The sequence below is a fragment of the Squalius cephalus genome, assembly GCF_949319135.1.
Source record: "Squalius cephalus genome assembly, chromosome: 13".
Classification (NCBI taxonomy): domain Eukaryota; kingdom Metazoa; phylum Chordata; class Actinopteri; order Cypriniformes; family Leuciscidae; genus Squalius; species Squalius cephalus.
This window is the reverse complement of record NC_137134.1, coordinates 26,825,833-26,890,512: the sequence shown is the minus strand read 5'-3', so window position 1 is coordinate 26,890,512 and position 64,680 is coordinate 26,825,833. Positions and strand designations below refer to the sequence as shown.

Sequence of the window (64,680 nt, the reverse complement as noted above, 5' to 3'; positions counted from 1 at the left end):
CATTTTTTATCCTTTACAAATAAATGTCTTTGCAGCTTGAGAAGCTACATGCAATGGGCTACAAGGCACTCCTCCTCCTTCAGAAGGAAGGCAATGGGAAGAAACCTAAAATAACTTCCCTCACCCCAAGATGTGAACTGGACCCGCTGGCTACACAACACCTCAGTAAAATGACAGCATTTTATGAGTTGGTTTGTGCAGGTGAGATGTACAGTATATTTTTTTCAGTCGCCATACAGTTTACAGTTGATTGTCAATCCTTCCCTATTTTTTCAGCACTTATCAAATATTTATATTTTATAAAACAAATGACAACCTTATTACATTTCAACGTTGTGGAATGTTGGTTACATGGCAAGACAATCGTGGCAAACAAGACACTGTCCACTGAAGGTAGAACTACTTTTTGTTGTGGAGAAACTAAGTCAAAAAATAAGTAAATAAACAATACTCTGATGTTTTAAGGTTATAATTCCAGCATTGTTCAATACCTAGCCCTATTAATATAGGTTACCAAGTGTAGTCTGAAAATTTGGTAAAACATAGTTGGGTTTTCTTTAGATGGCAGTTCGGTGTATGTTGCACCAAGTTTCCCTGTTTTCCCCATTGTTTTGCCTTTAGCTATTCACGCCTTAACCAAAATCATGTAAACTTGCATCCAGTGTGAAAAATAGCCTATAGCCCATTTTTTGCCTGTGTTTCAGAAATATATAAATGCATACAAGATAAGAAATATAGTCTTAAAATTCTTTTGTGTGGGAATGTCAAATAATATGCCTGTTTGAATTTTTATAATACATTATATTTCAGCCTCATTCCTACTTTTTTTTTCTAATCAAATTTGAACAGGTTGGAAGGCGAGTGAGGACACTGTCCTCACCCTGACCCTCACCCCCTGTGACGAGCAGGGCATCCCAGGAGAGGCGGGGCCGGAAGGCCTCGTGGAGGAGGAGGGGCCGGAAGGCCTCGTGGAGGAGGCGGGGCTGGAAGGCCTCGTGGAGGAGGAGGGGCCAGAAGGCCTCGTGGAGGAGGCGGGGCCGGAAGGCCTCGTGGAGGAGGCGGGGCCGGAAGGCCTCGTGGAGGAGGCGGGGCCGGAAGGTCTCGTGGAGGAGGAGGGGCCGGAAGGTCTCGTGGAGGAGGAGGGGCCGGAAGGCCTCGTGGAGGAGGCGGGGCCGGAAGGCCTCGTGGAGGAGGAGGGGCCGGAAGGCCTCGTGGAGGAGGCGGGGCCGGAAGGCCTCGTGGAGGAGGGGCCGGAAGGCCTCGTGGAGGAGGCGGGGCCGGAAGGCCTCGTGGAGGAGGAGGGGCCGGAAGGCCTCGTGGAGGAGGAGGGGCCGGAAGGCCTCGTGGAGGAGGCGGGGCCGGAAGGCCTCGTGGAGGAGGAGGGGCCGGAAGGCCTCGTGGAGGAGGCGGGGCTGGAAGGCCCCGCTGTGGTGACGGCAGGCCTTGTGGAGAAGGCGGGTGAAATACATCTACCTAAAAAAGGTAACTCTTACAGCTAACTACAAAGCTTTTAAAGCAACATTCCACTGTGTTTTAGTTAATTCGCTCACTTGCTGTCTACCAGAGAGTTAGATTAGGCAGGGACATATAATTTTTTTGTATTTGCATGCAACATCCCAGTTCGACATCTCCCCCTATTAGCCTAATTCAATTGAAGTCGGAGAGGCCGACTAGCATGTAAGCTAAAGGCTAGTTGTCTCCAACTGAAATCATTAGCTTAGATTGGCCCAAGTACTCCTGTGATTTGGCCAAACTAAGCTAATGATGTCAGTTGTTACAATGGAGTTTATTGCACACATAAGAAAGAGTATGGTATGTACTGTATCCAACAACTTTTTCAGCAATTTTGCTGGGCAACTTCTCAACCGATTGATTTAGTTCTGATTGGGTGTTCATGATAATTTTTGTGGTAGGACATAGGTTACACATGAGGGTTTGTGTGTGTGTGTGTGTGTGTGTGTGTGTGTGTGTGTGTGTGTGTGTGTGTGTGTGTGTGTGTGAGCGAGCAAGTGAGTGTGTGAATGTGTGCCTGTTTTAATGAACAACATGTATAAAAAGACATACCTAGATAGTCCTTAATTGTTTGCCATTCCATACTTAGTTTGACATCTGATTTCTTCAAAACCACAGGGTCAACAGGGAAGAGAAAGCGGAAGCCAGGCATGTTTTGCATTTGTCAGGTTTTTTTAATGATATTGTTATTTGTAATAAATTCTATGATGAGCAAGACCGTTTCTGAATTGTTTGCCTTTTTTGAGTGGATATATGTATTTTTCTATCCCACAGAGGCAGAAATGGATAAAAGCAAAAAACAAAAACAAAAAAGTAAGTTTAAATAAATTAATACATTTACATTCAGACTTGATATTTGATCACTTTGATGTGAATGCTTGACCTGGATATGTTAATGATGTTGTGTTCCTAATCTGAGTTTTGATGCCTTCAGATTGCTCCTACCACACAGGCCTGGGTATTTATCCAATTAGGAGTGCTCTGAAAGAAAGAGTGAGAAAGGTAAGACATGCATAACTGAACACCATACTACTCTTTATTTGTTCTATTTACGTCAAAATAAAGTCAAAATGTTAAGTTAAAATACCTGTCAATCACAGAAGTAAAGATGGCAAATAGTCAAATAATGTAAATATTGTATAAAGTATATACTACAGTCTCTTGACTAAAATACTTTAAATATCATGGTAAAACATGAAACAGGAAACATGGTGGCTGTTACCAAAGCCTGATGCAAAAAATTTGTAAGCATGTATTGTTGTTCCTGTCATAGGGCCAAACAGAATTACTTATTGACTGGGAGCCTTGTGCAGCATGGTATGTGTTCTACTATATGACAAATACAGAAATAAGATTGCTCTGACTCTCTATTTCACTCTCATTAACATTCCCAATCTAATAATTGAAATGTCACATGTAACGTCATTCTTTCCCTTCTGTTTTCAGTGGGAAACAGTGGACTCCTACTTGGGAGCCCAAGGAGTCATTTGTTTAAGCTTTTTAATTTAGTTAATTTTGTAATATATGTCGTTTTATTTGATTTTTTTATAGTATTTTTTTTTTATATTTCTATTCAAAATAAAGTGTTGTTTACAAGCCCTGAGTTGAAGATGGTAGATGTTCAACATTTTCTGCCATTTCAGAACTGGATAATTCAAGAATGCCTAACTCCATGCAGAAACAGGTTTTTCTTTTGATATGTGGTTTATCAAGAGGTTAGTAAATTATTCATCTGAGCAAAATGTGTGCACAAATAGAAGCAGGATTCTTCATTCTCTCTATGAAGACTCTTCAATACATGCTGTAAGTCAGATGCAATTAATTGTAAAAAAAAAAAAAAAAAAAAATCCCTCACAGATGACAGTTAATTATTTAAAATGAATGTGCAATATCCATAATCGTCATCACAAACATGTTTCCAACCTGGCAGTTTCCAACATTCATACAATAGAAGGTGATGTAGTGTGATTATTTACAATATTTGATAATTTGTGATTGTTTTGGGGGGTTGTGTGTGTGATTGATTTAGCTGAAACTTTATATTCTTGGTGGTTTAAAAAATGACCTTACATCTGTCTCTTTACTGATGTTTTACCAGTCACTGCTCCTGATTGGCTGATGTGGTCCCACTCCATTATTTGGTTTCAGTTCCATCAATGGTCCTTGGTAAGGTAGATAAGTAAGTGTTGTACTGTTTTGGACATCCTCAATTTTTTACTTTACCAACTTCTGTACACCCACTGGAAAATGTCAGCTGAGCATTACATATTTGTCCCCCCCAACCAGAAGCAAGCTGAAGAAGCCGGTCTTTCTCTTGTCCCACTTCCCTGTAGAAGTACCTCTCCACTGTTTGGTCGTTGATCCTTGGTAAGTACATCTTTCACTTTCATTTAACAGCCACACAATATGTCTGTGAATGACTGTAGTCATTTAATTAGTAAGGGATCATGTGTAGAACACCAGTCATTATATTGAAATAACTCCCTACAAGGAACAGAACAAAACAGGTCTAGCTTCATTCTGAAGGGACTTATTTCCCAATAATGACTGGCATTTTGGCCATAAATCTATGTTTTTCCAATTTGATTTTTAGGCTCTCCTGTTATATTGTGGTGGTGAGACTGTAGAAGGACCCAAAAAGAAGACCCAAGACGATAAGAATGCTCCAGTGGACAATGGTGATGGTGGTGCCGCTTTTACCTCATGCCGCTTTTAGCACACGGCTGTCCAATCAAACAGCCTGTTAAGCCTAAACACAACCCCACACACCTGTCCACCTGTCATCTGCTTGCCTCCCTGTACTTTCCATTAAATGTATATTAAATTCAATTTTTGCAAAATATTGAGATATTTTTGTCACTTCATACATATATGCATAGAGAAGACAATAATTGTGAGATACTTTTGTCACTTTCAAATAGACAACATTCAACAAAGTACAAATTAATTAAAAGAAGCAATGTCTGTAAATTAAATTAGTATGCATTACATTAATAATTATGGAATAGTTTTTAAATTTAGTATGTTAACAGTGTTTTATTGTTAAAGGTAGTTGTGCAGTTTGTGATCTGAGTTTATTTGATGGTTGTTGATGTTTACAGTCAAATAGATTATTCCCACTACTCCAGGTGTGCCCCCAATGTGTGTAGAGTGGACACTCTTCCTCTGATTGAATGTTCATGCATTGATAATCCATAGCATAAGTAACAATAAAAATGATTTCCTTCTAACAATGACTCAGTGCGTAATTGGGTGATAACAATCTCATGATTCTTATGCATTATAATTCAATGCATATTATAAGGTTATGTAGTTTCATGCAGCCTGTTTATTGTTCTTTAGCCAAGCTGTGCAGGGTGTTGCCTAGCAACAGGGGTCAGAAGTACACATTTTTCATATATTTTGTATAATTACACTTTTAATCGTTTGTCATTGAATGATGTGGTTCATATAACATAATTGCACATGAGAAGGACCAATAACTGATATAATTATAAACCATATCTTAAATAATTAGCATAACACATTTCAGAAAGATCTGACAGTGTTTTAAGGATTCAAGCCCTTTTAAATGTGCCATTTTTTACACCTTCAGTGGGCTCTACTGTGATAACCTGGGGTCCAGGGGCAGTAAAATTTTCTCAGATGCTTCCTTCTATCTGGTTAAATATCATATGTAATTTTATTGCCACACACACACACCAGGCATAGGCTATCATATGCAGAGATACAGTACAATTTCATGAGCATGTTATGAACAATAATCACGACCATAAAACATAAAGATATGTGAAATTTTGGCAAAATAAATTCAGATGTATATGTTTTGCTAAATATATCCAGTTTCATAGCTGACCTGCTTTGGCAAGGGTTTTAGACTCGGATCCTCAGACAGCATGTGGACAGTCATTTTCGGGACAAACCAGTTCATTAAATAATTCTCCAACCATTGACAGAACTGGTTAGGGTTAGGGTTAGGGTTAGTCATTGTCACAAGCTATAGGCTTTTAGAAAAATATATGGTTTTGGTAGTTGAATCAGCTGTCCTTCAGTGGTAAATAGGCCAAAATGTACCACCTGTAAAGTTGGTTCCACAATCTACAATATGGGGCTATGTAAACTGTAACCCCTATGCTATAAGCCTGTGCATGTCAATTCATATGAATTAAGACATGTTCTATCCTCCTGCTTAGTTCGGTGCATCATATTGCATACATAGCCCCATATTCTATATTGATGAACTAATTCTCCAATGCATCAATCTCATCCATGCCCTCATCACCTCTAGACTGGACTACTGCAACAGTACTCTCTATGGCAGTATTTACCATGCTCCTGAAGGACCCCCAACACTGCAAATTTTCTTTGTCTCCCCAATCAAACAAATTAAATGTATTATTATTATTATTTAATGCCTCTAGTGCTGCTCTGTATTTGCATATACACTCACCTAAAGGATTATTAGGAACACCATACTAATACTGTGTTTGACCCCCTTTCACCTTCAGAACTGCCTTAATTCTATGTGGCATTGATTCAACAAGGTGCTGAAAGCATTCTTTAGAAATGTTGGCCCATATTGATAGGATAGCATCTTGCAGTTGATGGAGATTTGTGGGATGCACATCCAGGGCACGAAGCTCCCGTTCCACCACATCCCAAAGATGCTGTATTGGGTTGAGATCTGGTGACTGTAGGGGCCATTTGACTCATTGTCATGTTCATGAAACCAATTTGAAATGATTCGAGCTTTGTGACATGGTGCATTATCCTGCTGGAAGTAGCCATCAGAGGATAGGTACATGGTGGTCATAAAGGGATGGACATGGTCAGAAACAATGCTCAGGTAGGCCGTGGCATTTAAACGATGCCCAATTGGCACTAAGGGGCCTAAAGTGTGCCAAAAAACATCCCCCACACCATTACACCACCACCACCAGCCTGCACAGTGGTAACAAGGCATGATGGATCCATGTTCTCATTCTGTTTACGCCAAATTCTGACTCTACCATCTGAATGTCTCAACAGAAATCGAAATCAGACCAGGCAACATTTTTCCAGTCTTCAACTGTCCAATTTTGGTGAGCTCGTGCAAATTGTAGCCTCTTTTTCCTATTTGTAGTGGAGATGAGTGGTACCCGGTGGGGTCTTCTGCTGTTGTAGCCCATCCGCCTCAAGGTTGTGTGTGTTGTGGCTTCACAAATGCTTTGCTGCATACCTCGGTTGTAACGAGTGGTTATTTCAGTCAAAGTTGCTCTTCTATCAGCTTGAATCAGTCGGCCCATTCTCTTCTGACCTCTAGCATCAACAAGGCATTTTCACCCACAGGACTGCCGCATACTGGATGTTTTTCCCTTTTCACACCATTCTTTGTAAACCCTAGAAATGGTTGTGCGTGAAAATCCCAGTAACTGAGCAGATTGTGAAATACTCAGACCGGCCCGTCTGGCACCAACAACCATGCCACGCTCAAAATTGCTTAAATCACCTTTCTTTCCCATTCTGATATTCAGTTTGGAGTTCAGGAGATTGTCTTGACCAGGACCACACCCCTAAATGCATTGAAGCAACTGCCATGTGATTGGTTGATTAGATAATTGCATTAATGAGAAATTGAACAGGTGTTCCTAATAATCCTTTAGGTGAGTGTACATTTGATGTATGTTTTAAAAATATATATATTTTTTGACAATTGGTCAACAAAAGTTCTGAAATCATACATTATTCATTGATTTATTGAATCATACATACCATTAAAACGTCCATATTTTTGATTGATTATGATATAAAGAGGTGTGCTTTGGTGAAATAAACCTAATTATGCTTATCTTAGGTGTGGGAATTTTGACACACAAGATATCTTCAAACTACCGTTCAGAGAGCTGACATATGTTGATCAAGAAAAGTTCTGAAATCATACACAAACCAATAAAACATCCATATTTTTATTGAGTATGATATAAAGAGGTGTGCTGTGGTGAAATAAACCTAATTATGCTTATCTTAGGTGCTGTGGGAATTTTGATGCACAAGATATCTTCAACAACAACCATTCAGAGAGCATATTTTTGACATGTTGGTCAACTAAAGTTCTGAAATCATACACAAACCATTAAAACATCCATATTTTGATTGATTATTATGATAAAAAGAGGTGTGTTTTGAGATAAACCCAATTTCACTGACCTTACCAGCCATGGCAAGCTTGATGTACCGGATATACTTGTAACACCTTGTTCAGTATATAAGTGTTACACCCATTAATTTATGAAATGTCAGAATGTGGCACATATTATGATTCAGGGACCTCCAGCTGCTTGTGTGTTGTCAGGAGGCGGAGCATAAGATTGGAAAAATTTTGATTTCTAGAAAGCGCTATAGTCAGTGAATGTGTAAGGTGTGATTTTACTTAGCTCATATATAAACCTTACAAGTCCAGAAAAGTGGAACAGTGTAACCCTGAACAGGCTCCTTTTTGCCCAGGCAAAATGAAATGGAAGACCACACATGGATTAAGATACAAAAAATAGTGATTTATTACAGTAAATATATGAGATGAAAAATGAGAAATAAGCAATAATCAGTATAAATGATATGGTATGAAATAAAAGTGTGGCGTAATCAGTCATATGGCAAAAAGGCGAACAAAAAGAAAAACAATGTGATACAGGAGCGGAATAGCAGCCATGAAAGTCCCTCACACTGCCCAGGCTGCAATCAATCGATTACAGACACCTGCCCGGTAGCTCCTCCCTGAGAGACACAGACACAAACAGAGTAAACATTAAACATGTCCTTATTCAAACTCTGGAAAACAAATGTAGTATTAATGTTATCTTTACTCAATTTGACAGGTTACATAAATTAAGGGTATTAAAAAAAATGACACTTTTCACATAATCATTACCTGCACTCCTCCTCTTCATTTTCACTGGTGTCTGGACTGCTGAAATCACTTTCATTTTCCTCTTCCAGCTCTATAGCAGAGCCCTGAGGGCCCAAAACAGCCTTGTATTGAAGATGCACCTCTTTCAACGTATCCGAAACTTCAGATAGACGTCTTCTGCAGAGACAGGAAAGGCCCTTGTTTTGCTGGTCTGTAAGTGAAAAGTGAAAAACATCCAAATTACCATGACATACATTTACATTAATTCATTTAGCAGACGCTTTTAGTTAAACCCACAGTAGGACAACAATATACAAGTGCTATGACCTTTCTCAGTTTGATCTAACGCAGTACAGAAACGTTTTGGGGTTTATTTTTTGAAGAGAAGAGTAATGTTAGTATACTAGATCAAGTGCTTTTGAAAAAGATGCATCTTCAGATGTTTCTTAATAGTGGCTACGGACTCAGCAGCTCTGGTTGAGATAGGCAGATCATTCCACCAGCAGGGAAGTCATGGTAAAGGTCTGAGAAAGAGATTTTGAGCCTCTTTAAGATGGCACCACAAGACGTTGTTCGCTTGCAGAGTGCAAGTTTCTGGATGGCACATACCCACCTTGCTTTGTAATATTTGTTATAACTCATCAAAATTAGATGGTCAGTGTAATGTTTTTCAACTGCTTTCTAGTAAGATATGTCTATTGTTAGGTAAAGTTAAAGTATGGTGTCCTTATCACCATTACTTGCTTGTTTGATTGGTATGGTTACAAAGATGAAACTTGCCTTCCTCTGAAGTCTTTCTTTTAAGAGTTGCCTGCAACTTCTGCAACCATGAGCAGTGCTGGGCCATCTCCTGAACAAGTATTGTCCTTTCCTCCTCCAGTCTCATTTTCAGCATGGCTTTGTTGAAAATTTTTAACTTGTCTTCGATTTGTGCTACAACAGAAGTAAAGAAAATGTATAAATAACAATTTTGACTTGAATCTTTACAAAATAAATCAGATGCCTCAGGAAACTCCGCTTACCGCTGCCATGAACCTCCCACGGCCATGTTGGGGATGGGTTGTCTCCTGATAGTGACTGCTCCACTTCATTTAGATCAATTGCCATGGCAGGCTCATGACTGTTATATGTCTCTATGTCTTTCAATAGCAGTCTCTTGCTATCAGCAATTTTTCTCCGCAGGCGGTGACGGAACTTGCCGCTATCTGTAAAGACAAGCAGAAGGTATAAAAAATTACCAAAAATACAGTGAGCAATTATCTATAGACAATGGAATTCTACCATTTTGGCGGTATAGAGCCTGCTTCCGCTGCCTCACGTTAAGGTAACGTCCCTCAATGGACTGCTCTAGGGAAGAACCTGTTGTATCTGGAAACACAACACAAAAAAACAGGCTTACAGAGATAGTGGCATGCAGTATAGTAAGCAGTAGACAGCTTAAATATCATGATCTATGATCGCCGCCAATGAGGAAGCACAAAGTGAAACATGTTATTGGTTCAAACTTACCACCAGCTGCCCATTCCCTCACATCAGACACCCACACTGCTTCATCGGTGCAAGCCAAGCTTTCTTTAAGCTCTGCTAGACTTGCAGTCTCCTCCTGAAGCCTCTGGCAAGTCTAATTCGACAGTTAAACAATACAGTTACACAAAGCTACACAATAACCACAAATTGAAACCATTTACAGAGAACACACCTTCACATATCTTGCAGACAATGCCCGATGTAGTGTTGTGAATTTTTTGTAGTTCCAGGCCATAGCATGGATTGTAAGCATATCCACACGTGCTGTTGAGAGGAAATGTTGAGTGAAAATCATGCAATAAGCAATAAAAAAATTACATTAGAAGAGAAATTCTACAATTACCTCCTTTCGACATGTATTTAGCCGTTAAGGCACAGCGGGAGAGGTAGCTGTTCACCTGTTCAACTTCCTCCCCTGCAGTTGACCCTGCTCCTTCTTGGTTTTTGCCACTCCATGTAATCTAGAAAAAGGCATGTAAGGGATAATGTAATGTCCGCCGATCATATTGGATAATAAGTAACGACAAGGCGAACCGGACCCTGACGCACAGCAGAGGGACTTATTTTCCGATGATAGTTAAACATAATAAACACTGAACATACCTCACACTTAGAGGAATGTGCTGTAGCGTGCATAACGCTTAGGAAAGGCCTGGTTGATGTTAGCCCCTGGAGATCAGGAAGGATGTTTGCTGATTTGTGTAAATATGGCCAGTATTTACACATTACATCCATGGCGATAAACCTTGGCTTTAAACTCATCAACTCCTTGTGCAGATACATGGGGTAGGCAAAGATTTCACCTAGGGATATAAAAATTATTATTGTACATTCTGAAGAGAACATTATAATGGGAAACTCAACCAAGCAGGGGTATATAAGCTGCATACAAATAACAACAATACAAAGTTACATTTAACAGCAAAAAATTTATTATAATCTCACCTCTGAACATATTGAGCGCTTTAAGGAGGAAACCATGCCGACACACCACAACCTCCATGCCCTCTTCGTCCAACTTGAAGGTCCTCCTAGAAGTCTCCTTCGCTGCTGTCCACGAGGAGCTCCCACATCTGCCTTGTCCAGGTAGCTGTGATGTAAATGAAACACACTATAAACATACTGTATAAACTCCTTGTAATTTGAAGCTGAGGGCAGTTTTTTCACCAATGCAAATACAATCTGGGCTGTAAAAGCATACTAATTATATTAAGAAATAATTTGACACCTGCCTGTTTCACAGCTTTATGCAGGACATCAACAAACGTTGACACAGATGTGTCTTCTGCAATAAATGCTCCTTCAAAAAACGAAGAGTCGGAGCTGAGGAAGAAACCAAACAGAACATTAATCTATGCTGAATATTAAATATAAAAAAATCCAGATCAATCTATACTGGAAGAAAAAAAAAAAAATCACCTTCCGCCTCGGAGAAACCGGTATAGCTTCCTGTTGCCATCCACAGAGATTGCCAGCATGTCTGGGGTGCAAGCAGGGCAGGTGAAAGGTGCACCGCAGGACATGCTGTCTTCCTCAAAAGCACAATATGAAAATTCGAGGAAGCTGCGCTGCAGAGTGTCCCCACACACTGGTCCTGACTGAAAGATGCATTATATTAAATGTTACTTTGGAGATGTCTACATATGGTAAAGAATTCTATAATATGGTGAACACTTACCCGCCCACCACACTTTGTACGGTGCTCCAGCAGCTTTGCCAAGGCTTGTCTGGACAGTGCCGGAGCGATGACTTTTAGTTCCCTCACACTGCTGAAAAGATTGAGGGAATACAAAGTGGAAGAGCTGGTAGAAGCTGGCCAGTATCCACTGTTTATGAGGTCCATGAACTCTGGAGCCCACTGCTGCTGGCATGTTTGGCATGCAAACAATGGCTGGTGCATGTCATAACGCCCTTGGGTAATAAGAAAACAAACCCATGAATACCTGATTTTTTAGAAACAATCAGCTGGCACACCTTAAGACACTTGGGCTACATCTTGAGTAGAATCACACCAGCATAGTTCAAATAAGTATATATTTTTTGGTTTATCATAATGACAAGATGTATTCTGTCGTTTTTAAAGTACTATTATTTTCATTGCAAAGCAAAGGCAAAAAAAGAGGGAAAAAGCTGAATATTGAAAAAAGATCAGAGTTTAGAAATATTACCATTGATGGAAATTAAAATGACTGCTTTGCCCGGGGACACAGTTATACTGGGGACTTCACAGGGACATTTTTGAGTCACTCTCACCGTTGGCAAAATACAAGCTAGCAAAGGAAAGATAAACACAAAATTAGCCAACTAGATTTATTACATGAGAGTACAAAAGAGTTTTGCAATTACCTACCTTGGTCGTGTGAGCTGTATCCTCCCTCCCCTCTAACAAAATATTTGGATGGGGGAATAGCTTTAAAAAAGCCCTCAAGGACAGACTCCCTATCGTGGAGTGGCCATCTTCTGTGAGTCTTGCTATCGCAGGTTTCACAGAACCACTGGTCTGGCAGACACTCTCTGCATCTAGGAACGAAATCAATGAACCAATATAGTCATTGAACCAACACTTTAAAACAGCCCTGACTCCACCATAAACATGCAGTTTATCGAAACATGAAGACATCAATTAGTGATGCACTCTAAAAACCTACAAAGTATGAAAGAACATTAATGAGATCTCACCTAACAACTGCAGGCTTGCAGCAATAGCTACAAGATGGTTGGCCAACATCCTGAGTTTGGATGAGGCATTTAAGGTGGAATGGCCTTGCCTCCTTCCATCTTTGTGAGGCTTGCTGCTGCCTGAAAGCCCATGATGATGATGCCGTCTGGATTTCAGGGGAGTCAGACATAGCAGAGAGGCTCTCCATGTTTTTTTCTGCAAAGACAAATATTAATTTAATTGAATAAGGACCATTTCTATGCAGACCCATGATTTCATAATAATGGGTAAATATATTGCCAATGCTTTCAGTAACATAAATTTCAGAAATTTTCCAAATCAACTTTCCAACTAGGGCCAAATTCAGCATACTTTGAAACATGTATCAGGGTAAATTGTATTAACGTGAAAATTGAGACGTAATTCCATTGGGACAAAATTGAAAATACTAAATGTGTGATTGAAACTACCAAAAAAAGTGGTTCAATAATAGGACTCAGGCCATTGTGGACACAATTTGTGGCTTTGATGATTTATAAGCAGTTGATGTGGTTACAACTGACCTTTCGCTAAGCCACGCCCGATTAGGGGTGGTTAATCTGTCTGATTTCCCGATTCGATTACAATTATTGAAGTCCCGATTCGATTACAGTCGATTTTCGATTATTAACGATTCTCGATTAGCGATTATTGATTTTCCATTTCACAACAGTAAACGAAAATACACTACAAAGTGATTGCAGTATTAAAAAAAGTCAGCTGCTGAATTACTTAACTCTTTTATTGAGTAACAACAACTCAAAGCACTTTCTGTGTCGTGTAGTTATAACTTCAGAATTATTTGTATGTAGCTTATGTTCTGTAGAACACAGAAATGAATACATCACATTGTGTTGTGACTCATCAAGTTGAACTAAACAATAACAAATAAATGAAAGGCTTATTTCCTTTAGGAAGTAGATCAGAACCAACATATTGTAGAAATTGGACAATTTTCTTCTAGAAAGCCAAGGTGTTCAGGTGGAGACTGCAGGTTGCAGTTGAAACATGTCAAGGTAAAGAAAAGGTTTTTTCTCCACCTGAACACCTTGTCTTTCTAGAAGAGAATTGTCCAATTGAATCATTAAGAAGACAAAATTAACATTTTTGAACAACTTACTGTAGCTTCAATTAGTAACCTACAAAGCCACTCTTATACACAACTAAATAATAAAGAGTTATGACTTGAAATGTTTGCTGTATACTACAATCAAAAACAGCTTATACAAAAAAAGTGAATGAACATCTGCAGAGAGCACAGTCAAAATGTAACTTTTTGTGACTGAAATTGCACACATTGCAGTATAACGTACGTACTACGTATAACAGATCGGTTTACACAGTGTACTGATGTGAAAACTAAACAATACAGAAAGCAGCTCTCATACAAAAATACTAAATAGGTAACAATGAAATTGCCAATTTTACATACGTTAGCTTTTAACGAAGAAGGTGCCGTTCGAATTTGGCGCTCAGCCATAATGAGTCTGTTATATGTGCGCGTCTCTGTTATGTGCACGCCACAGACTGTCCGCGCACTGCACGTCCGCTTATAGTTCCGCCTTTTGCGTTCCGTCAAAATTACGTTATTAGAAAAAATATATATATATATTTTTAGAAAATCGATTTTTTGACATTTGTGAATCGATTCAGAATCGTCCACGTCCGCATCGCGATGCATCGAAGAATCGATTTTTTCCCCCACCCCTACGCCCGATACCGCCACAGGCCAATTCATGCCTTAGCAGGCCTTAACTAGGCACAGGAGGTCTGGCAAGCTTTCGAGTTTTAACATTTTATGCCAGAATTTTACATAAATCCAGGATTTGGGTGAACCCTGCTTTCAGAACTGCCTCAGAAAATTACCTAAAGATAATTCAAATGTATTCGACCATATTTTACCAAATTCCACTTGAGGATCAAGACTGCCTGCAGGAAGATCTTCAGTGAGCAGGTAGTTCCCGATCTGGTTGTGTGTAACTACAACAGAGCACACAGAGAAATAAAACCAAGTTAGACCACCAACACAACTTGATTTCTTGACAATGATGTGTAACCAATTACTATTATTACCGGTAGCTGAGGCTTTGGGCCGCCCTCCACGCCTCCCCCTTGGCTTGCCACGCCCTAAACACACCCTTTTTGGGATTGGCAGAGGGGGAACTTGCCTCTGCTCCTCGGATTCTTTCTGGGGGTTGAAGTGAAAATCATGATTAGGCTGTTAAATATATTTTTAAAAAGATGCAATGGATATGAAAAAAAAAAAAAACTCTTATCATAAACTTTATACCCTATATATTTTGAGGTGGAAAAACAATTTCAAGAAAGAATCCTTGATCAATGCATTCAGTTTGGCTGGACCAAGGAGTTCAAAAGTAAAAACCAACTCTATACCCTTTTCATAAAAATGTTTGACAATTGAGAGCAGCAATCACAGACTGAATGAGTCTGAGGTACCTAGGCTTATATAATAGTCTACAGAGTGATTATTATAGCCTAAATATTTCTTCAACCATTAAGGTACAATGGATTTTTTTGTACGTGGTAATACATAGAATAGGACTAGGACCCAATGTAGGCACTCTACTTCATTGCATCTGAAAATTAATTTAAAAAAAGTAAACGCCTAAAAAACACCTACCCTGGCTTCAGTCAGAACATGTTCTAAGCTCATTTCAAGAGCCATCCGTCTCCCCTCCATGTAATTGTCATCTTGACAATCGGTGACACTTGTAGTGGTCATCACAGAAACGAGGGGCAGACAGTAAAAGAAGGACAGACACAGAGATGGACAGACAGAGATAAGAGACACAGACAGAAATGAGAGACAGACCGAAAGACAAACAGTGCACAAATCCAGAGAGGTTGGCGCTTAAAAGGGCCTTTGGTTGTGGTGGTGTAATGGTAATCTACTAGTAGGTGGGTAATGTTGGAAGAATCTAAAAACAAAAACAAAAAAACACTCGTTTACGGGGAGGGAGTTAATGGGACAGAGACAATGAAATTACTTAATAGATAAAATCTAACATTTTTGTGCCTGTTATGCACAGAGCTAAATATACCTTTTTTTAAATGAGCACTGAAGTGCTCAATTAAAAAACTAAAATGAACTTGGTTCTGTTCACTCTATTTTCTTTAGCGAATTTTTTTCAATTTTCTCTATTATCTTTTATTTCATATTGAAAAATTGTGATTCGCCACAATAGTAGTTATGAATTTGTATAGTTTATTATGGATTTATATTGGTGTTTATTATATAATTTTGCGTGGATTTTTAACAATGATGCGTTAGGCTGTAAAACTAACCAATCTGGCAACACCGTTCTTCATTCTGAACATTTATAAATAATGTTGGATAATAATTGTGGGCTAATGTAATACTGAAAATCTTATATTCCCCTATGATTGTAGGCTACCTTACATGATTACATGCGAAAAAATGAACTTGAATTCAATTAGCTAAGTAACGTTAGCTAACTTTGCTAGCCTGCAAAAATCGATATTTTGGTGCAGAAAGCTATAAAGTCGTCGATCATTTATCGTCATAAGAATGAAATGGCCACCTTACAAAGTTTCTAAACACAACTTCTTGTCCTAATTCAACAGTTTTTGATGTGTAAATGTAAGAATAGTATCCATCTCTATTAATTAACTCTTCTACTTACCGAGTGGAAAATCGCAATGGACCTTGGGATCGACCCATTCGGTGACGTCAGCGTTATTAATTAGAGGATTTAATAATAATTAAAAAATACAAATAAAACTGATTAATTGAACACAATCGAAGCATATGATATATATATATTTATTAAAATCAGCAAACCTCCGATAAAAATACGTTATCCAGCATGCTCTAGTTAAAGCAGTCAGCGTCCTAACTTACCTATGACAAGAAAATGCTTAAACTACTTACTTGCACGCGCCTTGGAGCGTTATTAAACTCACCTTTTAATGCCGTTTGACCTGCAGTTGAGCGTTGGTTTGGTCAAACTCACCTCTGATTTCCGGTTTACCTGCAGTTGAGTGTTGTTAAACTCACCGCTGAATGCGGTTGCACACCGTGTGCGTTGTTAAACTCACCGCTGAATGCGGTTGCACACCGTGTGCGTTGTTAAACTCACCGCTGATGAACGCGCTAAACCTTTGCGCAGAGGGCACTTTGATATCAGATTGCGAGGGTTTTTAAACATCAAAAACCAGTTGGAGGGCCAGATAAAAATGATCTAGGGGCAGCCATTTGACTCGCCCTGAATATTTTTTTGGGTCGTGCTGACCCAAGACGTCAAATTTCAACGCTGCAGGCCAGGGTTCCAGAAAGAATCGTGCTGTTTCACGAACGATTCATCCAATTGAAATGCATTAGTTTAAAAAACGTGCTAAAATTACGAAAATAACGGCAGAAAGAGTCGTGCTGGTTGCACGAAAGATTCATCCAATTGAAATGCATTAGTTTAAAAAACGTGCTGAAATTACGAAAATAACGGCAGAAAGAATCGTGCTGGTTGCTCGAAAGATTAATCCAATTGAAATGCATTAGTTAAAAAAACGTGCTGGAGTTACGAAAATAACGAAATTAACGTGTCCCTGCCACGAATAAATAGATTAAATTACGTGACTACATCACGAACTGCCGTGAGACTGGGTTGTATACAACTGAGAATCACTGCTTTTCTCAAATATTATCCGCTTAACACAGTAACTCCATGTGCACATGAATGTGAATAATTTTGCACAATTTCCAGCAATCGATGACGACCGATTGAGATGACCAATTTACGATCCATATGGATCACATATATGTTTGTTTGTCACATTATTTATAGGCTAAATGTAACACGCGTGTCAGACTCAGTTCCCATGCATTCGACGCAGAGATGATGCCTAAAAATAAAACCGAAATACTTACCTTCCGCGAATAATAAGAAAAGGGAGACCAGTAACATTCTCTTCATGTTTTTTAGAACTGTGCAGATTTAGAACGTAGCCTAATAAAGATGATCAGTGGAGATTATTCACTGGAGAGCCGCTGCCGCCCCACCAAACTAATTGACAAGCGTAAATATAACTCACAAAAAAAACCCCACTAACAGAGAGTTACAACACTTGAGAATCACGACTTTTCTCAAATGGGAAGACGCTTTAAAAGGATGCAGTAAATTCACCCCTACGAGTAGACGAGATGGAGTGGCAGCAACTGCACATTTGCTCTATATAGGGAGGCTGCAGACCTGGAGCCGGTAGATATACGCTGTTGTTCCTGATGCGTCCAGTAGGGGGATACACTGCGAAATAACACCATTAAATTGACGCTCGAAACTTACAGATTAATAACCAATAGTCCATTGACCAATTTTGTGTTTTTGATCATTTAAATATATGGGTCATTCCAGAATTGGAGGACATTTAGGCATCCATAATTTTTAAAAATTGGCCCTTTATTTTACTATTTTTTATTATGTATTTCATAAAAACAGGCAATATACCATTAAATAATTTGATTCGTCCAGCTCAGGTATCAAAGGCACACTTTTTATAGTACTTTTTTTTTTTTTTTTTTTGGTGCTGGATGCAACCCTGTTACCAATACTCAGGAACCCGAAAAAAGTATATTTATTGATTTTTTTAAATATAATTTCCTGCCATTAGGTATAGAAAGTCACAATCACTCTATATAAATATTTAATTTTAGATATCACTTGATTTAAATTGATTTAAATTCATTTCAGTAACTTTTGAGTTCCATCTTTGCCAAATTTTTTACTTTTGACGTTTTATTTGACTGATTTCAGCATATATTTTCAAGTATTTGCTAAAATGCATAATGCATATAATCCTTCAAACTACGGTAATGACAATAGCTCAAGCCCCTGTGAGCTAAAAAAGGTAATTTATTATTATTTTAATAAAAATTATACGGTAACAGGGTTGAAATTTAAGTAACAGGGTTGCGAAAAGTTACAGGGTAATACATTAATAACATGAAATGTATGCTAAATTATAATCAAAATTATATTAATTATTTAGCTTAATGTAATGGGTGTTATATTTGTTAATATTTGTTAATATTTCACTCAAATTCTCTCCTTTTGTTATTATCATTTGTTATATTTCTTTCATTATTTTGTATTCTGGAATTATTCTTTTAAAATTTCTAGTGCTGGGAAAAAATGAATCGCGATTAATCGCATCCAAAATAAAAGTTTGTGTTTGCATAATATATATGTGTGTACTGTGTATAATTATTTTATATATGTATATATAAATACACACATATGCATGTATATATTTAAGATTTTTATTTATTTATATAAAAATTATTTATATGTATATATAATATAAATTATGTATAAATGTATATACAGTATATACATGCAAATATTTCTTAAATAAATACATGCATATGTGTGTATTTATATATACAAAATAATTATACACAGTACACATACATATATTATGCAAACACAAACTTTTATTTTGGATGCGATTAATCGCGATTCATTTTTTCCCAGCACTAAATATTTCATTAATTTATTCTTCTAATATTGATTTTTATTAATTAAGATGCTAAATATTTAGTTTGTAAATTAAATGAAGACCGGTCACATGAACTATTGATAATAGATTGTCCCTTATGAGTGGACTGAAGGAGATTCAACCCTGTTACTCTAATTATGGTAACAGGGTTGTGAGTAACAGGGTTGCAAATTAATGCTAATGTTAGCTTTTTCTCATGAATAGAAACTTGCTGTTTAGCTAGCTCTAACTGTTGTCTTTAGGACAAACTTACTTATGTAAAAAAGAAGAAGAAAACCTTCAAATTAATTTGTCTTATTCTGATAATAAGTGTAACAGGGTTGCATTTGTTAGAGTGACACATTCAATCAAGGCTAAAAATTGTATAATAACATGAAAAATCAAAGAGAGAATATACCTTTGTTCTACCCATTCTGGTGGCAAACTGCTTAGTGATGTTATTTCCTGTGTATCATGTCACTCACTGTTTTTTTTCTTCTTCTTCTGCCAGTCTAAATATTTCGGTAACAGGGTTGCACGATGTTGGGGACATAACTTTATTGCAACATTTCTATTATTTAAAATATTTATATCAATTAAAAAAATGCTTTAACAATTAAAAGAGGCATATATAAACAAAATCATGCAAAAAAAGGGATATTTAAAATGTATTTTAACAGTTATATTTAACATTCAATTTGGTCATCTAGAGGGTGGGACAAGAGAAAAATGGCATTTAAGTGGGAACTATAGACTTTTTTTTATTTTCATTAATATTTAGGAAAAAAAAAAAAATCTTCAAGTCTATATATAGTTTCAGGACAAGTGTTTTTTACACAGTGACTCATTTTTTTGTATATTATACATAGATTATTTGAAATTTCATAGGTGGGACATGAAATGTCCTCCAATTCTGGAATGACCCATAAACGGTAACACTTTAGAATACTGTATCTTACTTACTGCATAACTTATAAGGAATTATTGAAGAACTAATAGGTAATTCTTCATTAACTAGTTATTCACTATTACTAAGGAAGATGTGTTAACTAATCAGTATGTAAACTAATTTTATGATTGTGTTAAGTAACAGTTAGGTAATCAATAACTAATTAACTCTGTCATACCGCCTGAAGAACTACTATTAATTATCTACTAATTAAGGTTCAAGAAGAATAATTAAGAAGTAACTAATGAACAGTCATACAAACTATACATTGAGTTGTGACCTTCCTTAGCCTATTTACTAATGTTATTAATAGAAGCAGTATTATGAAAATACAATTTTAACAAATGCATACAATGTTAAAGAGGGTTTTACCTGTATGGTTTTTTGAGTGTGTTTTGTAAGAAATCAACTTCAGAAAAGAACCCCACTCAACTTACCTCAGATTAGTTTTTTTATATTTAATATACCTGTAAAGTACTGTGTGTGTCTGTTTTCCTTAGCATATGCCATTGAGTAAATTCATGTATTTGAGGCAACGACTGAGGGAAACTGAAAGGGAGCTTATTAGTAATTCATAAATAATTGTCAAATAATTCTGCAGGAATTACTTATAACCTGATTAGTAATTAATAAAGAACTATCAAATAATTATCCAGGAATTAGGCTACTTTTAACCTGAAACAGTATTCTAAAGTGAAAATATAGGGAACTTATTAGTAATTAATAAAGAATTATTAGATAATTATTCATGAATTACTTAGAACCTGATACAGTATTCTAAAGTGAAAATATAGGGAACTCATTAGTAATTAATATAGAATTATTAGATCATTCTTCAGGAATTACTTAGAACCTGATACAGTATTCTAAAGTGAAAATATAGGGAACTCATTAGTAATTAATAAAGAATTACCAGACCGCCGCCCTCACTCATAGCCAAAATATACTGTTACTGACTCCATAACCTGCCCATAAACAAACAGTGCACAGCTCTATAAGAACATATTTTAACATCTGATGTTTTAGGATCTTTAGAAATAAAAACATTTGTTTTATGCAAGGAATCAGGCGTTTCCATCACGCAAAAAAGACAGACTCGTTAGCTAGCTAACTGACATTGTGTCCTTGTATGTTGCCTTGCATAAAATAACATGATTTACAGCACACTACATAATGATTTTATAGATTCATTAAAACGTACACAAACCTTTATTTCGCTGAAGAAATGCACCATATCGGCATATGTTAGTTACTTCTTGGTTATTTTTCTTGAACCTTAATTAGTAGATAATTAATAATAGCTCATAGGGAGGTATGGCAGAATTAATTAGTTATTGATTAACTAACTGTTACTTATCACAACAATAAAATTATATTACATACTGATTAGTTAACACAACTTCCTTAGTAGTTAACAATAGTGAAGAAGTAGTTAATGAAGAATTACCTATTATACTTCAATAATTCCTGATAAGTTATGCAGTAAGTAAGATACAGTATTCTAAAGTGTTACCATATGGGTGTTACAGATCTGCATACGGATTACTATCTGTATACGTTCAGTTGGGCTTCACTCTCTTCAATCAGCCTAGAGACTATTTGTTTGTGTGAATAATAATACATAGTTGGATCAGATGGCAAGTTATGATATGACCTACTGTAGAATAGTTATATTCACCATAGGTTTTTATATACAGGAGACTGAGTGAAATGTTGTGAATTTATATAAAGTAAATCATAAATTAGATCATCTCATTTATAAGAAACAGCTCAAACCAGAATCCACATTCAAACCATATAAAAGATTTTAATGAGTTTTATCATGTATGACGTTGGAAATAATCAAAATATTTGGGTGAGTGTGCAGTTCAACTCTTTACTTAGAGAGAGAGAGAGAGAGATTTACATACATAGATATATATACTTATGCCTATTAATGTGTCTTTTGTGTGTTCACACCCTAAAAAACAAACAAGTTCACATATTTCTAATATCTACTGTAATGTTGCCCCCGAAACCATGTGGCGTATATTTTAATGCAAGGAGTAAACAGGGTCTTACCAGAAGAGGCCATCTCACACAAGCTAAAGCTCACACAATTAATTTTGAAAGTGAGTAGAGAAAACTACCCAGCAAACACTGGTCCGACGGCAACGTCGTGTCCCTGGCCAAAAATAGTCGCGGTATGACGGCATAAATCTGTAAAAATATGTAACACAGAACATTTCCTAAAAATGCATTCAGATACATTTGTACATGTCTACAGTTCTCTGGGGTTGCATGTATAATTGTTATTTTGACTTTTAGCTACGTGTAGTTCAATATAGTGTATCGGGTGAGAGGACGTCACCTGGCGACGTCTTTTACACGTGCATTTATAGTCCATCATGACCCTCCATCATGGAATCCTTCACTGAAAAACCCAACAAGTTAACTCAACTCAAACCGATTGAGGAAACTGATTGCGGCAAACCATTTAAGTTTAAAAATAAATACATATGAGTATTGTGAACTTATTGATGACTCAATATATATAAGTTCACAATACTCATATGTATTTATTTTTAAACTTAAATGGTTTGCCGCAATCAGTTTCCTCAATCGGTTTGAGTTGAGTTAACTTGTTGGGTTTTTCAGTGCACTATTGCATAAATTATGTCATTTATTTCTGTGTAAAATTTTTTTTTATTTAGGCATCATTTAACAGCTGTTTTGATGAAGCCTTATTTCCCTTTTTCTTTGTGTCTGTGCTTTTTTCCTCAGGATTCTGGCCACTGCTGGTTCTCATATGAATATTCCTGTGGATCAGAGAACCCTTAGGGCTGTGCGTGTTAAGACCCCTCAAACTAGTGTTGTGGCAAACTCAAAGTCCTTTTTGGTTCAGGCCTCAAAAAAGCTCTCAGAGTCGAAGTTCCAGGTCAGAAGAATTAACTTTATTGACAAGCAACAAAGTGAGACGCCAGCTGGCCATCTGGACATCTGGACATCTAAAGTTACCATTCCAAGTCCTTATGTCTTATACTTTTTTCTTATCTCTAGATGTCACCCTCGGGCACCCTCATATCTATATCCTCTTCTTTGTCACTCATTGTGGCCTTGCCTTGCCATCTCCCCCTAGACCTTCTTCTATTGGTGGAACATCTCAAAAACATCTTATATAACATGTTTTTCTTCCAGTGCATCCCAACACCTGCATCTACAGATTTGTGGGTACTTTTCCATTCTCTTATCCGATCCTTGTGAAAAGCATTCAGAGTTTTACATGAGACTAGGGAAATTCTCCAACACTAGTTTCAGGAATCCCCAGTAAGTTACTTATCCTATACCCACTACATATAATAATCAAAATCAACGGCAGTTTAAAGGTACAATATGCAATATTTTCTCCCGCTAGAGGGCGCTACATTCCAAACAACAACAACAATTGCGTAGCTTGATGACGATGTGAAGGAGCGTGGAATGATGGGAACTGTCGTTTTCAACTCCACCGTGGAAATCAGTCAGACGGGAATCGAAAAATCATGTTCATTGATGAGGTAAAGTTCTATTTTTATAAATGTTGAGTTTAATGACATGCTTTTATTTCATTAAAATGTATTAACCGCAAGAAAAGTAAGGTTTAATACTAAATTGGTTATAGATGTTACTGTATTTGTCGAATTCATTGCTGTGATAACGCTGCGCAGTTTTACGTGCTCTAAACAAGTGTTGTAAAAGTACATTCGAACATACCCACATCATTTGCCAAAATACTAATTAATCTTTATATATAACACATGCTGTAACGAAGTTCAGATGTTATGGGAAGGAGGCGGGAACCGGCGAACATTCATGACACATTTTAATGATAAAAATAAAACTAATACAAAACTAAAGTAAATGACAGCAGCCCTACACGGACGACTGCTGTACAATAAAACAAAACACAACACAAGTTCAGGCCTGTCCTCTCTCGCTCTTCACTGTCGTCGCTCCCCCTTTATGCTTCCGCTCCTCCGTGAGAGATACGAGACCGGTGCGTCGCGCAGGTGTCGCTCATCATTAATCACATAAATAAAAACCTTGCTACTTGGGGTATTTTACATGCACAGTGCCAACTTCGAGTCAGTAAAATAATAAAAAAAACAATAATTTAATGCTGGTATCCAAAACATTTAATTCAATTCAAGTATTATATTAGATAGGCTACATTTTAAAACTTCAATGCACACGTATAATAAGCCTAGTAATAATAAGTCTAGTAGCCTAATAAGTAGACATTTAAAATACATCAATAACTGATATCATAGTTTAACACAGATAAAATCAGAGTTAAGGCTTGCTTTACGTGTTGCTCGACGAGGACTTCTTAATCGTTGTTACTTTCAATCCTGAGGAGACAAAATGCCGCGAGGCTCCCGCCCGCCGCGAGTGAAGAAGAGGTGGAGTTACGAGGATTCTCAGACAGTTGAATTGTCCAATGGAGTTAAGAGATTTGCTCTCAAGCTATTTTCAACACTTTAGATTGGTTAATAATTTGTAAAAATAACAGTACCACGTGGGGACTGACCAGTAGCATCGATTTGTGAAAAAATATGAAATTGACCAAATTTGGACATATGAGGTTTCCGCCCGACAGGTGACAGCGACGATATGTAGTTAATTATATGTCAGGAATAAGAGGGCACAGTGGAACCGTCACCGTGCCTGTTGCTGAGTCTCAATGGATGAAATCGTGCTCCGAGGCAGGGTGGTGTGCTGACCAGAGGTGAGGGGGCACAGTAACCTGGGTGGCCGGGCCAGGCCCCCTGGGGCCCCCTCGTGGCGCCGACCCTGAATACGGCTAAGGTTTACACTCAGGGTACATTACGGCATGTTTTCTATGTACAACGTTCTCAATATAATTCATAATCCCACGTTTATAATGAACAACGCGTTATGGTTATTGTGTTAAGGCTGATTTATACTTCTGCGTCGGACCTACGCCGGAGCCTCTATGCTGTAGGCAACGCGTTGGTTTTCATTTATACTTCTGCGTCGTTGTCCGCGTTGACGCGCGCAGAGGGAGCATGTGAAACCCGAGGGAGCGGTCCTAGCAGACCAATCACAGCGCTTGCGTCCGCGTAGAGTTGACGCGTTGTTACATTTTTGGAGAGGTGCACGTCAGGGTACGCCGAAGGGTACACGTGCTACACACAGCCTACGACGTAGCTACGACGTAAGTTCGAAGCAGAAGTATAAATTGGGCTTTATTGTGTTACAAACGGTGTACGCACAGAACAGAGAGGCGGGGTGAGCAAAGCTCATTATCATTTAAAGACACATGTACTTAAACGGCGTGCTGAAAACAGAGCTGTTTTTGACCAGGTAAAATGAGTGTTTTCTTACAATACTAATGAGAATTTTTAATTAAAGTATATTACAAACTTTTAATTTTAACCCTAAAGAATCATATTAGCTTGTACAAAAAAGGCATTATATGACCCCTTTAACAAAGTAAATATGTCAGAAAGGTTAGCACAAAGATGTGTAAACGTGTTAAATTAACACTTTATGTGCTGTCCTTCACTGCACACATTGTTAAAAACATACATAAAATCATAAACAAAACGTTAGCATTTGACAAAATGAATGTAGAGTCATTGGTTGTTTAGCTTATACAAGTATTATGAAATATCAACCATTAGCCTACATTCATAAAACTGCAGAATATCAATACATTTTAAGCAGTCAAAAAGGAAATGTCAAACACAGGACAAAACACAGTTCTTTTCACAATACATGACACATAATCCCACCTTCAAAATAATTTCACTTATTTACAAAAATTTGTTGGATTCATGTACACTGGTAGCTAAAAAAAGTATTTAATTGTCTTAATGTTTTTGAAAGAAGTCTCTTTGATGCTCAAGAAACATTTCTTATTATTACCAATGTCTGACTGTCTACTCCTCCATCTTTTCTACAGCATAGGAGTAAAAGTCATCATCAAAATAATCTTTGTTGGAGATTTTCCTTTGCCTCATGTAAAAATCTGTATTGCTGTGTCTCAGTCAGAAACAAGGTTAAATCAGGATAAATCAGGTTAAATTAGGTCAAGGGGTCTGTGAGGATGGAAAAGTACCTAACAAGCTCAGAGAGAAGATGTGTATAGGTAGTTGATAAGATGGTACTGAAAATGTTAATTAAAAATGATGGATGGCACTATAACACTGCAGGTAAAACGTTAATTAAAAATGATGGATGGCACTAGAACACAGTAGGTGCATGTGACCAAAGATATTTTTTAAAAATGTGGAAATATGTGGAAATAGGAAGTGAAAATACCTGACGAAATTTGGGATGAGGCTCTTAATAGAGTAAATGGATCAACCTCTTGTGCATGCCTCAGCCTTATTCAACTTAAAGTCCTCCACTGTGCCTACTACACAAAATGTAGACTTTCAAAAATTTACCCAAATGTTGATGATTTGTGTGATCAGATTTGTGTTTTTGGTACTTATACAGCAAATATATATTCTTAAGGACATCAAAACCTAAAATAAAACTTCAGAAAGATCTTTAAATAACAGATAAATAATCTTTAAATAACTTCTGACCTTTAAATAACAGATGCTACCCTCACCGCCTGGTAAGGGGAGATATATCGGTCGATAAAGACAGAGCTGCTGCAACATCTTCTGAGTCTCTGTATTGTCTGAGCAGCGCACCCACTCCCCCAGCAGGTGAACAAGTCCCAAGGCAAAAGCAATCAAATGATCGACCGTCCATAGGCAAGGAATATCAATCATCCAAAATCATATATGCATTAATGACATTCAATTTCTTTTTCAACGACAACAACATATTCTGATGACACTCTTTTTTTTTTTCTTATCTGTTTCTTAATTTTTTTGTAACCACCACACTAGGCATTGTCTTCACTTATGTTTTAGACACACATACCTCTGTTAAAATTTAGTTTAGGGTCTCATGACCCTTTAAAAGAATGGTGACAAAACTTTGCTTATCATGTAACACATTCATTCATCTATCATCATTTTCGATGTCAACAACATAGCATGACATCCACTTATGTCAATCATTACGTTACGCAACCGGCAATGGGAACGCCTGCTAGCGAACTCTCTGGGCACTGAAGACAAAAGTGAAAGGGAGAGTTGTAAGAGTGTTTGACAAACGGCTAGGGAATATGGTTAACGCTTTTGTTTTGTTCTGTGTGTGCTTGTGTCGTCTGGTTGGTAAGTTATTAATGTTTTATGACTTCACTTCTTGTACTTTTAGATACTAAGCATCCGTTTAAAAATCAGTCAGGATTGTTTTACTGTTGTTCCAATAATAATAAAAAAAAGGGTTTTCAGTTTCTCATCATTTTAATATCTTTACAAAAGCAATTTTATTTATTAGTTTAGGAGCCTGATGTGTAATTTTGCTGAAGGAATACTAGGCCTTCTATAAATGTAGGTGACCAAAACAAAGTTTATCTTATAAAATTCACAACTTAGAACAAAATTTAAATCAATGTTATAATATATAACATGTTTTCAACATTAATTTATCTTAAGGTGCTTTATAAAATTTCTTAACATAATGTTTTATTTTCTCATGCAAATTAAATTAGTCCATGGTCCAATCAGTAAATATAACATGTAAACTGAATAACATTAAATCAGCTGATCCACAGATGAGTGTTTTATTGTTTCACTTCTGTTAGTACACAAAAATTAGTGCTCAAGAAATATCACGTGACACTCAAAAAGAAGAATTGCTTGTGTCCATTAATGAGGAACAAATAATTTCAGAACCATCCAAAACAGCTTGACACTTCTGCAGTATTGCAAATGCTCTTATTATATTATATTATCACCAGTAGACCTGGATAAATAAGATATTTATTGTACATAGTGATGTATTTTGAATTGGGGCCAACGCCGAGGGGCCCTTGATTATCAGATGCTGTCCAGAAGTTTATTTATGTGTGTGTCGGAGTATTTTCTCACTTTTTCTCTAATTTATTCAATATTTCAATAACAGTTTTGTTTAAAGGGGTCATGTATTGTTGTCTGAGGTCAGCTTATGACGTTCGCTTGGTTTTTACATTCAAAAACATCAAAATGAATAATAATCGGCTATAGTTTCTACCCTGGTTTTGAGCCTAGCTCCTGAAACGCTCGGTTTTTATGGGTGTGCCGCATTGAAGACTTGGAAGTAAATGCCCACTGCTTTGATTGGATAACAGTTTTGCATATTATAATGAGTTTCATGTAATGTGCGAATCGGTGGGCGGGGCTAAACAGGCAGTGTTGAAGTAGGCATTGATCTTCTTCTGCGGAGGCGGTGTTTGATGATACCCTTTGACGTTGTAAGAATTGATAAATTAGGAAATTCCAGACAGTCTGTTTTGAGAGTGACCAGGCCCTGAGAGAACAAAAGGACCTCTCTGGAGATTAGCATTTGAACTGGCTCTCATGCACCATCGAGACGAAAGTCTCACCCCCGAGTCATCTAATCTACATCTCCTTCCCTCTCCCTTCACCCCCTCTCTCTCATGCTCAGGTGATAACCTGATTTCACCCAAGAAAATGTATAGTTTAATGGGAATGATTATCACAGAGTATTTTCATGTTTGGTATTGTTTAAAATGTCACAGTGCGACTGGTACAATTCTCTCATCTCAGAATAAGTAAAACACAAGGTAATAAGGTTTTTGAAGGTTTATGGATAACTAGCATACAAGGAGGGGTTGGTCTCTCAAGCAAATGGTCACACCCCCCCAAGAGGTGCTACAGTGTACCTCCGAATGCAAATTTACTATTGTTAGCACATGTTTACATGTGAAAGAGGTCTGGCTATTTAAGGGAGTACAGCAGGGAGATCGGGGCCTTTTCTGTACTTCAGATCGGTCCGTGAGGCTGGGAGTGAGAGCTCTCAGCCTCATGTATTGCTTAATGTTGGGTATGCATCTCTTTCCTTTATTCCAGAGAATTTGATGTTTTGTATCGATTATCTTTGAATTGATTATGAAATTGGCATGATACATTTACCTGACATAATAAATTGTTACATGTGATTATTCTAAATGATCTTGACGTTGTTCATTTAATGGTTAAAAGGAATAGTCAAACATTCGCTCACTTTTAGTGAGGCACAGATATTATTAAAACCTTTTCATTTATGGAGTCAGATGAAATAAACGAGAGAATACATAACTAAATGTATTGTAAATTTAACCAACCAATACTCTGCATGAGTGAGGACAGAGCACGTGATAACCTTCCCCGTGTATTGGCGGACCGGCAGATTGGACCAATATATCGGGCCTTACAACGTCATAGATCCCCACTTTGAAAAACTCATTGTTCGCTGTGCCTGGTGTCAATAAAAGCTTTTATTGGACTAACAAGTAAGTTTTCAGTTCTGAAACTTACAGGATATTCTTATAGTATGATGACCTCTTATATGTCAAAAGCTCAAAGCAAATTTGATTTCTCAGTTCATCACCCCCTTAAATTATACTGAACAGCCAAATTGTGTCATTTTTGTGTCACAAGCCACAATCTTTATGTTGGTCTGTTTGTTTCTTCTTTTATTTTGCAACTTTTGTATTGTGAGTGACAAAAATATATTTCTGTTTGTTTTCCAGATGTGACAGATGCAGTGAAGTCAGTGTCAGTGATGGAGGGAGATTCTGTCACTCTAAACACTGATGTTACTGAAACACAGCAATATTTGATGATACAGTGGACGTTTGGGAGCACAAGAATCGCTGAAGTCAACAAACTCACACAAACTAGCTCTACGTATGATGGTCCTGATGAGAGATTCAGAGACAGACTGAAACTGGATCAAACCGGATCTCTGACCATCACAAACACCAAAACCAATGACACTGGACTTTATCAACTAACAATTGTCAGTGGAGAGACCAAATACAAGAGTTTCAATGTTACTGTCAATGGTGAGTTGACCATTATGGCGTAATTTACTGACCATTCTTAATTTGAAATATATCTTTGTCATTGTAATGTTTTTAAATGTTTGCTTTCTATTATTTTTAATATTCCTTACATCCACATTTTATGATATTGGCTGCTTTAATTAAGACCAGAAGTGTGTGATGAGACTGACATCACAGTTATCTATCATTATCAGTGACTCCACAATATTCTTCATCATCAGAAAGATCATCAAGCTCAAACTGTGTGACGTCCAGCTGGGCTGTGATCAATTCAACCGTCAACCAGACTGAGGATGCCAACATTACTGAACTCTATGAGCCAAGTTCAGGTACATCACTGATGATATTAGTGTTTATTTACAGAGCAGAACTCTGTTAGATGTGTTCAGGTAAATCAGTGTGATATTAGTTTTTCACTCTGAAATCCACTGTTAGTTCATAGTGGCCTGTGTAATGGAGCTAGTAAGAGCTGTGCAGGTAAACCTCACTCCCCCGATCTCAAGAAGCACACTAGCGATTGATGCTAGGCTGCGGTCTTTTGCCTCCCATGCCGTAGACCACGGTTCAAATCCCAATAGGAGCGGTTCAGTAGGACTGGTTTCACCTGATCGAAGTTAAAACCTAATACATATACATTGCATTGATGCAGTACATATTATCATATTACATCTGGTGAATACCCTATAATCGACTGTATAACACAATTAAACTGCAACATTTACATTGCATTTATGCATTTGGAAAATGCTTTTATCCAAAATGACTTACATTGCATTCAGGGTTTACATTTGATCAGCTCATGCATTCCCTGGGGTTTATGGTTTATGGTTAATGGATATTGGGGGTAAAGCGTAGTTGTTTGTTTGTGTGTGTGAGTTTACAGGAATTGAGAACAGACCGCAGAGGAGCGACAGAGAAATGAATCCCATGTCTGAGAGCCGTGTTGGGTCTGCTCTATAAAACATTAGGCTAGTCAATGAGAAAAAGATCATGGATAAAGAATCACATAATCACTTACATTTCTAGGAGAACTGAGACTAAAGAGAGGGCTGAATCCATTAGAATTGCAGATATTAAACAACCCTAGCTAATGTTATTTGGCTGAGCAGGGAAAGTGAGCATGCAGACACACACACACACACACACACACACACACACACACACACAGTAAAGCTTGTGGATTCATTGCCTTCCCAATAGATGGTTGATCTCCCAATAACCCACAAAACCATCATCTTTTTTTTTCAGGCCACATCCACTGTTGTGGTTTTACTGAAGCTGTGATCCGATTGGCTCTCTCTGCTCTGGTGGGCGTGGCTACTGTTGCTGTGCTGGTTTATGACATCAGATCTACAAGAAGTGAGCTGATCAGAGAAGAAGAGACTAGAGACATCACTGTCTCTGGAGTCAAATCAGACCAACATTGTGAATTGAGCAGAAGGTTTAGTTCCAGATATGTATAAAGCAGAAATAAAACAAACTTACATTGATTCTCGGCACAATTCCTGTTCCTAGCACAGCTATTTATCAACAGATTGTTTTTCAGCGTTCTCCTGTCCACATTTATAACGTCACAAAACAACATAGTTCAAACAGTTGTGTGTGGACATGTGATTCACTGAATGCACGTGATACACTATCAGCTCAGTTTGTGAGGCGAAGTGAAACTGTTTGTAAAAGAGTCCAGCTTGTAGAGGAATTAAGATCAATAGGGGAAAGAAACCTCATACTTCACATTCTACATGTCCAAGACGGTTTTAATTCAATCTACTTTAAGGAAACAAGTCTAATTAAAAAGATTTAATTAGAAGATTTAAATTTAATTTATTTATTTAATTTTAAAATTTATTTAAAGATTTAAGCAAACTCCCATTCTTTTCCAACAGCAATTATTATAATGCAGAATTTGCTGCTTTGGCTCCCCCTTATGACTGAATATGCAAACACACTCTGTTTTTACATCGGGTCAGTGCATGTTGTAGTTCAATGAGAGTCTATTATATGTGGAGCTCCGGCAGTGTCATTTGTATTAGGAGAAACATCTGAACTGTTCATCATTACAGTACTACACTATACTGAATAGCAGACAAGATCCTTATGTCACTGTTAATGTTTTTTTTGGATTGAGACTTTATGTTTATGTCTCGGTTAATCTGTGCAAATACTGTATAGATCTAGACCAGAGTGTGGACCACTGGACAAGTGGATCTAGACGACTCAAATTCTATAAAATATTTAAAGTTCGTGTGAACCGGAAGTTGCAAACGACTTTTCTCCAGTGTTGTGACGTATTGAACAGAGGGCAGGGTTTTACTCTAGCGCTCCTCCTCTCCATCTCTCGCTCATTACAGACTAATGGTTTGAGGGGAGTGGTTAAGTGTTTCCCAAACCAAGTCCTCAAATCTACGTCATCAGAGAAGGGATGCCATTCCAGACCGGAAGTAACTTTTCAGACTTTGATTAAAGATTAACAAGGCAAACAATTTTTTTCTGTGTTTTAACTTGCACGGATTAATTGTTCACCACAAGACTAGTAAAGTAATATGCGCTAACAAAGTAAATAGGGTCAATTTTGATTTCATTTGGACTTTAACCTACTAATTAAGATAAAATGCTGTTTTTGTCTTTACTGGTTGTTGAATATGTTATGAACAATAGTGTGAATAAATCATGCTTTGACGACAAAATAACTAAGAACCACTTACTAAATAAAAACAGTAAAATAAGACATACTTACTGTGATTGCAACATCATGACAGAAAGTTTGAACACTGGCATAATCCACTTCATACAGCAGCTGTTTAAAAATAAATAAATAAAATAAATAAAATCTTATAACCAAACATAAACACCTTGTTAATTCTTTTGCCAGCCAAAATATGCAGACAGAGACAGTGGAAGAGCAGGAAAAAGGAGACAAAATGATGGTCAGAATAAGCAGTTTATTAAATAATCATAGTTTTTTTGACGCCACAAACACATGCAGAGGTTGCTAATTCAAATTCGATCTTTAGATCATTAATCCCCCTCCCTCTCTATATTATTTATAAAAGCATTTAGAACATGCATTGATTAAAAAGCAAGCAGTCCTTCACAATCCTGATCACAAACATGCTTTGAAAAGCTCAGGTGATCAGCCCGAACTCTTCCCTTCTACATGTCCTTTAAATGGACAGGTCTCTTCTGTCATACCAGCGCTGGTTAAAGAGCAATACACCGATAATAGACAGCCATCTTACAAGATAAGTGATCAGACAAAGCACATCCATTCTCACTTTATTGAACCAAGTAATGCAATGATCTGGAGACATGCCGCCAGCTTTCACATTATATCAGCTTTATAGTTCCTCAAAGGCCCCAAGATGTCGAACTATTCCCTGAACTAATGGACCGCAAAGATGATATCCAGAGCTTGATGACTAGTAATTTCCCAGTGCTTAATTCAGAAAAAAACAAAAACAGATTATTGGTCCTAAAACTGCCAAATGTGAGATTTTAGAGGACAATCTGTCTCTTGATGGATGTTTTCATGTCCTCATCCTCGGATAAGGATCTGGCTGAACTGGTTTAAAGGTCTAATTTCTAGCAGGCCTACTTATAAAACAGCATCCTTCCACCTGAGAGAGATTTCTAAGATGCAACAAGGGTTGTCAAGAGGTACTGACATAAAGAAAAAACATTGAAACAACATTCAATGCTAAATCAATGTAAAAAGTTTATACTTATAAATCAACGTTGAAATTTTAACAAGATCTGTATGAAAAGGCGTTGAAACAAAATGAGGGGTAAAATGCAACATCTCTGCTCATGCATCTTTTTTGCAGTTATCGATATTCTTCAATAGTGTCTCTTTTAGAGGGTTTTCAGTTACACACATTCTGTCACGGAATGTCACTTGAGCCGTGTTACCAGCGAAATTCCTCTAAACAATTTGTCCCAGGAACTTTTTCCCCCAGACCTGTTGCTGTCGGCGTTTCCACCGCAATCTAATGTACCGTGAAGATTAGGCAAATTAGTCCGGTGACCTAGGACTGCTCGCTACTTGACAATTCCTGCTGGATTTCCTCTGAATTTAAGCTTTATAAAGCCTGAACCTCGTCGTCGGTACATTGGTTTAATTTTTGTGGAGTCAACCAATCAAAATGCGGCATGTACTCAACCAATCAGCATGCTCAGTGCCCAAGTCCCACCCCTGAAAGTTCCTGAACTTTGAAAAAGTACTTTCCCACTAGCAGGGGCTTTCGGAGGGGGACATATTTACCCGAAACTTCATTTAGACCCTGGTTCCTGCTGTGGAAACACACAGAGTACCACCCCAAAGTCCCTAGTTCCTGCGGTGGAAACGTGGCTTAGGATTCCTTTGACCAGCGTTTCCAAACCCTTTTCCTGAAGGGACGGCAACACATTTCAAATTACATTACACATTTTTTAACTGAAATTAGATCATTAGATCAATCAGAAGCAAAAGTTTGCCCACTAGAGAATGTTGTAGCAAATTCAAAGTCCTTGGTTCAGGTCTCAAAGAAATTTCTCAGAGTCGAAGCTCCAGGTCAGAAGAATTAACTTTATTGTACAAACAACAAAGTGAGAAGCCAGCTGGTCATTTCAGGATACCATGGCCAGTGTTCATGTCTAATACCTTTTTCTTATCTCTAGGTGCCCAATGGGCACCCTCATATCTATCTGTTCTTCTTTGTCACTCCTTGTGGCCTTGCCACCACCATTAAAAACATCTCCCCCTAGACCTTCTTCTATTGGTGGAACCTCTCAAAAACATCTTATATAACATGTTCTTCTTCCAGTGCATCCCAACACCTGCATATACAGATTTGTGGGTACTTTTCCATTCTCTTATCCTTGGGACCTATTTTCAGCATTCAGACTTTTACATGAGACTAGGGAAATTCTCCAACAAGAACCGAATTGAACAGATCAGGGGTGCGTTTCTCAAAAGCATTGTTAGCCAACTATAGTCGGCTAGAGTCTCATTTAATTATGTTGGTAACGACGAAACGCACCCCAGATGTTTTGAACTATGTGCCTCTATACATGAGGATTGTTAAAAAGATTTTGGCTTTCAGAAACAAAGCTAAACATCAAACATTACATTGATCCAGAAACACTGCTGTGGTAACCCTTATGAAAAGAACAAATATAATCCCTATATTTGAATGATCAATATATTAAATGGTACAGAATAATATATTGTGTTAAATATATTGAATAATACATAAGGAATTGCCACTTTTCATATATTGAAAGATATGTGACAATATATTTACTAACATATCATAATGTATGTAATCTTATATTCAGTAATACACTTCATAATATATAGATGCATATATGATGAGATATGGTACTGCATATGTAATATATTGCAGAGATAACATAAATATGTAATGTAATATAAATCTTATTTTTTTAAATTATTTACATTAGCCTAAAAGTTTCTTTTTTTTTCAAGCTAGTTAACAATAGCACAAGCACACCTGCATGCCCTAAAGTATTTAGCCAAGAGACTATCATGGTGCTGAGGAGTACACCGCCGTCGGTGTATGAATGAGTGAGTGATTAGGTGAATGTGAGGCTATATGTAAAGCGCTTTGGTGGCCATGATAGGTCTGTGAAAGCACTATATAAATGCAGTCCATTTACCATTACCATTTACACAGACTTTACTTTTAAATATATAATTTAGCTTTAATGGTCTTCGGCCAATCGTCAACAGGACCACAGGCTCTACTCTTCAGCACAATGGTAACCCCAAAAACTCAAACACACTAGAAACCCTTTTAAATTTTAAAATAATAGAACATTAAACACTAACAGACCTCTCCCCATATTAATATTGAGCAAAACACATTAAATAACACTTCATTTTAACATTTGTTCACCTTTTACAGTCAGTAGCAAAGCATGCTGGGAACTAGAAATCTGTTGTAACTCATTCCGTGAATGTGTGTGTATATGTGTGAACATGCATTCACATTTATATGGGAACATGCATGTGCAATATATGTACAAATAAAGGATACAACTTTGTAAATATTACATGTAATGCTATTGTTGTCTTCATTTGTTAATATTACATGTAATACTTTTTTATCTTAATTTATAAATATTTTATATGTATTAATATATAGCCATACGTGGTCAATGCATATATTGCAGTATATTGAAAATATAAGCACTAGTTTCCCATATATGGAAATGTATTATGTAACATATCGCATTATATTTAGCAGTATTCCCATACATTTTTTGTTCCTAAGGGAAACACATCTTATTTATCTGAACCCTATTATTCTATTACCACCAAAGCTAAGGCACACAAGTTGAACAGCTCAACATCACACATGGGTTCATTTCTGACTTTCATAAGAGCAAAACTCATTAAGATTTCATAAAAGCAAATAACTGAACTCATCTCCTTCAGCTCGTGCACTCCATGTTTTTCCTCTTGAGTCAAAGAGTTGCCTCTGCATTCTCTTGATTTCCTGCAGAAACCATAAATATGAAGAAATACAGAAACAGTGTTGCTATGGATCTACATATATGATGTTACAGATGTTCTTAAAGAAGACATTAACCGACTGTAAAATCTGGTCTCTGGGAACTCCAGATCATATTTCTTGAACATTAATTGTTTATTGTAGTAATACAGATGTTTGTTCATTTTTATGATTGTCATATGTGAATGTAAGCTCTTCCTGTTGGGGTTTATTTTGCTATAATGACCGGCTGACTGTATATTTTCCCTTACTTAGAATAGTTACTGAAGAATAATTATGCTGGCTTGAGAAAGTCAACAGACTGAAATGATATTTAAGCTATTATTTTATGATATTTAAAGGAGAACTTGGCAACTTTTTTAACTTAATAAAACTGTCTAGAAATCATTTGGATGGTTAAACAACCTGTTCTGGTGATATTGGTGACTTTTCCAGCTCCCCCCAGCGTTCCCAGGCGGAAAACCAACCTTGCAACTTGTTCACTACCGTCCCGGTAAGATAGAAATTGGAAGTCTCGTGAGAGGCGAGAACGAGAACGAGAGCGAGCGCGAAACACGAATTGCTTTACGGCAATTCAACATAAACACACACGCATGTATGATGTATTACCAGATTACCCACCTCGGTCGACATAGCTCCACACGATACAGTTGGCTTGCTCCGATCACAACAAACGCACATGAGCAGCGGTAGAGAGGGGGAGGAGGCCGCCGCAAGTGAGTTTTTTACGACTGTGTTGTGAAATATACGCCCCCCCACAGCTGTAGGGGGAGCTCGTGGGGAAAACATGTGACAACAAAAGGGAAAATCAGCGAAGAAGTGACTAGAGTTCGCTAGAGTTGCCGAGTTCTCCTTTAAATGACTACAATTCTGCCCCTTAGCTTCCATTCTATGTAATCTATCTATCTATCATCTAGGCTATCTATCTATTTTCTAAAAGTCTGTATTGACTTCAAAACCTTCTAATTAGTTATAAAACAACTTTAAACTTCAAACTACTTCAAACTGAAAACCTTCAAACTTTCTGTTCAGGCTTTCTCAAGCAAACATCAAAGTTTGTCTTAACATTTTTTTTTCCATCTTGTTATACTTGTTATTTTTTTATAAATGTGTACAATAACAACAAACTCTACAATCACAAATTTAGATTTTATCTGATATTAAGTGGGATCCAAAAGTCTGAGACCAGTAGTGAATGTTTCTTTCTTTCTTTCTTTTTTATTACAATAACTTTTGCTAGGAACTCTTGGAATGCTGCTTAACCAATTAGATTCAAGGACTGGAACTGCTGCATAAATACATGTATAGCCTAGTTAAAATAAATATAGTTCTACTCACCAGTGACCGTCACATTGAATCTCCTGCATATAGTATGTTTGCTATTGATGATCTGCAGATTATAATGTCCAGAGTCTGTAGGTCTGATGTTTGAGATGGTCAAATTTCCAGTCTTCTCATCCAGGTCCAGTCTGTCTCTGAATGGCTCAGGAACAGCTGTTTTTGAAACAGCTCTAGCAACGAGGCAGTATTCAGCTCCATACGTCCACAGCATCATATCATCTGGCTGGATTTCAACATCTGCCTTGAGAGTGACATCTTCTCCCACCTTGCCTGGTAATGCCCTCACTTCATGTCACAGCAGCACGCAGAAACAGAGAAATACAGAGGACAAAAAAGATGTAAATGAATTTAGTTTGCAGTTTTAATGTCAGATACATTTTTAGATTAAATTGTTACCCTTCTTTGGCGTTATCTATGATTCATAATCACACCCATTTTACTACCTTTTATGCAACATTACTTCTTTTATCTCCGACTTTTACAACTTTATTCTCACAACATTTTGAATTTATTCACTTGATGTTGCAAATTTATTCTTGAAATCTTGCGTTTTTATTGTAACGTGGCACTTAATAAAAGTAATTTGGACTTTGAAAATGTGTGTACATTATCATTAACACATTTAATGACTCACCTTGCACCGTAACAATGAATCTGTTGTGTTTGGTTCTCATTTTGCTCCTGATCTTGAGTCTATAGAGTCCAGCGTGAAGGGTTCTGATGTTATTGATTGTGAGATCTCCAGTCTGATGATTCAGTGTCAGTTTGTTTCTGAATCTCCCATCAGCACCATCATATGTAGAGGTCTCTTTAGTCTCTTTATTGATTTCAGCTATGATATTGTTTTCATCTTCATAACACCATTGTATCTTGTCATCTTTATTTAGTTCAGTAACATTAGTGGGTAGAGTTAGTGAATGTCCCTCCTTCTTTGACACATTTTTCACTTCACAGGAGCACATAGAAATGGACAGAAATGTGTTCATGAGATCATATGCTGCATAGGTGGCATAAATGCATCAATACACACACTTAAATTGCAGAAATGCTGTTATAAAGTTAGTTCTTTAAATATCTGCATATGAACGTTTAGCCTACATACAATACAAACCCCACAAAAAACACATTCTCATCATAGTTGTTTTCACAACTGTAACACTGAACTAATTCTTCAACTCTTGGGGGAGAAACATAAAAAAAAATTTAAAAAAATTGAACGGCATATTCAAAATGGTTTCTGATCAGAATTTTGAAACATCATACTTCACCTTTAGACTACTGTTGCATCAAAAAGCTTATTGTTTTTATCTAGCTTATGCAAATTGTAATACTTACCCACTTCTTTTTTTAGCTTAGAGATCGTGCAGTGATAGTAAATCACAACTACAACCAGAACCAGCAGAACAGCAAAAGCTATTCCTGCTATTTCACCTGGAGACAGACCTGGATCGGGAACAGCTAAAAAAAAAAAAAGTTCATTGGTGTGAGTAAATGAGTGTCAAAATAGAATACGAAAGTTTAGTGTATTGGATAATTTAGTGTATTTGAATAACATGACAAGAACACAGATACAAATGTCATGTCCAAGAGTTTAATTTTAATCCGAGCATCTGGTTTAATCATACTGTATGTCCTCTCTATAAAGACTCACCATTGACAGAAAGAAGGAATCGCTGTGAGCTCTCACGGCCTCTGATCTGTAGTTCATAAAGTCCACTGTGTTCGGTTCTGGTGTTTGTGATGGTCAGAGATCCAGTTTGATCCACTTCCAGTCGGTCTCTGAATCTCTCATCAGCGTAATTTAATGAGGTCTTGTTAGTTCCTACATCAATTTTAGCCAGGAGAATGCCTTTATCTCCAAACCTCCACACGATCAGATCATCTGGGTGTATATCAGTATCAGTGTTTAGAGTGACATTTTCTCCCTCCATCACTGACACTGTCTTCACTCCATCCGTCTCATTAACCACACCTGGAAAAGAAACCTGATCAGACGTGATTGAGCAGAATGCGCTCAGGTCAGAAGTGGGACATTTCAACTTGGATATTTCTACCACAGACTTCACCTGGTATGCATTTTATTAGACTTACAATGACCTAACAGTCATTTAACCCTTTCGCACGTACGATCACACCGGTGTGATCAGTCTAGGCTGGTCCCTGGCACACCGGTGTGATTAGAACGGTCAGTGCATGACGTGATCAACTGCTAAATTCAAATGTGCTTTCGCGCGTTGGCTGGCGCTGAGCCAGAGACAGGCGCGCTCAGAGCTGTCATAAATCACAACTTTTCAGTGTTTTCAACCACAAAATGTTTATTTTAGGTTTCAGACATATAAGTACTAAAAAAACAATACATTAGAGTTTGTAAAATACACACTGATGTCAAAGGAAGAGGCAATAATAATAATTTCCATTAATTAGTTTTATTCATATCAGATACGCATTGTGTAAGTAACTTTAAAGTTTACTCTATTCTTCTCCCAGATCACCTGCCACTTACTTTTATGTATTTCGGGAGAAGTGGATGAATTCACGTGTTGTAAATCCAACAGATCCGATTCTCTGAACTGCGTCTGCGGCACAAACTAACATGGCGGCGCCCATCGCGCATACAGCTCAACTAACGCGATCGTTATAAAGGTGTTTAAACAACAAAACACTTGCACTTGCATATATTTGACAATCGGAATATCAGATATTTCATGCCATATCTAACAAATTTGTGAATATTTTGAATAAAAAAGGAAAAATGACATAAAGGCAGATCATCATTCATTCAGCTCTGTTGTTGCTGCGGTGTGTCACGTGACAAGCAATGACGCGTCACCATGGAAACCATAAAGTGACACATTCTAAATAACGGTCGCATTGAAAAACTCACGCTGGGGGCAGGGTTGCCAGATTGGGCGGTTTACCAATCTATTTTGCGGGCAAAAATGGGTTTGGGCGGGTGGATAAAAATTGGGCTGGTTTCGGGTCAGTTCGGCGGGTTTTTTGTTGCCGAAACACCGGCACTTCAGATCCTTATTCCTGCGACCCAATGTTCAGCAGGCAGTCTCACTCACTCACCAGGGGGGTAATCGAGCTCTCGATTTCCGCCATTGGCTAACAAGCCTTCACCTGCTGTTAGCATCCCATTGACTCCCATTCATTTTGGCGTCACTTTGACAGCGAATAACTTTACATCTGAGGCGTTTAAAGACTCCATTTGTCCATTATTTATTTCTAAAGAAACACGACAATGTATAAAATGCTCCATTACCTTGTATCTTACATTATGGCCCCGTAGAAGCAGTTTTTGTAAAAACAGGCTAACGATTGCGTCATAACCACGCGACTCTCTGGAAATTACCGTAGAGACAGGAGGAGAAGCTCGCAGTCAATCGGGGGGACGTGGAGGCATAAAGTCCGATAAAGTCAAGGGAGAAGCCCATAGAGAATCGTAAAGTTTCTCCTGCTCCTAGCTCATGGACAGCTCCTACTCACGCTCTCCGTCTCTGCAAGTTTCGGAAGGGAATGATTCAGATTTCTCTTGGCACAGCTACTAGAAGACTTACAACTGTCAGACAGGCTGCTCACGTCACATCCACGTCGTCAAGCTCAGTTTGAGTCTGCGCAGTTCGCTCGGCAATCAGGAAATGAGTGCTTCTAATTTGCTTCACTTTTCTCCGTTGAAACCTATGGGGTCGCTGTGTCCAGTTTATATACTGTCTATGTCACTCACACACATGCACGCGCGCGCACGCGCACACAAACACACACACACACACTACAACTCTGGCTGACGTGCCCCCTAACCTCACAACCATAGACAGTATATAAACTGGACACAGCGACCCCATAGGTTTCAACGGAGAAAAGTGAAGCAAATTAGAAGCACTCATTTCCTGATTGCCGAGCGAACTGCGCAGACTCAAACTGAGCTTGACGACGTGGATGTGACGTGAGCAGCCTGTCTGACAGTTGTAAGTCTTCTAGTAGCTGTGCCAAGAGAAATCTGAATCATTCCCTTCCGAAACTTGCAGAGACGGAGAGCGTGAGTAGGAGCTGTCCATGAGCTAGGAGCAGGAGCAACTTTATGACTCTCTATGGGCTTCTCCCTTGACTTTATCGGACTTTATGCCTCCACGTCCCCCCGATTGACTGCGAGCTTCTCCTCCTGTCTATACGGTAATTTCCAGAGAGTCGCGTGGTTATGACGCAATCGTTAGCCTGTTTTTACAAAAACTGCTTCTACGTGGCCATAACGTAAGATACAAGGTAATGGAGCATTTTATACATTGACGTGTTTCTTTAGAAATAAATAATGGACAAATGGAGTCTTTAAACGCCTCAGATGTAAAGTTATTCGCTGTCAAAGTGACGCCAAAATGAATGGGAGTCAATGGGATGCTAACAGCAGGTGAAGGCTTGTTAGCCAATGGCGGCCGCCGGGGGTGGTACGGAAATCGAGAGCTCGATTACCCCCCTGCTCACAACAGACACTCCCTCCCACTACCTTAAAGTGACGCACGCCGGCACCGCCCGCCCCTCAAACAACATAGTAGATGGCGGGGTTTTCAAACTTAGGTAGCTCTCAATGCGGTTCATGACCTGTTCATGACACTCTTTCTTGGTCAGCGGCAGCGCCAACACAGATTTGAATATGATTTTGTCAAAGGTTTAATAGACAAACGAAATGGAATAAGATCGCGTGGGTGTTTGAATCGAGATCACAGACTTTTAAAGATGAATCGTGCAGCTCTGTAATGACACATTTCATCCTCTATTGAATCGAAAGTGGCTAACTTCTGTCAACCTCATCTATAAGCAAGGGCAAAAATAAAGCAATTTAATTTGAATTAATATCTGTAATATTCTGTAATAAAAAAAAAAATCGATTTTAAAATAATAAAAAATAATAAAAAAAAACGCGATATCTAGGTGAATCGATTTTTTCTCCCAGCCCTAATATGCATGTTTCATGTTGCCATTTGAAATAACTGAAATGTTAAAGTGGGTTATTTTTTATGTCCATATCTACTCGATGTTTTTATGTTACTGAATGCTTTTGTTCCAAGCGACTTTTAGTGACAATAAACAGACTCATTGATAGCCTAAGTTGATTGCATTATTTTCCGTATAAGCTTATAGTTTAATAGTAGGCCTAGAATAGTCTGACTGAAGTCAGTGTAGCCTACTTTTGCGTTCATTTAATTGAATATTGTTTCTAAAATCGGATAGGCAAAGTCGAAAAATGGGTCATTTTAAAGCTTGTTAATGATTTCAATGTGTTTAAACAAGAAACAAGCCACACAAAAAATTGGGCGTTTTTTTGTGCATTCTCGCGGTTTTTGACGAGGTTTTGGGCTGGAAAACCTCGCTGGCACCTGGCAACCCTGGCTGGGGGGTCAGCCAGAATATTTTAAACTTACGTGTGAAAGGGCTAAACAGGACTAGAGATACTCACCAAAGACAGTAACACTAAATATCTTTGTTGTAGTCTTTTTTCTAGAGATGGAGAGTTTATATTGTCCTGAGTGTGTGATTCTGGTGTTTCTGATGGTGAGAGATCCAGTGTTTTGATCCACCTGTAATCTGCCTCTAAATCGCACATCATCATCAGTGACAAAAAATGAAGTCAAATCATTCTTTCTCGTTATTTGAGATATGACAAAGCCCTTTGGTCCAAACATCCACAGTATGGTATCATCATTCTGTATTTCAGAAAGATCAGTGTGTAGAGTGACAGGATCTCCCTCCATCACTGACATGGACACTGTTTCATCTGCACCAGACACTCCTGCAAAGCATAAAGCAACAGTTTACAGATATTCAGAACTCACTGATCCCACACTAGTAAACAGACTCAACTGAAAACATTGTGTGATAGGCTACAGATGTTACTGTACATTGTGAATGGGGAAAAATTTGAAATTTAAGATTAAAATGTATTCCAAAAAATAAGAATAATGTACAAGGAACTGATAGTGCATTAAGCCACATTAAGCATTATAATTGTTTATCTCGCTGCGGTGACCACGGGATTTGGATGTGTTCGTGAATGTGAATATTTTACCTAATTATCCAGCAGATGTCAACGGCGACTGATTCAGATTTGATTTACCATGGAGCACATATTAAAACGGTTATTATTCGGAATTGTTTTTTCAGTGTCAGTAGCCTAGCCCTGCCCATGCATTTGTCGCACTGCTGATGTTGAAAAGGGAAATTGAAAGGAACCCACTTACAATCAATAAGAATAAATAAGAAAAAGAAAAGCAAGGTTCTCTGCGTGCTGTGGCTGATTCCTAATAAACATGATCAGTGGAAAATATTTATTGTTCAGTTTCAGTAAATATTGTGTTCGTCACTCCAGAGCCGCCCTAAAAGCGTGAATAGCCTAAACTCTAAACTCCAACAGTTTTAAAAATGTTAAAATTTTACACAATTTCCAGCATTCGATGGCGACCTATTGAGATGCAATTTACCATGGATCATATATGTTTTTTGTCACATTATTTTATAAATGTGAAACGCTGTTACAGTGTCAGACTCAGTTCCCATGCATTCGACGCAGAGATGATGCCTAAAAATAAAACCGAAAGACTTACCTTCCGCGAATAATAAGAAAAGGGAGAGCAGCATTCTCTGCATGTTTTTTGGAGATATTCGCTGGAGAGTTAACTACAACTAATTGACAAGCGTGGATATATCTCACAACAACAACAAAAAAAAAACACTTAATTCTAACAGAGAGCCGTTACACCACCTGAGAATCAAACATTGGAAGACGCTTAAAAAGGACGCAGTAAATTCATCTCTATTAAGACGAGTAGCCTACAACAGTCGCTTGCCTGTAAACTGACGGACCGACTCTCAGCAACTGCACTTGCTGAGGGTTGCAAGACCAGTGTTGCCGCCCCCCACACAGATTAATCTTTCATGTCAAATTGTTATTTGAGCAACGGTTTCAGACCGGAGTAAAGATAGTTTTGCGGTTTGATATTCTTTATTATTTTGGCTACGGTCCCGCCGTGCGGTGACGTAGACATGCAAATATCATCTCATTTCGTTATTCATGATTTGTGAATTCGTGTGACGCGGTCCTCCGGTCCGAAAAACGTGTCTTTTTTTATACTGACTTTCAGGGCTTGACATTACCCAGCAAGCAATTTTGCGTCAAATAGACGTCTAAACCCAGCAAGCAATAGCCGTCTTTTCAACGTCTGGGTTAAATATAGACCCGATAGGGGAGACCGGGGACGGTTGTAACACGGGGTTAGTTGTAACACTACCAATTCCACCAATCAGGAATAAGATAGGAGTTATGTGGCAGTTTCAGTTTCCTCAGGCTTTCTTTACGATCGCACACGGAGGTTTTCAAGTCTGTGTTGCAATCTCTCCTGAAGCTACCGCAGAAAATCACAATTTTAGGTAAAAAAGTAAAAAAAAGTGAAAAACATAACAAAATAATATTTTGTTTAGTACTTCTACCGTTGTAGATAATGTTGTATGAGTTATATCAGGTCAAACTGTAGTTTCTATAGTAAAGAATGGTGTATCAACCTCCTACTAATTTCAAAGCACCATGCTAATACAGCTAGTTAAACAATAGTGACAGTGGCGGGGTAGGTTGTAACACGTGTTTTGAAAGTGACCTTAATTTTTATTGGACCTTTTATGCAAACTCAATTTAATTTGTAAATGATAAATAACATATTTAAAATCAGGTCAAAGTTAAATAAATACCAACACATACACTGCAAAAAAAAAAATTTCTTAAATAGTATTTTTGTCTTGTTTCCAGTCCAAATATAAAAAAAATCTTAAATCAAGATGCAGTTTGCCTATCAACTCGCGGTGGAATTCAACATACAGCATCCACAAACCTGGGATGAGAAGAACACAAAATATGCACATACATTCCCCATATTCACACATATTTTATTGATTTAAAATAAAAATGTTGTTAATAAAAACCATTAGTTTTTGTGCATTTTGTCTGTTACAACTTACCCCAGTATGTGTTACAACCTACCCCAGTAGTGGGGTAGGTTGTAACAAAGGACCACCTTGTATTCATGATCATCTCACAAAGTCTTTGATATATTTGAAGAAATGTAAATTGTTGCCATTTGTAGTAGACAAATATGGGTACTTTGCCTAAAAGTTTCAGACGTGTAGCTAAAAAAAAAAGGTTGTTTTAGGTGCTGAAGAAAAAAGTGTTACAACCGTCCCCGGTCTCCCCTATAGTCCGGCTATGTGTAACCCACTTTTAGCCCAAATAACATTTAATCTGGATAAATGTATTTTTTTCCAAAATAACTTGTGAGATGTATGATATTCCATCATGTAAGCAAAGTCTACTGTGATTACAAGTTGTTTGGTTTGCTTTATTTTACATGTTATATGTGTAGGCTGTGCGTAGCCACGATTTAGCTCGTATTCAGACCCGGCTATGCGTAACCCACTTTTAGCCCAAATAACATTTAATCTGGATAAATGTATTTTTTTTTCCAAAATAACTTGATAGATGTATGATCCATCATGTAAGCAAAGTCTACCGTGATTACAAGTTGTTTGGCTTACTTTATTTTAGGCTACATGTTATAGGCTGTGCGTAGCCACGATTTAGCTCGTATTCAGACCCGGCTATGCGTAACCCACTTTTAGCCCAAATAACATTTAATCTGGATAAATGTATTTTTTTCCAAAATAACTTGTGAGATGTATGATATTCCATCATGTAAGCAAAGTCTTCTGTGATTACAAGTTGTTTGGTTTGCTTTATTTTACATGTTATATGTGTAGGCTATGCGTAGCCACGATTTAGCTCATATTCAGACCCGGCTATTGTAGCCCACTTTTAGTCAAAACTGATTAATTGTAGTTTTTTGCCAGGCAGTGCATGAAATGGTTGATATTGCATCATGTTCGCATTGGTAATGATATCTACAAGGTTCAATGTGTCATTTCAAGACATGGTCGATCTGTAATCACGATTTAGCTCTGAATTGGACGGGCTGCGGTCTGCTTTAGCCCACCTGGCGAAATGAAGGCAATCTAGTCTACGGCTTGGCTATAGCCCTGATTCAGACCAACGATATAGTATAAGAATATTAGTCTTAAAAATGTTTTCGCTCACACAGCTTAATGTTTGCTGTCACACATAAACATAACATTCATACATAATCTACGATATGGCTGTCTATCATTTCAAATTAAATCAAATGCAATTGCATTTCTCAACCGCTAGATGGCACAATCGAAACACTACTGAGACATGACTACTGGGACTACTGGCATTGCGCGACTAGATCACTTTAGCCAGATCTCGCGATACACATTTCCTCCATTTTCAATTTTATTTTACACTAGGCAGCTGTCGGAGAGCAACGGGCGAGCGACACTCTGAAAACCTTCAAATTTCTACTTCGATCTTGTAAGTATGCGTGTTATTTTTGTTATGTTTATTGTTTAAAGTAGTTAGTTTTTATAATTTGTAGACCGTGACATTTTAACATTACCAATGCAGAGTAAGCCTACTATTTTTCTCCAACAAGTTAACGTTACCTGCACGTGTTATTGCAACTGTGCCCTTAATCTAAAATGTATCTAAATTCAAGGTGGTAAGCATGAAACTATGAAACTTATTTTATTTTTAAAATGAGAAGTTTCATGAAACTATGAAACTTATCATTTTATTATTAAAGATACTAATATATTTTTGTTTTTATATTAGATTAGAGTAAGTAATAATAGTTTTTGATTTAATGCAAATTTTCAAAGTACTTTACATAAAACTTAACAGCAACATATGCAACATGAAAAGAAATTATAAAAAAAATATTTGTTCCTTTCCAATTAATAAAAGGTAGTGGCAAACAGTAAAGTCTTTAAACTTGATTTAAAAGAATTCAAATATGCAGCATACATTCAGTTTTCAGTGAATTTGTTTCAGATATATGGTGCATAAAAACTGAATGCTGCTTCTCCATGTTTTCTTTTGACTTTGGGGATATAAAAGTAGCTGGCTAGTGGCTACTGTCCCAGATGACCTGAGAGGTCTGCTCTGGATGGTTCATAATGCATCAGAAGATTAGAAATTTACTTTGGCCTTAAAATGTTAATTTAATAACTAACTGTAGTATTTTGATATTAATTCTTTGACAGACAGATAGCCAGTGTAAAAACATCAGAACTGGAGTGATGTAATCCACTTTAAAGACACTATCGCAAATTATCCAGCAATCAGTCAACAAACTACAGCAATTGAATATACAGAACACTTGTCACTGACTACCATTAAATGTCTTGTTACCAACATTATTCATAATATATATTTTTTGTGTGTGTTCAACAGAAGAAAGCCATCCAGGTTTGGAACCAAGTGAAAGTGAGTAAATGATTACATGATTTTTTTTTTCTTTTTAAGTGAACTACCCCTATAAGTATCTTTTTATGTTTATTAGAGTTATATGAGTAAGTGATAAAGAATGATTTATAGGGATAGTTTGCTTTGAAATTAAATTTTGGTATGTTTTAGCTTACCTTAAGGGCATCCAATATGTAGGTGTCTTTGTTTCCGCAGTAGTTTTAATTTTGATATTTTAGGGTCAAACCGTTCTTGTCAGTCAGTCATATAATGCAGGTCTATATGGTCACTACCTGAAAGAGCATGATTGTTGTCACGATTTGTTATGATTTCTCTTACATTAAGAGCAGGCTTTTTGACGTGCCTACATTTGTAATTAAAAAATTTTGGTTAGAAGGAAAAATTGTCTAATGAACAGTTCTGTTTAAAAATCCATACTGAAATCGAACCAAAAGCCTCGTACAGAATCGTTCAATACGTGTATCGTTACACCCCTAATATATATATATATATATATATATATATATATATATATATATATATATATATAATTAGTGCATCACCATTATGCAGGCAAAAAATTTCAATTATTGATATTAATTTATTAATAATATTGATATAAATTATATAGTCTCAATCTATATTCCGTTAACTCTATATTGGCCAGCTCTAGTGTGCAACCTAGCAAAAGTGAATGACTGTAATTAGTTAAAAATGATTGTCAACAATGCTTTTCTTGAGCAATAATATTTTTCTTTTTCTTATTTGACAGACGCAGTGATGACCAACTTTCCTTCGGCGACTGAATGGGAAATAAAAAATTTAATTTCTGGTCTTTTTAAACAAGCATCAGGGAGAGCAGGGAGTGGTGGTTATGAATATAAAGCTAACAATTAATTTTTAAAAATTTTAGTATCTTAAGTCGTTTTACAAATTTTCCACTATTTTATGTTCATTTTTATGTTTGAATGTTGTCTAAGTTGTTAATATAATTGTTCTAAATAAATCCTTTATATTCAATTAGTTTGGATGGATTTTCCTTTATGAGAACCTGTTATATTTGAGTGAAAATCCTTATGCCTCATTTTGTTGTCTATTACATGTATATGTAGTGTAATTGATGTCTATTCTTGGGCTATGGTTAGACGTCTATTAGATTTTCACTGACAGCCCAAATTCAGCCTTGGTTTAGCCTAGACCCATATTGCCTGTCTATTAGACGTATATATGTAGTCGTTTAATAGCCGTATAATTAATGACTAGTTCTTGGGCTATGGTTAGGCGTCTATTCTTGGGCTATGGTTAGACGTCTATTAGATTTTCACTGACAGCCCAAATTCAGCCTTGTTTTAGCCTAGACCCATATTGACTGTCTATTAGACGTATATATGTAGTCGTTTAATAGCCGTCTAATTAATGATTAGTTCTTGGGCTATGGTTAGACGTCTATTCTTGGGCTATGGTTAGACGTCTATTCTTGGGCTATGGTTAGACGTCTATTCTTGGGCTATGGTTAGACGTCTATTCTTGGGCTATGGTTAGACGTCTATTAGATTTTCACTGACAGCCCAAAATTAGCCTGATTTTAGCCTAGACGTCTAGGCTATGTTTAGACGTCTATTAGACGTCTATTAGACGCAAAATTGCTTGCTGGGAACATAGCCTAGACGTCTAGGCTAAAATCAGGCTAATTTTGGGCTGTCAGTGAAAATCTAATAGACGTCTAACCATAGCCCAAGAATAGACGTCTAACCATAGCCTAAGAAAAGACGTCTAACCATAGCCCAAGAATAGACGTCTAACCATAGCCCTAGAATATACGTCTAACCATAGCCCAAGAATAGACTAGTCATTAATTAGACGGCTATTAAACGACTACATATATACGTCTAATAGACAGTCAATATGGGTCTAGGCTAAAACAAGGCTGAATTTGGGCTGTCAGTGAAAATCTAATAGACGTCTAACCATAGCCCAAGAATAGACTAATCATCAATTACACAGCTATTGAAGGACTACATATACATGTAACAAAATGAGGCTAAAAGATTATTTTCACTCAAATATAACAGGTTTTCATAAATGACAATCATCCAAACAAATGTAAAACATTTAAAAAAGGATGTATTTAAAAAAATAATATTAACAACTTAGACAACATACAAACATAAAAATGAGCAAATAAAATTAGAAAATATGGGAAAACAACAAGATAATAAAAATATAAAGAATTTAATTTTATAAAACAAATCAATGGATCCCTTTACTCCCATACCCACCACCCCCTGGTGCCTGCTTAAAATGAGAAGAAATAGCATTTTTTTATTTCCAATTCTTTTGTTGAAGGAAAATTGGTCATCACTGCATCTGCCAAACGAGAAAAAATAAAATAAAAATTGCACAAGAAAAGCGTTGTTGACCATAATTTTTAACTAATTACAGTAATTGTCATTTTTGCTTGGATGCACACTAGCTGGCCAATATAGAGTTGAGATACATGATTATTTATCATGTCTTTTCATATTGCATTATGTTGCTGTTAAGTTGTATGTGAAGCACTTTGAAAACTACAGGCTACAATAGCCGGGTCTAAATATGAGCTAAATCGTGGCTACGCACAGCCTACACTTATAATATGACAAATAAAGTAATCCAAACACCTTGTCATCACAGTTGACTTTGCTTATATGATGGAATATCATACATCTCGCAAGTTATTTTGGAAAAAAATACATTAAACCAGATTAAATGTTATTTGGGCTAAAAGTGGGTTACAAAATAGCCGGTCTATATTAGGTCTATATTTAACCTAGACGTTGAAATGACGGCTATTGCTTGCTGGGTAACACCCGCCGGGTCCGCCAAATGCGGGTGGATTTTGCTCGTGGCGGGTAACACAGTCACTCCAACTAGCCACTTTGGCGGGTTGGATAATAATTGTAGTCTTTTCAAAAGGCATCTGAAATAAGCAGTGTTGGGAGTAACGCGTTACAAAAGTAATTAATTACAGTAATGCATTGCTTTTTGCTGTAACGCGGTAATGTAAGGCATTACAGGGGGAAAAAAAGTAATATTTTACTCGGTACAAATGTCAGTAACGCGCGTTACAAGCAATGTTAGTTAACCTGGAATAAAGTGGTAGTTTTTTTTTTCTTCATACAAATTCGCCAAAATCACCGCGAGATCAGCAGAGGAGAAACGTCCGCGCAAAATGTTTCACTTCCTGTACGTTAATCAGACAGAGCCGAGATGAGTGAGCCTGCAGCGGATAGTACATTCTCAACAGCGAGAGAGGGAGTTTCCTGCTTACCAGTCGCAGTGGTCCAGCGCCGTTTCCATGGCAACTCTGCGCCGCGGCCGCTCCAGTGTTTGAAAGCGACATGAATGTTCAAAGTTCACGCGCACGGCCATTGATTAAACCACGTCAAAATCATGCAGCATTTACAAACATCTAGAATTAGAACATTACTTAAATAAAAATCTCATTAATATTAAATTATACATTTAAAACTGATTTTGGAGATCTATGACTCGTTCATAGACCAAATGGCCTATGCCCACACTACTGCAGTCACTCACAATAATAATTAAAATAAAATAAAAATATTTGGCTTAGCTATTATTCATTAGTTATTTTTATTTTTGCTAAAGTTTAAGCCTAAAGTTTACCCCGGGCTTAAAGTAAAAAGATGTCTGTACCATGCGTCCATGCAAAGTACCATGGTAATATTTGAGGTACCATGGTTATATCTGAGGTAGTATGTACCATGGTAATATGTACGGCAGTATGTACCATGGTTATATCTGAGGTACTAGGGCATGTACCATGGTAAATCTGAGGTACCATACTATGTACCATAACATACTGTACAGTATAGTACTTCAGATATTATCATGGTTTATGATAATATCTGAAGTACTATAAAGTATGTACCATCCATGGTTATATCTGAGGTACTATGGTATGTACCATGGTAGGTACCATGGTAAATCTGAGGTACCATACTATGTACCATAGTAACATCTACAGTACCATGCAATGTACCATGGTACCATGATAATATCTGAAGTACTATATAGTACACTGTAAATGCAAACATTGTATTTAATTAAAAATAGTAAATTGACCTTAATCATTTTTTTTCAACCTGCTATTAACACTCACTTTTAGTAAGTTACTTGTACTTTGAGGTTGAAAAATCGTACCAGCTCAGTCTACTTGAGCTGGATTCATTTAGAAAAAGTAAGTTTATGACCTGTGGGCATGCGCAGATCAGTCCTCTCTACGCTAGACGGCAATATATGGCCACGCCAAGACTCGCCCTTCAATAGCCACTATTGGCTGAAGGTGAAAACCGTAATTTTAAGCCACCATTGTGGCGATTAGTGTTTGTTTTAGTTGGGCTCTTGACCGTTATATCATTAATTTAACCTTTTGTTTGGCTGCTGTACCTGAGCTATAACAGCCAGATGAACAAACAGAAAAGGTGATCTGATGGTGATGGTTGTGTTTTAACATAATCGTTATTTCACAATCATTTGACCTGATTCACTGAACTCATATAGTTCAGAGTTAATTTCTGAGTTAGATTTACTTTATTAATTATAACAGCACTGTCCTGGTACAGGATAATATTTTTAGCCATTTCAATGAAATCCAAATAATCAAATAAATAATAAAAACACGTCAATTTTTTTTTTTTTTAATGTAGGCACACACAGACATCAAGAATTAGCGTATGAATCTCAACAATGGTGACAAACAGATCACCCCCTGATCATAAGCTCATTATTTATTCATGCAGCAATGCATGATGGGAGCCATGAATGAGTTTTGATTGGTTGCACCCAGAATGCACTGCAACATGCTTTATAATTGTCACCATTGTTGAGATTCACAGGCTGATTCTTGATGTCAATGTGTCTAAAAACTAAATTAAACAAAAAAAAAAATATATATTTTTTTTATAATGGAAACTTTTAAGAAATTCTAAATATTATGCTGTACAAGAACAGTGCTATAATTAATAAATTAAACCTAACTCAGAAATTGGTTTCTTTAATTTAAGTGAACTTGAAAAATGAGTGAGCAGAACTAAAAGTGTTAAGTTGTAGGAATTTAGTAATTCTAAGTGGGGATAAATTTATATCAAGCAATCCACACAAAATGAAAAAACTAAGTTAACACTAATCATGACTATTAAGTTACATGAACATAAAAAAAATGTGCTAGTGGTACTACTTGATTTAGTACTGCACACTTAAAATAAACAAGCTTTTCTAACTCACTAATCTTAAGCTTACTTTGCTTAATTTTTTTGAGGCAACGAGTTTGCATACTTTTTTTAAGTAAGGTCAACTAATTACATTTTACAGTGTATGTACCATGGTTAGATGTAAGGTACCATGGTACTACTATGGTATACCATGGTATGTACTATAGTACATCATGGTAAAATTTCTTATGGGTCCAAGCTCAGTCGGATACCACATCACCTTCTACTGGATGTGTAATGAGCTAATTGAGCATCATACGCTACATTTAGATTGCCAAATCCATATTTGCAGTTATTTTGGTGAGAGTAACTTAAAAGTAATGCAATAGTAGTGTAATGCCTTACATTTTAAATACAGTAATATTGTAATGTAACAAATTACTTTGAAATGACAGTAACAAGTAATAAATAATGCATTACAGTTTCGAAGTAACTTGTCCAACACTGGAAATAAGCCATATTGCAGTGTGACACTGTTGCCTTGCGCTTGCGCGCTATAGGCCCACACGATCCAAGACAGAGCCATGTGCTCAAACAAACATAGAAACATGAAACAAAGACAACACAGACAAGGCTGTCAGGGCAGAACCCTGACAAAGATCTTGTGGGCCCACTGTGGGTGTGGGTTTTCTGTGGGACAGTGTGGGCAAGGGCAAACCCTTTCGGGTCCCATGTGGGCTTTCTGTGGGCAAGCCCACAGTGGGTTAGCCCATGTGGGGCCCATAGCAGTTTTGCCCATTTGGGCCCCCATTAGGATTTACTGTGGGCAACCCACTGTGGGACTGCCCACAGAAAAACCCACACGGGCCCCTAGTGGGTTAGCCCATGCAGGGCCCATAGCAGCTTTACCCATTTGGGCCCCCATTAGGATTTACTGTGGGCAACCCACTGTGGGACTGCCCACAGAAAAACCCACACGGGCCCCTAGTGGGTTAGCCCATGCGGGGCCCATAGCTGTTTTTCACTGTGGGGCCACCATGAGGGTTTACTGTGGGCAACCCACCATAACAGTACAGTTAAATCATTGTTCTCTTACGAGAGGTTCTCTCGTACTTGCGTAAGTATCTTACGCTAGGGGAAAACCTCTTTTCCTCGAGATATTGAAGCCAAAAATTATCCTTAATTTTGCAATAATGTAAAACGCATTGCAGCAGCATGCAGACATGGGCGAGACAGCTCGCGCGCCCATTGGCTGCTCTGCGGCAACTGCACCAGCCTATCGATAGAGGCCCCTCATGACGTCAGAACCAATGAGGGTGCTTCGCGCCCATTACGTCATGTCCCGCCGAAAGCGGGTCGGGCTAGGGCTATAAATACGGCCCAGAGAGGCTGGTTTGGTCAGTTTTTCATCTCTTCAGTGAGCCTACGCATCGCTGGATCCTGAGAGGAAGCCGCGCCGTCTGATTCAAGCACTCAGCGGGATTTGTTCTGCATCTGAAGCTGCCAGTCGACAACTCGCCGCCTTCAGTCGCCGTTCCTGCTCACGCTTTCCGGCGTACATATCCTTTTCTCTGCTACTGTGTTTTGTGTATGTGTGTGTTCGCCGCCGCGACACACACTCTCATTGCACTAAAAGAGCCGGGCGTCTTTTTCAAGACGCCCCTTTCCTGAGGACGCGCAGCTCTCGCGCTCGCTGACGGCGACTGCCCTCACTGCGAGCTAGTGACTGCCTATGGTGACTCTGCAGACTCACCTGGCATCCTTCTCCGAGACTGCGCCTCCTCCCCCCCAACCCGCAAAGCTCGCCGGTGCGCCCGCTTGCCTTGCCTGCTTGGAGGATGATACCTGCTCTCCCTCTGTTCGAGCCGCGCAAACCGCGCCGTTCACAGGGGATGTCAGGAGCGGACGGTCACGGGGCTAGCTTTCTCTCTCCGTCTGTTCGAGCCGCGCAAACTGCGCCGTTCACAGGGGAGGCTGGAAGCGGACGGTCGGGGTTAGTTTTTCTTTACGTACAAGAAAGCTACCCTGCCCCTGCTGCGCCCCATTCACGCGTCACTCACCGGCAAAAGGAGAAAATAGTGTTTATAGTCCCGCCGAAGCTGGACTGACCTGAATTTTCTCACACATTTCTCAGTTCCCTGATCAGGCGACTGGAAATATAAATATTGCAGCGCCTGCAAGCAAACGCCGAAGAAAACATGTTGACGCTCTTATATGCTCGTGCATCTGAAAGCCTTTGTGTTCCCCCCTGTAGCTCAGTGGCAGAATCTTTGGTTTTTCGCACGAGAGACCGGTGTTCGAATCCCGGTCTAACGACAGATAAATTATGCCTCCAATGCTTCGCTCTGTCAGTTCCCTGAAAGGCGACTGCAGATGTGCATTTTGCAGCCAACGAGCGCGTTGTACAACCCGCTCGCCTGCACCCAAACACCGTTTCTATGGTTCCCGTGCGTCACTGGCGAAAGGAGAAAAGAGCGTTTATGTCCTGCTGCGGCCGGGCCGAATTCTATTTCTCACACATTTCTCATTCCCCTCTGAAGTTCAGGCGACTGGAAATGTCAATACTGCAGTGAGCGAGCCTGTTGTAATGCACGCACGCCCGCAAACAAACGCCAGCATGTTGACGCTCTCTGATAATACTCACGCTAACTAAATATCTATGTGTCTTCCCCTGTGGCCCAGTGGCAGATTCTCAGGCTTTCGCGCGAGAGACCCGTGTTCAATCCCGGGTCAACCGGCAGATAAAATTATGCCATCAATGCTCGCTCTGTCAGTTCCCTGAAAAGGCGACTGCAGATGTGTATTTTTGCAGCCAACGAGCGCGTTGTACAACCCGCTCGCCTGCACCCAAGCACCGTTTCTATGGTTTCCGTGCGTCACTGGCGAAAGGAGAAAAGAGAGTGTTCCTAGTCCAGCTGCAGCTGGATCTACCTCCATTCTCACACATTTCTCTGGAAATGTCAATATTGCAGTGGACGAGCCTATTGTAATACACGCACGCCTGCAAACAAACGCCAGCATGTTGACGCTCTCTGTTTCTATGGCAACTTCTCGCTCGTTCAGTTCCAGTAAATGCGACTGTTCCAGTGTATTCTGCAGTAAACAAGTCGGCGACACAGCCCGCTTGCCTGCACACAAACGCCGCTTTTACGGCTACCCAGATAAATCCCATAAGAGTGTGTTTTCTGGTGTTCCGGCCACGGCCGATGGTGTTATGAGTGTAGACAAAATGCCCACTGCCCAGTGCTCATTCCTACACAGAAACACAGCCCGTCACACAGGGCTCGCGCACATGAAATCAACCCAGATCGATTGCGCATTAAATGTGGTAAATGTGGCCACTGCCCAGTGCCCACAAACACTACGTTCTGCATGTCTCAAGGTTTCTGTAAAACGAAACCAACATGCATTCGCTCTGCTCAGGCGGACAATGCTCTCAGTGTTGTAAATGTGCCCGCTATCCCACGCCCACATTCACACATAGACATGACAGGTCTTACGGGACTCGCCCAGCCCTCCCCCTCTCGGTTGACCACCGCAGAGGAGTCGAGCGCGGGCAATCTGCCCGCTGTTATCAGCGCGCCCCCTGCCTCAAATGTCATAAGCGCGACGCTTATGTTGCAGCACACTGAAGCCCCTCTGTCGCTGAGCGACCAGAGCGCGCTTCGCATTCAACCCTTAGCCATTCGTGCAAACGCATGGGCAAGGCTACCTGGGGTTTCGAAGTGGGTGCTAGACATTATAGAAAGAGGCTATTCGCTACAGTTCGGTCGACGCCCGCAACGCAAAGCGGCGCGAATCGATACTACGGTGAAAAAGGAAGTAGCACACCTACTTCGAGCCGAAATAGCGAAGTTACTGAGCAAAGGGGCTATAGAACCCTTATCACAAGCTCAGAGCGAAGGGGGCATGTACAGCAGATATTTTCTGGTACCCAAAAAAGACGGGGGTCTCAGACCCATTCTAGATCTAAGACGACTAAACAAAGCACTTCTGAAACGACGGTTCAGAATGCTCACGACCAAGAAAATCCTCTCGCAAATTTGCCAAGGGGACTGGTTCATGTCGATAGATCTGAAAGACGCTTATTTTCAAATACAAATAGCGTCACGTCACAGGCGATTTTTGAGATTCGCCTTCGAGGGTCAGGCATATCAGTACACAGTCCTGCCATTTGGCCTATCCCTGGCACCTCGCGCATTCACAATGTGCATGGATGCAGCGCTCGCACCCCTCAGGCTCCGAGGCATACGAGTGCTGAATTATTTGGACGATTGGCTGGTTCTAGCTCAATCACAGTCGGAGCTCATAGAACACAGGACCATATTACTCGATCATCTCGAGAATTTAGGTCTCACAGTCAATTGGGCGAAGAGTTCGCTGTCTCCCAGTCAGAAAATATATTTTCTGGGCACAGATCTGGACTCGCTGTCTATGACAGCACAGCTGTCGCCGCAGCGCAGACTAAGTATTCAGCGCATGACAGAGATTTTTCGCCACAGCGCTTTAGTCCCGCTCAAAAAGTTTCAAAGGATGCTGGGTCTCATGGCTTCAGCATCCTCAGTGCTTCAGCTGGGTCTGCTTCGCATGCGCCCGCTGCAGTATTGGTTGAAAGCGCGCGCCGCGCAGAGCTTGGACCTCCGGTCTCGCGCACCTCAAGGTCGATCAGAAATGCGTCGCAGCTCTGAAACCTTGGACAGTGACCTACTGGTACCGGTCAGGAGTAAGCCTGGGGACTTCCTCGAGTGTGAAGGTGGTGTCTACGGACGCCTCAACCTCGGGATGGGGAGCGCTGCTCGAGGGCAGACCGTTATTCGGCCAGTGGTCGGAACGGGAGAAGCTTCTGCATATAAACTGCCTGGAAATGATGGCAGTCGACAACGCGCTGAGGCGCTTTTTGTCCCCAGATAAAAGACACCACGTCTTGGTCCGTTCAGACAACATGTCAGTGGTGGCTTATATAAATCACCAAGGAGGTATCAGATCCAGAATCCTTCACAGGCTGACGGAACACCTCCTGGTCTGGGCTCAGCACAATCTGCGCTCGCTCAGGGCAGCGCATGTGCCCCGGCCATCTGAATGTGGGACCAGACAGACTGTCCAGAAACTATCTTCCGGCAGGAGAATGGTCTTTACACCCACAGACAGTCAAACTGCTATGGAGGACATTTGGCAGAGCGAAAATAGACCTATTTGCGTCTCAAGAGAACGCTCATTGTCAGGAATTTTTCTCCAAGAGCAGGGATGCGCTGGCTCACGTGGCCCCGCTGCCCGCTCTATGAGTTTCCCCCTGTCACGCTCCTACCCCAGGTGTTAGAGCGAATCAGGGAGAGCGGATGCCCGGTGCTACTCGTCGCCCCATTTTTGGACAAACCAAGTCTGGTTTCCAGTCCTGATGCAGCTGACGAGTACCGCCCTGTGGCCGATACCGGTGAGGAGGGATCTCCTCTCGCAGGCAAACGGCTCGATCTGGCATCCTTACCCGGAGCTTTGGTCCCTACATGTGTGGGCCATCAACGGGTACCCGTTAACCTCCCAGCGGGAGTGTTAAACACGATCACACAGGCTAGAGCTCCATCTACGAGGCGGCTCTATTCCTCAAAATGGTCTGTGTTCACTAGCTGGTGTACAGCGAGTGGCACTTCACCCTCACGCTGTGGGGTGCCGGAGGTTCTCTCCTTTTTACAAGAGCTTCTGGATAAGGGCAGAACCCCATCCACGCTCAAAGTTTATGTGGCGGCCATAGCAGCGTTCGCTGAACCACCGCTTGGCCAGTCATTAGGAAGGAACGATCCTTAGAGGAGCTAGAGGTCGCTTCCTTAGAGGAGCTAAGAGGCTGAACCCTCCCAGACCTCCCTCAGTTCCCGTTTGGGACCTTTCCACGGTTCTGGAAGCCATGAAAGGTGCCCCATTCGAGCCAATACAGTCAATAGACCTGAAACTCTTGTCTTTCAAAACAGTGTTTCTTCTGGCTCTCGCTTCAGTGAAGCGCATAGGGGATTTGCAAGCGCTCTCAGTGAGTGCGACGTGTATGAAGTTTGGGCCTAATGACTCGAGAGTCATACTCAAACCAAAGCACGGATATGTTCCTAAATCCCTCAATACACCGTTTAGGGCACAGGTTATCTCCCTGTAGGCCCTGCCGGTATCTGAAGAGGAAGGGGACGCAGGCTTCCTTTGCCCGGTCAGGGCGTTAAGAGCCTATGTGTCTCGCTCATCTGTTTTCAGACAGACGGAGCAGCTCTTTGTTTTGTTCAGCGGACGTTCTAAGGGACTAGCTGCATCAAAACAGGGTCTATCCAGATGGATAGTTGATGCTATAGCGCTAGCTTACACATCCAAGGGCCTGCAATGCCCGATAGGTGTCAAAGCGCACTCCACAAGAGGCATGGCCTCGTCGTGGGCTTGGTCCAGTGGGATTGCCTTGCAAGATATCTGTATGGCGGCAGGCTGGGCCTCCCCGTCCACATTTATAAGGTTTTATAACCTCGAGGTTCCCGCTTTACAAGCTAGGTTGCTCTCGGTTTAATTTTTCAGTATTGCCCGCCCGATGCTATCGGCTCAGGATGCTGAAACTGCTAGAGTGTCGATCACTGATCGTCTGTATACTTCTGTGGGCAGTGCGTAAGTCCCCCATATTTATCATATGTTATGATAAGTCCCCCATATGTGCGTAAGTGCGTAAGTCCCCCATATGTTATGTCTCAAGCACGCACTGCGTTTTACACTGTGTTCCCCTAGCGTAAGATACTTACGCAAGTACGAGAGAACCTCTCGTAAGAGAACGTACTCGGTTACTAACGTAACCTCGGTTCTCTCTAGAAGAGGGAACGAGTACTTGCATATCTTGCCGTGCATGCGTCACGTTCTGATTCGCTTCAGCGATGAAAAAACTGACCAAACCAGCCTCTCTGGGCCGTATTTATAGCCCTAGCCCAACCCGCTTTCGGCGGGACATGACGTAATGGGCGTTCTGACGGCTGGTGCAGTTGCCGCAGAGCAGCCAATGGGCGCGCGAGCTGTCCCGCCCATGTCTGCATGCTGCTGCAATGCGTTTTACATTATTGCAAAATTAAGGATCATTTTTGGCTTTAATATCTCAAGGAAAATAGGTTTTCCCCTAGCGTAAGATACTTACGCAAGTACTCATTCCCTCTTCTAGAGAGAACCGAGGTTACGTTAGTAACCGAGTACGTTTTAAGATTAGAAGCTCAGGGTTAATCAAACTATTTTAACGATCCTGTAAAATGTCATAAATGTTATTTCATTCAACAGTCCATCCCATACTTTACTAAAACTGCACACAGTCAACAAGATAGCAAGACAAGTACTATCTTTACCTGTTTGCTTGTTGCAGCTGTTCCCAGACAGACTGATAAAGTCAGACAGACCACCCAGTTAACACAGAACATTCCCCTAACGCTAGTTTTTGGTTCCCGTTTGGTTATTTTTTTGGGAACCAAATACTAACATTAGGGGAACATTCTTTTTTGGTTTTATTTTTATGTAACCATAAAATAACGTTCCCAGAACGTTGCAGGGTGGTTATTTTTTGAATAACCTAAAAGTAACTTATAGAGAACGTTTCCTAATGGTTATTTTTAAGTTATTATTTTGCAACCATAAAATAACGTTCCCAGAACGTTGCAGGGTGGTTACTTTTTGAATAACCTAAAAGTAACTTATAGAGAACGTTCCCTAATGGCTATTTTTAAGTTATTATGTTGCATAATTGATCTCACTGAGGTTATAATTAAACAGGTTTTATTAAAATAGGAACAAATGGAACAAACCAAAGTTTTCAAGATATTTTTATCTGATTATCAAATAATTCCCTCCATCAATTCTATGTTTATGTAAATGCTGCGTGACTTTTACGTGTTTTAATGGGCGCTCGCGCTGAACATTCGAGCCGCATTTGAACTGGAGCGGAGGGTGTTACCATGGAAACGGGACGACAGCTCAACTGACACAAGCAGTAACTCCGTCTCTCACTGTTGTTTTCACTACTTTCAGGTAAGTTTAGTCCCCAAACTTACACAAATAGTACATACAAATGCTTCTGGCACATTCTTTCATGTAAATGACACGCTTGAATATTTACTTTATAGAAATGATTTAGTGTCTTCAGGAAAAGTCCGCTAGCATCTCAACTGTTAAAGGTATAGCGGAGGATCTTTCCAAATTTTAGATAAGACCCGCCCTCTCCACTTTTTGAAAAGTTTGATTGATTCACCAGAATGATTGACAATTAGGAGGACCAATAGTTTAGACTACCCACCAGGAAGTAAAACATCCTCCGCTATACCTTTAAGTTAACAGTAGCAGCTAATTGTTACTAGCTAGAGGCAACTTGAGCTGTAATTTAGGCTTTTAATCACATTGTATGTGTACAGTATATGAGAGATTTTGATAGTATTGTAAAGGTTTTGCTGGCAATTTCCAAATGTGTGAATGAAAGTAAACTAATTTATTTAACGTAAAAATATTCACTGGACGGTTAATTCATTGATTTCACGTGACGTCACATGACTCACACCATTATAGGAACGCCCACCTGGAGGGCAAATGAAAGGAGTGCTATAATGCCATTTGTGCCTAGTATTAACATGAATACAATACAGTAGCCTAGTTTGAACCAGTTTAAGATTCCTATTAATTAATTTTATACTCGTATGGCCGACTCTCTCATTATTAATAAATGGTAACACTTTATAATAAGGTTTCATTTTGTTAGCTTTAGTTAACATGAACCAACAATTGGTGAACAATTACTTCTACAGCATTTATTAATCTTAAAGTTAAGATCAACATTAAATACTGTATTTGAAATGTTGTTTGTCCTCTCTCTTTTCAGTATTTATTGCAGTCTAATCCTGATTGCAGAATTGAGCTCCAACCCCAGTTAAGCAGACCTGAACCAGTTGATCGAGGTCTTCAGGATCAGCAGACACTACAGACAGGCTGGAGCTAAACTCCTCCATGACCAGGACTGGACACCACTGCTGTAAGTGATCGATCTAGTCATGTTCAGAACATTTTGCAGGGGACCTCAGCTCTGGCCCTTGAGGACCACTGTCCTGCAGACTTTAGCACCAACCCTGGTCCAGCACGCCTGGACAAGCTAATCAAGCTCTTTTGGTTAAAAGAGCAAGTGAGATTGATCAGGTCTGGACATAAACTGCAAGACAGTGCACTTCGAGGACCAGAGATGAGAACTCCTGACATATTAATTAGTCAATAATCACTGATGAAAAAATAATCATTTTTATTTGTATAGATTTATGTAATATTTGACTAATATTCAGTTGTCTTCTCTCTTTTTTCCTTAATTGTGATGTGTGTCAAACAGCTAAATAATAAACCCAAAAGAGCCACTCAGGCACAGGTCACTCTTTTTCTGTGTAAGTACATTTTTGACTGTCGGACACATTCCCTCTATTTTTTAAAATAAAAATGACATATTCAGGCTGCAAGTTAAAGTTATCAATGATTTATTGATAAAGACATGAAAAGTATTGTTCTTCATGTTGTTCCAAACATGTATTATTTACTTTTTTCTGTGGAATGCAAAAGAAGATATTTTGAATTATGTTTAATCTGTTTTGTTCATACAATGAAAATCCCATTGGATCCCATTGACTTTTTATTGAGTCATTTTTCAAAATATGATCTTCCACAGAAGAAATCATGCAGGTTTGGAATGACATGAGTGTGAGTACAAGTTGACAAAATTATTCTTTACGTTGTGTTGATAATTTTAGTAAACTGTTCTCATGCTCTTATTTCATCAGGCCCTCAATTGGTTCACTCTCTGTATGTTTCTCTTTCAACAACACCGCCTAAATTAGTTTTTAATAATAATAAACACCTGTAACTATTTTTCCGGAACTCAAATTATTCTCAGGTTTCTCCAGTCATATATAAATTACACTTGGAACAACCCTTGTTTGTGTTTTTTTTTTTTTTTTTTTATGTTAACATTTACATTTTTTTTAATACTTTTTTCACTTTAGAGAAAAAACTGACACAAAAAACAGCCAGGCCGAGACTGGGATGGTGGAAGGAGCAGAAGAACCAGAAGACTTGAGATCTGGCAAAGATCTTCTGGTATCCGAGGGGATTGATTAATGTTGGCTGCTGTAATAAATTATTAACATAAATTTTTAACATCCCAGGAATAATTACTTTGTAAAATAGATTAAACCAGAAAACAGTTATTTTAAGTTGCAACAATATTTCAGAATATTACTCTTTTTAATGTATTTATTAAATAAATGCAGCTTTGATGAGATGAGGGGATTTCTTTCAAAAGTATTTAAAAAAATGTACTGACCCCAAACTTTTGAACGGTAATGTATTGTGTATATATATATATATTTTACATGACTGTGAATAAATGAAATTATTTGAAACATATGACTTCTAATGTACTACTTCGACTTTCAACAAGTGCAATTATTTTGCATGTATTGTGGCAAATGCAAAGTACAACCAAACTAATCTTGTTGTTTGTTAAGGCCACAGGTATATTACAATACATCTTTGCATTGTCCGCAGTATGCCCACACTTTTTACAGTGTACCCACAGTATACCCACACTTTGCCCATAGCGTGGGCTTGCTGTGGGCCCACAACTGGCCCCAATGGGGGCCCACTCTACTTATGGCGCTTTTCCACTACACAGTACCAGCTCGCCTCGGCTCGCCTCGACTCGACTCGGCTCTGTTTGGTTTTCCACTGTGTAAAAGTTGTACCTGTACCTGCTTCCAGGTACTTTTTTTCGTACTACCTCCAGCGAGGTTCTAAAGCGAGCTGAGGCGATACTAAAATGTGATGTGAAAACACAGCAGACTGCTGATTGGTCAGAGAGAATCGCCACTATTCACTGCGTCATCATTGCATGCGCCAGACGGAGTATCCTGAATAAAAAACAGCAAAAACAAAAACAAAAACATCCAAAAACAGCATACACTCGATTTCCTCCATTGTCCTGTGTGTGTGGGTAGCGGGTGTGTCCATAAACCGTTTGGTAAGTCCGCTAGACAGGAATTTGGTAAATAGCCGTTCTTCACGTTTAACATCAATTTATAATAAACACACAGACCGCTGGATTACAAAAACACTTGTTTTATATTGAGCTTGATTTGTGAAAACTTTCACAGTGCAGTTTGGCCCAGTTAACCCTTCCCTGAGTGTTTAAATTAACCATTCTGTTTTGTGAAA

General features: G+C 38.7%; 3 protein-coding genes and 2 long non-coding RNA genes across 9 annotated transcripts; 3 read left to right on the top strand and 2 right to left on the bottom strand.

Moving 5' to 3' along the window:
- The first annotated feature begins 103 nt into the window (after nucleotides 1-103).
- On the top strand, nucleotides 104-2,980 carry LOC307169788 (uncharacterized protein). The gene is made up of 7 exons (XM_079890608.1): nucleotides 104-201; nucleotides 850-1,125; nucleotides 1,285-1,454; nucleotides 2,131-2,160; nucleotides 2,287-2,325; nucleotides 2,447-2,514; nucleotides 2,786-2,980. The coding sequence occupies exons 1-6, from the start codon at nucleotides 171-173 to the stop codon at nucleotides 2,495-2,497; spliced, it is 597 nt and encodes a 198-aa protein (XP_079746734.1). The 5' UTR covers nucleotides 104-170; the 3' UTR covers nucleotides 2,498-2,514; nucleotides 2,786-2,980.
- A 5,046-nt stretch (nucleotides 2,981-8,026) lies between these two features.
- On the bottom strand, nucleotides 8,027-17,141 carry LOC307169758 (uncharacterized protein). Of its 3 annotated transcripts, XM_079890558.1 has the most exons (20): nucleotides 16,289-16,473; nucleotides 15,265-15,562; nucleotides 14,697-14,811; nucleotides 14,526-14,603; nucleotides 12,605-12,800; nucleotides 12,276-12,445; nucleotides 12,094-12,195; nucleotides 11,604-11,836; nucleotides 11,345-11,523; nucleotides 11,158-11,248; nucleotides 10,871-11,015; nucleotides 10,529-10,728; nucleotides 10,269-10,386; nucleotides 10,098-10,189; nucleotides 9,908-10,019; nucleotides 9,680-9,766; nucleotides 9,421-9,603; nucleotides 9,179-9,331; nucleotides 8,420-8,609; nucleotides 8,027-8,265 (listed from the first exon to the last, which is right to left on the bottom strand). In XM_079890558.1, the coding sequence occupies exons 2-20, from the start codon at nucleotides 15,364-15,366 to the stop codon at nucleotides 8,238-8,240; spliced, it is 2,574 nt and encodes an 857-aa protein (XP_079746684.1). In that variant the 5' UTR covers nucleotides 15,367-15,562; nucleotides 16,289-16,473; the 3' UTR covers nucleotides 8,027-8,237. The 3 variants fall into 3 exon arrangements, with proteins under 3 accessions (XP_079746684.1, XP_079746685.1, XP_079746686.1); XM_079890559.1 differs by having other exon boundaries at nucleotides 15,265-17,141; XM_079890560.1 differs by lacking the exons at nucleotides 14,526-14,603; nucleotides 14,697-14,811; nucleotides 15,265-15,562; nucleotides 16,289-16,473 and adding an exon at nucleotides 14,056-14,140.
- Nucleotides 17,142-27,207: 10,066 nt separating this feature from the next.
- Nucleotides 27,208-32,104, top strand: LOC307169786 (uncharacterized protein). The gene is made up of 4 exons (XM_079890606.1): nucleotides 27,208-27,305; nucleotides 29,708-30,022; nucleotides 30,244-30,351; nucleotides 31,271-32,104. The coding sequence occupies exons 1-4, from the start codon at nucleotides 27,257-27,259 to the stop codon at nucleotides 31,483-31,485; spliced, it is 687 nt and encodes a 228-aa protein (XP_079746732.1). The 5' UTR covers nucleotides 27,208-27,256; the 3' UTR covers nucleotides 31,486-32,104.
- A 7,115-nt stretch (nucleotides 32,105-39,219) lies between these two features.
- Nucleotides 39,220-43,475, bottom strand: LOC307169800. The gene is made up of 3 exons (XR_013823209.1): nucleotides 43,331-43,475; nucleotides 39,530-39,850; nucleotides 39,220-39,336 (listed from the first exon to the last, which is right to left on the bottom strand). It is a non-coding gene; the product is annotated as an uncharacterized lncRNA (long non-coding RNA).
- Nucleotides 43,476-61,297: 17,822 nt separating this feature from the next.
- LOC307169796 lies at nucleotides 61,298-63,502 on the top strand. 3 transcript variants are annotated; one of them, XR_013823203.1, is made up of 3 exons: nucleotides 61,298-61,470; nucleotides 62,312-62,461; nucleotides 63,471-63,502. It is a non-coding gene; the product is annotated as an uncharacterized lncRNA (long non-coding RNA). The 3 variants fall into 3 exon arrangements; XR_013823204.1 differs by lacking the exon at nucleotides 63,471-63,502 and adding an exon at nucleotides 62,807-62,847; XR_013823205.1 differs by lacking the exon at nucleotides 63,471-63,502 and adding an exon at nucleotides 62,501-62,652.
- Nucleotides 63,503-64,680: the final 1,178 nt, after the last annotated feature.

Excerpts from the sequence above, each read along its gene's own strand:
- LOC307169788 (XM_079890608.1), top strand. The coding sequence starts at position 171 with ATGACAGCATTTTATGAGTTGGTTTGTGCAG. Across the intron at positions 1,126-1,284 it reads GGAGGAGGAGGGGCCGGAAG|GCCTCGTGGAGGAGGAGGGG; the intron begins GTCTCGTGGAGG and ends CGGGGCCGGAAG. Across the intron at positions 2,326-2,446 it reads CAAAAAACAAAAACAAAAAA|ATTGCTCCTACCACACAGGC; the intron begins GTAAGTTTAAAT and ends TGATGCCTTCAG.
- LOC307169758 (XM_079890559.1), bottom strand. The coding sequence starts at position 15,366 with ATGACCACTACAAGTGTCACCGATTGTCAAGATGACAATTACATGGAG. Across the intron at positions 11,016-11,157 it reads TGCATAAAGCTGTGAAACAG|CTACCTGGACAAGGCAGATG; the intron begins GCAGGTGTCAAA and ends TTTACATCACAG. Across the intron at positions 10,190-10,268 it reads TAAATACATGTCGAAAGGAG|CACGTGTGGATATGCTTACA; the intron begins GTAATTGTAGAA and ends TCCTCTCAACAG.
- LOC307169786 (XM_079890606.1), top strand. The coding sequence starts at position 27,257 with ATGGTTAACGCTTTTGTTTTGTTCTGTGTGTGCTTGTGTCGTCTGGTT. Across the intron at positions 30,023-30,243 it reads TTTCAATGTTACTGTCAATG|AAAGATCATCAAGCTCAAAC; the intron begins GTGAGTTGACCA and ends CTTCATCATCAG. Across the intron at positions 30,352-31,270 it reads ACTCTATGAGCCAAGTTCAG|GCCACATCCACTGTTGTGGT; the intron begins GTACATCACTGA and ends TTTTTTTTTCAG.